The sequence below is a fragment of the Pongo abelii genome, chromosome 16 (genome assembly GCF_028885655.2).
Source record: "Pongo abelii isolate AG06213 chromosome 16, NHGRI_mPonAbe1-v2.0_pri, whole genome shotgun sequence".
Taxonomy (NCBI): domain Eukaryota; kingdom Metazoa; phylum Chordata; class Mammalia; order Primates; family Hominidae; genus Pongo; species Pongo abelii.
Window position 1 is genome coordinate 102,992,590 of NC_072001.2, and position 72,089 is coordinate 103,064,678.

General features: G+C 41.7%; 1 long non-coding RNA gene and 1 pseudogene across 1 annotated transcript; one reads left to right on the plus strand and one right to left on the minus strand.

Annotated features, from left to right (window-relative positions):
• The first annotated feature begins 6,754 nt into the window (after window positions 1–6,754).
• On the plus strand, window positions 6,755–16,501 carry LOC100446159 (golgin subfamily A member 8S-like; annotated as a pseudogene).
• A 7,094-nt stretch (window positions 16,502–23,595) lies between these two features.
• Window positions 23,596–29,328, minus strand: LOC112129127 (uncharacterized). The gene is made up of 3 exons (XR_010137486.1): window positions 29,171–29,328; window positions 27,326–27,447; window positions 23,596–23,719 (listed from the first exon to the last, which is right to left on the minus strand). It is a non-coding gene; the product is annotated as an uncharacterized LOC112129127 (long non-coding RNA).
• Window positions 29,329–72,089: the final 42,761 nt, after the last annotated feature.

A 72,089-nucleotide genomic window follows, 5' to 3' on the forward strand; every position in this document is an offset into this window, starting at 1 on the left:
TCAGTGTCACAATTATATTGTCAATTAAGTATGTCATTAGCAAAACTGGGAACCCTCAGACATAACATTTCCATACAGGTCAAGATTAATACTGAGGTGATGTCTAAAATGCTTACACTTACAAGATTTATCTTATTATAGCTCAGATAGTGCATTCCACTTTTTTGTCACTCTATATATTCATCTACAAATAAGCAACAAAATAAAGTCATTTAAAGACCAGAATTAAGTGTCTGTTAAACTTCTTAGGTGTTGTGAAGTATTCATCTATTGACCCTGCTCTCCTAGCCTCTGAACAAGTTGTTCTATTTGGGCAACTGGCAAGAGGTATTTGGGTCTTCTGAATAGAATGCCCTAAGAGATTCATAAACCTTTCATAAGAAGAAAGGGTCTCAATACCTATTGAAACACTGCACATGAGCTAACTTATGTATGTTATCTTATTTAATCTTCATAACAACCTTACTAGCCTGAAATTTCCAGCAGACCAGGAGTAGCACTGGTTTTGCTCAACTTGTATCTTAAAGCAGCCAGCAAAGTGGAAAGAGAACAAACTTCCAATAAATATTCCTAGAAAGAGAAGTGGATAGAAGTGAAAGGAAAGATTAAGATGATATTATTGTACTCATTTTAAGGTTGAAAAATCTAAAATAAATACAGAAGGAGTAATATGTCCAGGATCACACAGGAGGAAGTTATGGGCCTAGCATTTCATTCCTGATCTTTCAGAATCCCAAACCGATTGTTTCTGTACAAAATATGCTTCCATTCATATATGTACCTTCATTTGCATTTTTAAAACAATACTTCATTCATGCTAGCCACCAGCTAAGAGGGTCCCAATTATCTGGAATCTAAGTCCAAAGGAACACATTGTGGCAGGTCTGGGAACAGGTGAGTGCTTCTTTCACCCTCCAGCTCCACATTTCGAGTCTCCTTGGGAGTCCAGCATGCAAATGCCTGAGCTTCTTTACTGTGATCTAACACATAGACATTCACAGAAATCTTCACAAAAGTTAAGTTTTTGAAGAAATAATTTTTTTTATTGAAGTGTTATTTGAGCACTCTGGAGCATCATACAAATATAGGACAGACTGAAGGAATACATGCAGCTTAATTTGAGTTAACATTTTTTGAAATTTTATATTGCAAAAGTATACGTATTTACTGTTGTGAAATTAGAAAGGATAGGCAAAGAGGGCAGTCTACAAAGCACTCCATAGATCCACCATACTGAGACAATGCTTAATGCTTTGATGGATTTATTTATTTTATACTTTCTATGCATATGCATGTATTGTATACATACATGTTCATGGTTAAATATAAACAGTTCTCCTTGGTGTTCTGTTTATCCATTTATTGTTATGAAGTAAATCCCCAAAGAGTTCATTTGCTTTGCTCGAGGGAGTCTTTTGCTACATACTGCTGTACATAATGAAAACTAAAAAAGGGGCTAACTTTTCAGCCTTGTGACCTTATGGTGATTCAAACAGAGGCTTCATCAAAGGCAGATTCAACAATGAACTTGGTGTGTGTAGGTGGTTATGCTTGGCATTATTGTTTGTAATAGTATGATAGGCATGATTTCAGTGTCTGCTGAAAGGGAACTGGTTAAGTAAACTGTGGTACATCCAGACGATGCATACTGTGTAGCTGAAAAGAAGAATGAGAAAGACTCTGTACTCATGTAGAAGAACTTGGATATATTCTGTGTGTTTTTTAAAAGGAAGAAGGAATGGTATCTTATGTGTGGTACACTACTTTTTGTGTTGAGAGAGAAGGGGAGAATAAGAATATGCATGTGTATTTGCAAAGATAAGTTCTGAAATGATATATAAGAAATGAATTAAAAGTGTTTGGCTGTGAAAGGAGAATAAGACTGAATGGGATTTTGCCACATACTTTTATAGATATTTATATTTAAAAATTTTCTGGACTATATATTTGTACATATGACCCTTTTAAAAATAAGTATATGAAGGAATGAAGTAGGATTATGAGAAAGAGATAAGCAAAAAGGATCTAAGGGGCTGCCCATCTTTTTAGTACCCAGTGAATATTAATACATGACAATAGCAGCAAAAATTGGAAGAGTAGCCCCAGGAGGGTGGTAGGGAGTCAGCCTTTCCTTTGTCTTTTCCTCAATTTCATATATTAAAAACATATATATATATATTCTGAGAAAAATAAAACAATTTGAAACAAAAATGTCTCCAGATCTCTTCAAAGGAAGATAGGGCAGCTTTATGTAGTGTAATTCCCAAAAATGGGCTGGTTTCCCTCAAGAGGCAGGGATAGCCTACATGGGATACATATGGGAGAAAAAATAAGAAAAAGAAAAGAGATTTAAATATAAATAAATGAAAACACTTCTCCCTGATTATAATAATTTGGATGACAAATATTAAGAAAAATCTTTAATTTACCACTCAAAACATTCTGGTTTGTTGCTTTTTATACTTTTTTATGCGTGTAAACATTTTAAAAAGTAGACTCATAATAGTTAGCCTTTTGTCACTTACTATATTTTGGGCATATTTCTGTGGCAGTAAATATTTCCTAGCATCGTCATTTTTAATAGTTGGATGTATATTAATTCCTTTCCTTTCCTTTTTTTCCTTTACTTTCTTTTCCTTTCCTTTTTTTTCTTTCCTGTTTCCTTCCTTTCCTTCCTTTGTTTCCTTCCTTTCTTTCCTTTTCCTTCCTTCCTTCTTCCTTTCCTTTCTTTTCCTTTTCCTTTTCTCCTTCCTTCCCTCCCTCCCTCCCTTTCTTCCTTCCTTCTTTCTTTCTCCCTCCAAACTCCAAAGTCACATTTCACTTAATTTTTATCCTGCCAAATTTCAAAGCGTTTTAACTTAGTGATTTTAGTGTAAACAGGAGCAGGAGAGAATGTAATTATCTAGGTCTTGTTCTGTCACCCAGGCTGGAGTACAGTCCCATAATCATAGCTACTGCAGCCTTAAATTCCTGGGCAGAAGCAATTTTCCCACCTCAGCCTGCCGAGTAGCTAGGACTACAGGTGTGTGCTACCACGCCCAGCTATTTTTTAAATTTTTTGTGGAGATGTGAATTCGCTGTGCTGCCCAGGCTTGTCTTGAACTCTTGACTTCAAGTAATCTTCCCACCTTGGCTTGTCAAAGTGCTGGGATTACAGGTGCGAACTACTGCTCCTGGCCGAGAGTTTAGTTGTGTTTGCTAGTGGTGTTCTTGGTATCTTTTCCTATTTGAGGCTTTGGTGCTAGTGCTGAAGTACTACACTCACCACCCAAGGTTTACAGGACTTCTGTTTTAATATGGAACAGATGGAACTGTTTAGTTCTGCATCTTTGCAGGTATACAAAACGTGCCTACCAGGACTCTGCTTTATATCCATTGAAAGCAAGAAGTAATACAGTAAAACTTTGCATGGCTAGAGGCTTTGAAGGAATGGAGTGTTCTGGTTGAATTCTATTAACTTGGAAGTATGAAGGTGAACAAATTCAGAACTTAAATTTCCTTTGAATGCAATTTGAAAATATAGCCAATGATTCCACTTTTCTTCTCTAGTAAGTTTGGACATTCCAATCTACTTGGTGCTTTATTATAGAACTCCTAGTGTGTCTGAGTTTTACATTGTGAAGACACTTTTTTAAAACTTTAGCAGTAAGAGGATGGAAATGGTTTTGTATGAGATTAGGCTAGATGAGAACTGATACTTGTAAACATACTTTTTAGAGTAAACCTCTGATTGCCACTTGTTTTCTTACGGAACTCATAAAAATAAACACATTGGATGGAGGGTGGGAGTAGGGAGGAGAGTTATGTGTTATGTTTTAATTGCATGTCATTGTTTCGTATCAAGACAGAACATATGGTATCCCTGGCTTTGGACCTACAGAAGGAAACACATTTTTCTACCTGCTGTATGGCAGAGGATCTTAAACACCTGGAGGGATTACTGCAGCACAGATTGCTGAGCCCTACTCCAGAGTTTCTGATTCACCAGGTCCAGGGTAGGGCCTGGGAATTTGCACTTATAAAGATTTCTCAGGTGCTGCTGGTGCTGCTAGTCCAGAGACTACATTACTCTTGTCTACTAACTGTAAATTGTAGAACTCTAGACAAAAACTTGGTTTGGTCTGGGATAAGAAGCACACAGGTTATAGAGCAAATCTGAAAGATTCAACCCTTGATCCCAGCCTAGTGTGGAATTCAGGTAACAAGCAGTACACAGTGACATAACACAATTCTTGGTTTTCATGATTGCAAGTCATAGCCAAGTATCAAGTGAGAAATTCAGTTTCATCTGCAAGGCTTAGAGAGGCCAGGTGATTCTAGAAAAATGGGCGTTGTATTTGTTTCAAACTGGTAAAGAGCTTTGAGTGCTTACTAAATTGAAAGCTCTTTAAATTTATTTTGTATTTTATTTTATTTCTTTTGAGATGGAGTTTCACTCATATATTTTTTAAAGTTTTAAAGCTTTTAAAGCAAAAGCTGGCCCCTCCCCTCTCCCAGAGTGGGTGGCCCCTCCCCTGTGCCAGAGTGGGCAGCCCCTCCGCTCTCTTAGAGTGGGCAGGGACAGCGGTTGCATGGGCAGCTTTCCTTGTGAGCCACAGGGCCCTCTGGACATACTGCTGCCTGGCCACACCCCCTTTCCCTTTCATCTTTGTCATTGACCAATGGGCTTGGAGCATGAAGGCCACGCCCCGTTCTGCATTCTACTGGGGCCCTGGTTATACCTCCTCTGGCTCAGTCACACAGCTGCCTGGTAGGCGAGTGGAGGTGTTCATCAGTGCTCACTGGGATTTCGCTGACGTGGCCCCAACCCTGCCTCCCTCCCCACCCTGCCTCCCTCCCCACCCCACCTCCCTCCCCACCCCGCAATGGCAGAAGAAACTCGACAGAGCAGACTGGCTGCAGCAAAGAAAAAGTTAAAAACGCACCAGGTCTTGGCCCCCCAACACAACCACAGATCCCCTCTGATGACAAGACCACTGCCAGAGTCCATACCACTCTTGAGGCACACTGGACTGGGCCCCCCAACCATGGCATGTCTGGGGTCCCCCCAACAAAGTCTTGTCAGTCAGCCCTGCCCTTTCAGCAAGCAGCCCAGTCCCTGCCCTCGCCAATTGCCCCAGGTTGACTTTGGGCAGGTGAGTCTTGGGGATCCCCACTCCATTACTGGGCCCTCATCTCCAGATGCCCCAAGCTCAACCTCCCTGAGCTCTTTGGGCTTGTGTCTCCAAGGACCTGGGTTCCCCAGCCCCAGGCCCCGCCCTCGTCTGTCATCCCTGGGTGACTTTGGGCTGGTGACTCCTGGGGATCCCTGCTGTAGACTGTGCCCTCCCCTCCTGCTGCCTCAAGGTCGACCTCCCTGGGCTCTTTGCGCTGGCGTCTCCAAGGACCTGGGTCCCAACCCTGTGTTTCCCTCCCCCCGTTGTGGAGCGGCGACTCAGACATCGCGCTGATGTTGTCCCTCCCCCCCACCAGGAGGAGTGGAATTAGTGATGTCACAGTTCGCCTAGGAACTGTCACTACTGCAAGACCGGCCTTTGATCTTACAACCCAGTCCCCTAAGCGTTCTCAACCCATTTCTGGTTCCTCTGGTCACAGCACAAATTTCCAACTGGAAGGGGAATGGACTATGGGACCTAGGAGCAAGAGGTTTCAGGCTGCCTTACTCCCTTAACACAGACATTGACAGTGGGAAAAGCCTACACTTTCCCCATGAGCTCAAAATGTTGACAGTGTCTCTGGGTGGCAGTGGGGGAATGGGTTGGGTTTGGTTTTTCTCTCAGGCTTCTACTTTCCAGAGAGATTTTAACATTTCTTTCCTGAGTTCTCCACCTCATATTCTAATTCTCCATGGTTCTGGGACCAGACTGCCCTTCATTCAGTGGTCTCCGAAGTGAGATTTGCTCATCTTCTGTGGAATAGATCTTGGGAAATTGAACTTGACAGCTTGAATTTTCCTCATATTATCTCAACCTGGGGTACTTTGAGTGCCACAGGATAATGTGGGACATCTTTCTGAAGCCTCAGTTTCCCTTGATTCTCCTGAGATCATGAGAAAAAGCATTAATGTACTTAGGGATGACAGTGACATAGGTTTCTAAGAGTATACCAGACTTCTCTCTGAAATGAGGTTTGGATTGTCCTCTTTCTGATAAATTCCCAGATTTAACAGAAAGGCTGCCTTCTGCCATGAGAACACATTGATATAAAAATTTGAGAGGTACTGGCACACTTCTTCACACTAACAGACGTGTGAGGATGTATGACTCTAAACCACACGACATACAGTTCCTGCCTACTTAATGCTTATTTTTCTACCTCTGCCTCTTGGTTTGGTCCCTGGCAGCTGCTGATTCTTGGAAAAACCCCAGAGCTTGGAGTCAGAAGACTGAGTTTCAAAGTTCCAGTATCGCCTCTTTCTTCCTTTCTTTCTTCCTTCCTTTCTTTCTTCCTTTCTTTCCTTCCTTCTTTTTTCTTTCTCTCTCTTTCTTTCCTCCTTCCTTCCTTCATTTCTTCTTTTTTTTCCTAGCCATGATATCAATCCCTCTCAGTCACTAAATGACTGTGACAACACCTTGTACAGTTGTTGGTGTCATTAAATCAGATGGTGTATAAGAGTATTTTGTAAAAACTATAAAGGAGGATGTGGCTGATAGTTCTCATGAGTATTACTGCTCTTCCTTCCCACAGTTAAAAGAATATTAGCAGAGAAAGAGCCCTGGTGTTCCAGCAGGAGCAAAGAGAAACAGGAAAACAAATGGCAGTGGCCCTGAGACAGCCACCTCTGGTGGTGGCCACTCACCTGGGGATGTGAGTCTTGGCTGGCCAGGCTCCTAGGGACAGGGGACCCAAGGAGCAGTGGAGGGTAATTGTTAAGATTGTGGATGGACTGTTAGGTACTGGTTAAGAATTCTGGGTTTGAATCCTGCTTCTCCATCTGCCAGGGATATGGTTTAGGGCAAGTTGCTTGAGCTCTTTGGGCCTCTCTTTTCACATCTGTATAATAGAGGTGGTATTGTTTGACTTCCTTTTGTGAAGTTTAAGTGAGATTTGTTATTGTTGTTTTTATGTTAATGCCTAGTACATGGACTGCTGTAAACACTCAGGACACCCAGGATATGGTCATTGCTGTTTGATTTTCCTCATCCCCAGTCTCAAGGGGAAGCCAGGACAATGAGAACAGCCACTTGCCATCAGGAGTCACTGAAAGGGCTCCACGGTGGGATGGTGGGGAGACAAAAACCAGGAGAGAAGTTGGCACAAAGGAGTTTTGAGAGAAAAGGTCCAAGATAGGCAGAAAAGAAAATGTTGCCAGTTGATGGGGAAGAAAGGAAGTCAGAGGGCTTAGACACTGAGGGGGACAGAACATCTCCATGTGCACTCTCATCTCTTGTAGTCAGCACCAGGTATCCACAGGGAGGGCCCTACATCATCTGCTACCCTGAAGGATCTGGAGGTAAGAGGCTCTGGGTTGAGGTGCAGTGACCCTGGAGGCCAGCCCTCCAACCTCCTCCCACAGCAGGGACTAGGTGCCCCTCTGCCTGCTGAGACAGTCCACACATACCGCAGCCCTAATGATTGTTCTCTCTACCTCTCCCCCCACTCCACTCCTCCTGCACCTCCTCCTCGCTGCATGTGCCTCAGAGCCCGTGCCAAGAACCAGCAGTAGTCCCAGACTCCAGGTCTGTAAAAATCAGTCAACTGAAGAACACCATCAAATCTTTGGTAAGAGTCCAGTGGGGTCCCCTGATTCCATGCTGCCAATCTTGGGCTCGTTTCCCCTTGGGGCCCTGAAGAAAGGGGCTGGGGGCCAAGGGCAAATAGGGAGCTGGGGCACCCAGGCCTCACCTGGAGGGACCCCAGAACATGCAGCATGGCTCTTCTTTTGCTGCCCTCTTTGCCAACTCTCTCCTCTCCAGACACCCCTGCTCGAGTCCTTGCTACACACACCCTGGGGTTGTTGCCTCTCGGGGAACTGCTAGCCTGACTGGTTGTCAGGGGCCCCGTATTTCTGCCATGACTCAGTCCCTAATTTGCTCTTTGATTCTGGACAAGTCACCTCTCCTTTTTGGGCTCGTGTTTTGAGAGGAGGTAGTGAGTATCAAAGGTCTCTGTCAGCTCTGAGAGTCCAAGATTTAAAGGCCCCCTAGAATGGAAACCTCAGGGCCAAGCGCTCCTGTCTGTCCTTTTCTGTCCTATATCTGCTGTGAAGAACTGTACCTGGCCCGTATGTGCTCAGTAAATGTTTATTGAATTAACGCACTTTTCTAAATCACAAGCTGGCAGAAGGGGGGGTCTTTCTCAAACTCCATCTCTAGAGGTTTATGTTACTCTCCTCTCAAGAGATTCCAGATTCAGACTTTTGAGTTTTGTGGCTGTGGGTGAAAACCAACAAAGACCCAAATCGTCTGTCCTTGGGAGCTTGAAGAGAGTTCACCAGTTCGTGTTCCCACTGGATGTGAGAACTTTGCCTTTAAAATCCATTCCTGGTCCCTGCCTACCGCTTCCTGGTCTGGGGAATAGAGCTGAGGGGGCCACCCTCCATCACCTTAATTTGACTCTCCCCACAGAAACAACAGAAGAAACAAGTGGAACATCAGCTGGAAGAAGTAACATGATTTCTTTGTTTGCTCATGACATGACTGCTGGGTTTGGGGGGCACTCAGATGTAGAGGCCCCAGTCTCATCTCACCCACTCCCAGCTTGGGGAAGAAGGCTCACCCCTCAGATTCCACCCCATCCCCACAGGGTCCCTGGTAACCTGGTCCCATGGATGGGCCTGTCCTGGGGCATTGGTGGCATTCTGGGGGCATGTCTCTTGCTGTGCTATCTCTGCCCCCCCGGTAAGAGCTCTGTCTTCCTCTTCCTATAGGAAAAGAAAGCAAACAACCAGAAACAGAAGGCCAAAAGGGAGCTAGAGGTGAGTGGAGGGTGTCCAGTTCCCTCCTGTCCTCTGGAGAATGTTTCTTTCCTTCTCTTTCAGCACTTGCTTGGCTTTTCTCCCAAAGGTTCAAATCCAGAGATTGAACACACAGAAAGGGAAACTAAATACGGACCTATATCACAGGAAATGTTCTCTCAAATATTTTGAAGGTAGGAATCTGGGCACCCTGTCATCTTTCAACCTGGCACTTTGACATGTCTTTAGAGAGAGTCCTTTGGGCCCCATCTCAACTCTCTCATTACAGATGAGTCCAAGGATCTGGCCGTCCGCCTGCAACATTCATTGCAGCATATAGCCGAGTTAGAGCGGGCTCTCTCTGCTGTCACCGCCACACAAGAGAAGAAGGACAGTGTGAGTTCAGCCACTTGCCCCATCCCCTGGCAGCTTGGCTTCCTAGATGGAGGAGTGAGCCTAAAGTTCCCTTCTGCAGGATGGAGTGTCCTGCCCAGAATGCAGCATGGCCATTTCCCACTGCTTTTGTGTATGGTGGTTAGAGCAGCCTGGGGCTGAGTCAGCTGCTGTGGGTGAGTTGGGGGCCACTGTGGGGAGCGAGCACTGGACGCAGAGCTTGGAGGCCAAGTGCCTGCCCTGCCCTTACCTGGCTGTGGTCTTGGCCAAGTCCTAGGTGGGGTATTAGGTACTTGTACTGTGAAGGTACAGAAGAGTACCTTTAATATGTTACCATTTCTGTAGAGAGAGGAAACGTGTGTGTGTGTGTGTGTGTGTGTGTGTGTGTGTGTGTGTGTGTGTGCGCGCGCGCGCATACTATGAGAATATACATAAAACATGTCTGCAAGCATTCATAAAAAACTCAGGAGACAGCAACAGGGCGGTTGGGAGATACTTCCCTTCTGTACCTTCTGAGTTTTGGACTATGCGAATGCATCATCCATTCAAAAAGTGAACAAAAGATTAATTTTCCCCTTCCTATCTGCGCCCCCACCCCCAGCAAGAAAAATGGGCTTAGAGAATCACATAGACCTGGGTGTTCAAATCCCAGCTCTGCCTAAGTGATCTTAGGCAAGCACTTAACCTTGAATACTCCATGTGTTTTCATCTACATAACATAGGTAATCATAGTAACTTTGTCTGCTATGGTGGTTGCGAGGATTAAATGGGATTGCTAGCATGGTACCTGGTGAAGCACTCCATAAAGGTTCAAACAGTGGTAGCAATAACAGTAATAACAAAGCAATATTATCTGATCTCTCTGGGCCTCTGTTAGCCAGCTGTAAATTCGATCTCTTTCCCTGTCCCTTCCAACTTGACTGAGTTCTTTTAAAAACTAGACCACGAGCTTGGGAAGGCCTTGATCTTTACTGACCGAGTTGTATATTGAGCCTAGCCCGGCCCTTTTAAGGGGCACTGTGTGGAATGGCCCAGGCGCTCCAGATCAAAACTTCTCACTCTTCACCATCAGACCTCGAGCCGCAGTAAAGCAGTTATCGAGTGGCAGTTAGAGTGGTCCATACGGGAGCAGGCACTGCTGAATGCACACACGACACACGTGAGGTTTTGTAGAGGGAGGGATGTGGAAGGAAGGTGACCCAGGTGGCCAGGAGCAGCTGAGGACCAGTGACAGCCCTTCCTAACTTCTGTGCCCATTCTTGCAGTTGAAGGAGTGGCTTAAACAAATCCGGCTAGAGAGAGATGAATATGCTCAACATATAAAAGAAGAGAGGGCCCGCTGGCAGTAGAGGATGAGGAAAATGTCACAGGAGATGAAATCTGACCCTTCAACCCCCCACCTTAGATAAGTCACTGGATCTTTCCGGGCATCTGTAAAATGGGAATAGTACAGCCAGAGGTGGTCTTGGGTCTGGGCTTTGTGGAGATGGGGGCAGAGAGGGAGATGGCAGCCTGTCCAGCCCCCAGCCCCTCTCTCCAGGGCCCTTTCCCCCTGTGCTTTGGGCAGGTTCTCACATTGAAGAAGGAGAAGCAGCATGAAACGCGTCAGGTAGAGAAGCTGGAGAGGAGCATGTCCAAACTCAAAAACCAGATGGGTAAGATGGGGCTGGCATGACCTGGGAGCAGGACTGGCATCAGAGGGCTGTTGGGGTGGCTTAGAATGCCCCAGGGAGGTGGGTGGATGGAAGGGCTTTGAGGCAGAGGGAAAGAGATCTGTGCCAGGAGACAGCAAGTCTTGTCATCTCCATGAGCCTCAGTGTCCCCATCAGCAAAGAGGGCCCGTTGTCAGCTACCCACAGTGCTCTCTATCTGAAAGTGGCTTGGAAGACTGGCTACCATCCGGGTGCGAGGGATCAGTAGCAGTGAGCCCAAGTTCGGGGAGCCTGAGAGGAGCTGTGCACCAAGAGGAGGGTTTTTGTTTGTTTTTCTGAGAATCCAGAGGGCTTTGTCTGCTTCCTTTCTCAGCTGAACCCCTGCCCCTGGAGCCTCCAGCAGTGCCCTCTGAGGTGGAGCTGCAGCACCCGAGGAAGGAGGTTGAGAGAGTGGCAGCAGAACTCCAAGCCCAGGTGGACAACAGTAAGCGCATGAGTGTCCTGATATCGGGGCAAAAGGAGAGGCTTCGGGAGCACGATGAGAGGCTTCGGGAGCAGTACGCGAGGCTTCAGCAGCTGGCTGAGCCACAGAGTAGCTTTGAGGAGCTGGTGCATTGCCCCACCTAGGGAGCCTGCCGTCCTCCCTAGCCCTCCAGGCCTTTGTTTCCCCACCTGTAAAATGGGGCAGTGTAGCCCTCACGTGAAATGTTACTCCTAAAGGCACCTGTGAGCCAGAGCTGTGCTCTGGTGGCTGTGGGAGAGAGGGGATGATTTTTCTAACCTGCCTCCACCCTTCCCGGTGCCATGGGAGGCAGACACCAAGTTCTGGGGTCTCCAGCTGCAGTGGGTGGCTGCTGATTGCTTCTGTCTGTCCAGAACAATGAGAACAAGAGCGCTCTGCAGTTGGAGCAACAAGTAAAGGAGCTGCAGGAGAAGCTTGGTGAGGTGAAGGAGACAGTAACCTCTGCCCCATCCAAGAAGGGCTGGGAGGCGGGCACCAGCCTGTTGGGAGAGGAGGTGCCAGGCCAGAGGCAGCTCTAGCCTGTGGGCAGGTGACCCCAGCAGCCTCCAGGGCAGTCCTGTGACTATTTCCTGCTTCCTGCCTTCTGACTTTTAGAGGTGGGTAGCCCTGGGCTCCTCCCAGGTCTGGACATCATCATCCCAGCTAGCAGCATGGAGGCCCCAGTCATAGGGGAAGAGACAGTGGTATAAGGGGCTCCTTACGCCAGGCGCAGTGGCTCACGCCTATAATCCCAGCACTTTGGGAGGCTAAGGCAGGAGAATCACTTGAGGTTGGGAGTTTGAGTTCAGCCTGGCCAACATGGTAAAACCTCATCTTTACTAAAATTACCAAAAAAAAAAAAAAAAATTAGCTGGGCATGATGGCATATAATCCCACCTACTTAAGAAGCTGAGGCATGAGAATCGCTTGAGCCCAGGGGGTGGAGGTTGCAGTGAGCTGAGATTGCACCACTGCACTCCAGCCTGGGCCACAGAGTGACACTCTGTCTCCAAACAAAACAAAAAGCCTTCTTAGACTAAAACTGGATTCCAGCCTCGGTTCCACTGGTCACCATTCAAGTACTTTGCATCTCTAAGTCTCTGTTCGTTTAACTTCAAAAGGAAATTAACATTTTCCTTACAGAGGTGCTGAGGATTAACTGAGATAATACTTGGAAAGCATTAGGCATGTAGCACACTTAGCAGATGTGGTTGGCTCCCAGGGCTTTTCCATCAGTCTGTGGCCTACAGTTTAAATGGTGAGAAGAGGGTATGAGATTTGAGGCTGGGGAAGGAGGCACGGGGTTCTAGGAAAAGGAGGCAGTCACTTAGGCCTGGAGCAAGGGGCCAGAGGCCTGGGCAGGTGACAGAGCCCCACAATGCCCTCGCTACCCTATTAATGGGCCCAGAATCTGGAAGCCAGCAACCACATGACCTCATGCCCAGGGTCTTCCTGCAGGTGGAGCTGAAGAGCCAAGAGGCTCAGAGTCTGCAGCAGCACCCAGACTATTACCTGGGTCACCTGCAGCAGTACGTGGCCACCTATCAGGAGCAGGTGGCCGCCTATCAGCAGCTGACCTCTGAGAAGCAGGTGCTGCACAGCCAGTTACTGCAGCAGACCCAGCTCACGAACCAGCTGCATCAGCAGGAAGCTTGTGGCAAAGTGGTAGCTGACCTAGCCCACCAAAAGTTGCAGGAGACCCAGGGGAGGGAGCTGCTGAGGCCGGGGCCCTAAGGGGGACAACCTACCAAACTCTGTGCCTTCTCACCCTTTCCTGGCCCCTTAGGAGCTCCTAGAAGCTGCCAGCCAGCAAAACCAGCCCCTACAGGCCCAGTTGAGCCTCATGGCTCTCCCTGGGGAAGGTAAGGGAGACTGCCCAGAGGAAGAGGAGAGAGCCCCAGGAGGAAGCGGGGACTGTTAGCAGCATAAGATTGAGGAGTTGGAAGAGACCTTTAGAACAGCTGGTCCTTATGCCAACTGGGTGCCCGCACTAAGTTCGGCATCAATATGGTGACCTCCTGGGAGCAGGGGGACACCAAGTTGCCTAAGGATGGCTGAACTGGCCCAAGTCAGAAAGGGAGTGGGTCAGAACTCCCGCACCGACCAGTAGTGGGACTATGCCTGATCTTGGTTCTTAAAAGTAAAAATAAAGAACAGCAGCTCATTGCTCGCTGGGTAGTGGCTGGCTCAGGGTTACACAGTGAGGGTGGAGGCAGAGGTGGGCCCACAGTACTTCCCTTGTTGGGTTGTCTGAGGACCCTTCTGGCCACCCCCCACAGGAGATGGAGGAGGAAGGACATCTGGAGAGTGAGGAGGAGGAGGCACCTCGGCCCATGTCGAGCAACCCAGAGGACCTGGAGAGCTGGGAGGCCATGGTGAGCCTGACTCCCCCAGCACCCATTTTGCCACCTTCCTCTGTGGTCCCTCCAAGACCCCTTTATGCTCTTGGTTTCCCTGCCTTCTGATTTCTCTGGACCCTCACCCCTTCCGGGAGCCAGTGGTCAGACACCATTTCACCTGTGACCAACAGGCGCACTCTCTGAGGCCCCAAAGGAAGAGGCTGTGCTCCACCTCTCTGCCCCGTTTGTTCTGTGTATGCCCCTACAAGAATGCTCACCTCTTGCCCTCAGGTTGCATTTTTCAACTCCGCTGGAGCCAATGCCCAGGAGGAGCAGGCACAGTTACGAGAGCAGGTGAAAGAGCAGAGGGTGTGCTGCCAGCACCTGGCTCACCCGGGGGCCTCAGCCCAGCAGAAGCAGAGGCAGCGGTCCCAGCCCCAGTGACTGGGGGCCAGTCTGTGAGTGGGGAGACCCACCGGGCCGTGCAGGAGGTCATGGAGAAGCTGGAGGTGAGTGAGTCCTGGCATGGGCCAAGAAGCGCAGGGATGGGGCAGGTCGCTACCATGATGTGACCCCATGATTTTGGCTCCAGAGCAGCCTTACGGACCTCCTGAAGGAGAAGGTGGACCTGAGGTAGCAAGTGGAGAAGCTAGAACGTCGATTCATCCAGTACTGGAAAGACAGAAGCCATCAGTGAGCAGGAGGCCAGGGCATGGCAGGGGGAGCTGCAGGGCCATCGGAGAGGCCTCAGCGTCTGAGCCCCGTCCTCCTGCAGGAAAGTTCATCACCTTAGAACACAGCCAGGGGGCAGTGCCAAAGATGCGGCAATGGGAGGAGGACATCATCAGGCTGGTCCAGGACAAGGAGGAGATGAAGGTAGGGTGGACATCATCAGGCTGGTCCAGGACAACGAGGAGATGAAGGTAGGGAGGACATCATCAGGCTGGTCCAGGACAAGGAGCAGATGAAGGTAGGGTGGACATCATCAGGCTGGTCCAGGACAAGGAGCAGATGAAGGTAGGGTGGACATCATCAGGCTGGTCCAGGACAAGGAGGAGATGAAGGTAGGGTGGACATCATCAGGCTGCTCCAGGACAAGGAGGAGATGAAGGTAGGGTGGACATCATCAGGCTGCTCCAGGACAAGGAGGAGATGAAGGTAGGGTGGACATCATCAGGCTGGTCCAGGACAAGGAGGAGATGAAGGTAGGGTGGACATCATCAGGCTGGTCCAGGACAAGGAGGAGATGAAGGTAGGGTGGACATCATCAGGCTGCTCCAGGACAAGGAGGAGATGAAGGTAGGGTGGACATCATCAGGCTGGTCCAGGACAAGGAGGAGATGAAGGTAGGGTGGACATCATCAGGCTGGTCCAGGACAAGGAGGAGATGAAGGTAGGGTGGACATCATCAGGCTGGTCCAGGACAAGGAGGAGATGAAGGTAGGGTGGACATCATCAGGCTGGTCCAGGACAAGGAGGAGATGAAGGTAGGGTGGACATCATCAGGCTGGTCCAGGACAAGGAGGAGATGAAGGTAGGGTGGACATCATCAGGCTGGTCCAGGACAAGGAGCAGATGAAGGTAGGGTGGACATCATCAGGCTGGTCCAGGACAAGGAGGAGATGAAGGTAGGGTGGACATCATCAGGCTGGTCCAGGACAAGGAGGAGATGAAGGTAGGGTGTGCAACATCTCTGCAGAGGTGGGGGTGGGCGTGAGGGTGGGTGCCGGTAGGTGTGTAACAGATGAGCACCCCTCCCTCCAGGTGAAGCTGCTGGAGCTGCTGGAGATGATGTTGCAGCTTGTGGTGACTACAACGAGGGGCACGGCAAATTCCCAGCCACTGCCCTGAACCCTGCTGATGAGCCCGGTCCAGGAGCCCCAGCCCCCCAGGAGCTTGCGGGTGCTGACAAGCATGGTGGTGAGTAGAGTCCTCAGGCAGGGTGGGCAGGCAGGGGCAGGGGAGGCTCGTGCTGCACTCAGATCCCCATCTCCGTGTCTCCAAAGATCTTTGCGAGGTGGGCCTCACTGACCGCGTGGAGCACCCAGGCTTGGGCAGCAACTCCTGTATGCTGTTCTTTTGCTGGGCTTGGCTGCTGAGAAAAAGGAGATAAACATCACCATCATCAAAGAGCAGCTCAAGAAATTTTAAAAAAGGAAACAAAGTTATGGGGTTAATCTCCTACCCAATTCATTTACTTCATTTTGAGTGTTAGAGCCACTCATGATTATTTGTTTGTAATTTATAGTTTAAGTTTATTTGTAGAAAGTTAAAGGAGAATGGGTCTCTGTGGCTTTCACTGATGTTCACTCTGGCATTCTTTAGCATTTTTCTTTTTTAGTTTCATAATTGTAGGTCATTAGCATGCATATCGAGTTTGCCCTTACGTGGTTGGGAGTTCAAATACACAAAGACCCACTATTTGCACAAAATTATTCTTGCTGGTTTGGAATAGGCTGCCATGCTTTTTAAATGTTATTGCAGCATGTGTATTCATTATGGAATTCAGATAAAATTTGCTTATGTTCTGCTATTGTTTGATCTAATCTTAATCACAGTGAGCTCTTCATTAGCTCAATATGTGGTTTGCCTCCAAATGTGCACTGTTTATTACTTTGTAATATGCCACTATGAGTACTGACATTTAGAGTTGTTTGAAGGCCGAGAACTGGAAACAGCCTTTCCCCTATTTTCTGTGTATTGGGATGGGAGTAATAACATTTCGGGGGAGCTTTTAAAATCTCACATAAGAGGAAAGTGGCCTGCTCTGGCAGGTATGTGCAGGATAGAGTGTGTTTCATTTGTTCCGGTGCCAAGAATTAGCGCTGTACTATGGTAGTTCCCTTCGGATTTGTATGTGCTCTGGGCTCATGAAGATATTGCATCATAAGCTGCAGCAGTTGTACTCTTCCTCGATGACCTAAAAAGTGATTATTTCTGAGGAACGAAAGGCTCCCATCATTGACTGTAGATGTGGAAAGCCTTTCCTAGCTTAGAGCATTTGTATCTATAATACATTTTAAAGTCAGAGTTGATGTTACCTGTTTTAATCACATGACCACATGTCCCAGTTCACAAAAGAGTGCTGGTTGGCATTCTTCTTAATGTATTTAGTAAAGATCATAAGAAATCCTTTAAGAGTTTAAATGTCCCTGGAACAGGCATACAGGCTCTAGTCAAGAATGAATTAGAGTGAAGGAAAGCTGTGTGACACCTGGCATTCCTCTCTGTTCATGGAGCTTCTTTGAGGTTTGAAGATTGATTTTTACCATCTAGACCTCTCTGGCTAATACCTGTTCTTCAACCACCTTGGTTACTCTGACATAGGAATTTACTTCTTTTCCTTGAATGGAAAACACTTTAAAAAATAATAACAAACATTATTATAAACTAATATATGTGAGAGTACTTAGTTGAAACAAAAAGGAGTTTTAGTAGACAGTATTATACTATATTTGAAAATCAAGGAGACATTTATGCAATTTAAAATGTTTATAAACTGCAGTGCAATCTACTGTTTGTGAATGTCAATGTATTATCAGGAAACATGTCTATACAATCGCAGAGTTATATTTCCTCACAAACTTATTTACTAAGAGTGAAATATGTTTTTGTACCTCTTAGTTTCAGTTAGGGACATATTTTGTGCAATATTTATGTGATTGTGCCTATGCATGATGAATGAATGACTTCAGTCATACATTGCCTAAATCATAACTTGATGATGCTTGGGAAAGACTCAACAGTTCAAACTTCATGAAGTTCTAATGTCTGTGTTCCAAAACACATCACATTATTAGGATGTAGGGAGATATGTATGTGTGCTCCCTGGGGTGGGGATTTCTGTTACTAGACCATCTCCATTTTTAGCATTTGGCATCCTCATGATACTTTTCTAAATATGACATTAACAAGAGAGCAACAATACGATTTTACCAATGGAATAACAGATTTGCCTGCATTCACTGAAAGAGTGCGAATATTGGGTCCTTGTGACTTCAACTGACTCTTCCAAATTGTACAAATGTATCAATGTATTAGATAAACCCAGTTTCAGAATGATAAAGAAAAAATGTTAGACCAAATAATGCAGCTAATTAACAGTGGTACGATTTCTAGCCCGTGGGTTTAAAATGGACTTAAAGTCCTGTTCTTGCCTTTTATTTTCTGAACTTGCTGCTTTTGCATTCTTTGAGTTCAGTTTAAAGACAGTTACTTTAAGTCCATTTTAAACCCTTAGGCTAGAAATCCTACCACTGTTAATTAGCCACATCTATTTGGTCTAACATTTTTTCTTTATCATTCTGAAACTGGGTTTATCTAATACATTGATAAATTATTTCAAAGGTACTTTTATTGTTGAAATCACTTCACTTTTACCCTGATAAATATCAATGACTACGAATGACCTTCAAATAGCATTTAGCATCTGTAACCAATCTGACAATAATGTGTTCATCAGGTGCCTATGGATTAAATCACATACTGGCATATTTAAGCTGAATGTCAGTCTGGAAATAAATTTACTATATTAACTGAAATACCAGTCTTTGTGTAGGTATTTGTCATATATTTAAGAGAAAGCTAAAAAAGAATGGAAATCATATGACTAACTTAAGTCTTTCTTCAAAGTGCATACAGTCTTTTGCGATACCTCATTCAGCCAAGTATTTGTGCTCTTCCTCATTCAGTATAAGGCAGCTTTCGATTTGCTTAGAAGGAAGGTTAGAGTTCATCAGAAATGTACAATTTTAAAATGCTAGTTCAACTGAATAAATTTGAATTTCTGCAGGAAGAATCAAAACACCTAAAGATTGCAATATATAATAATTATTTTTAAAGTATTTGATTAAACCTGATAGGTTTTCCAGAAATGAAAAAAAAAAATCAGTTCTAAAACCAAAGCTGATTTTTAGAAAATTTGAAAACGTAAATCAGCCCTATCCATAATATAGTTTCTCTAAAACTTTATCTTAAAGTCATTTAAAAATAATGTAACTATTAAAAAATGTAACTGCTATCTTAAAGTTCTGAAATAAGTTAAAACATTTTAAAATATGAATACTGTATTAGTTTAAAAGAAAGAGAAGGTGGGAAGGAAAAGTAGAGAAAGAAATGCCAATTCCAGTCCAAACCTTTATTTGCCAAGTTTTCTTAGAATGAATTTTACCAATTTATGAATTCTTTTAAACAGAATGTATAATGGAAATACTGAAAAACTTTTGCCTAAAGTGGCATTATTGACTGCTAGTGTGATGCTACTGTAATGTAATAAATTATTAAATTTTTGCAAAGTGCTGTTTTTGCCTTAAAATTTTATTTTGCATGTCTTGAAAAACTATAGTATTAAAGGTATTGATACTGTGCAAATGCTGGGCATGGTTGGCATGAGATAATCTGTTTCATTTTTACAAAATTGTAATACAGCTATGCAAGTGTTTGTGAAAAGAACACAAAATAAAAAAGTTACAGGATTAAAAAATGTTATGGAGTGAAAAAGTTATGGGATAAAAAATGTAAAAAAGTTGTGGCAAAAAAGTAGAAAAAATTTTATGAAAAGTTACAAAAAAAGTTATGAAAAAGGAGTTATGGGATTTTAAAAAAAGTCATGGGATAAAAATAAAAATTAAAAGCAGGCCTCTGTCAGCAAAGCCCGGAGAAGTAGGGCTGGAGTCTGCACTGCCACCATGACCCTACCACCCCTTCCCAGTCACCCCTTTACAATTAGGGTAGCCACACAAGACCTCTGTCTAATGGGGAAAGACAAACAGACCCTTTGCCGCCTTGACCAGGGCTGAGTCCTTAAATTTCTGGATGATGATGATTGTTATTTAAGAGCCAGAGGCTGGCAGAGGTGGTTTGTTTGGAGGAGGTCTGATGGCCTCCTTACTTTCACCATAGTAACTTTTTCCTCAGGGGAGCCCCCATCTTCTTATTCAGAGAGGTAGCTGAGGTGGGACAGTGGAGCTAACTGTGGACCAGGCGAGGGCACGGGCTGCTTGGATGGCCCCCCTTCCCCAGTGTACATATTGTGTCTATGTAACGTTTTGTATATTCCAGAGGGTAGGGCTGCCCCTGTATCGTACCTAGAGGAGGTTGGAGCTGGCACATGGGGAGGAGGGTCTAATCATTATTTGTGGCTGGGAAACTTATTTATTGCTAGCATAGGACAAAGAAAGGAGGCGGGGATGGGTCACGGCTCCTGGTGATGCGACTCCTGTTTATTTTGCTTTTTATTTTGGAATAAACAGATTTAGCCATACTGCTCAGCCTGGTGTATTCCCGTTTCCCTCACTGGGTCCTGGTGTTTGTGCCACTGAACGAGGAGCCCCGGAGTGTCTGAGCATGTCCATCTGGGCTGCTGGGGACCTTCCAGGCCTGTTACCTCTTTGCTGCCTGGTGACACCTAGAGGATTCCACGGGGACTGCCATGGAGCCTATGGGGTGCAGTCCGGCCCTGTCAGCCAACAGGCTCAGAAGCATGATCTAGCCATGGCCGGGAAGACAGGTACCAGCACCTAAGGGCACTGACTTCCACCCACCCCAGGCGTTTTCCGTTCCATCCCCTTGCCTCCCTCTCCTGTCTGCACCTGGTGGCCTGTTCTGTCTGTCCCTCCAGAGTGCCGGCTGCCCCTCAGGCTCCCTCCAGGCTGAGTTCATGGCCCTGCCCCCTGGTGGCCAGAGCCGGCTTCACAGGATAAGAGCCAGCTAAGCTCCAGGGGCTTTCCAGGAAAAGTGTCCCTTGGAAAGGGTGTGGCCTTTTCACAGCTCCCAACAGCACCCTAAAAATGGCTTGGCCTTTCCCCTCCTCTGAGCTCCACACAGAACACAGCCAGCAGAGGACACACTTCCCCGCCATCCAGAAATGGGTTTGCTTCTCAGCCGAGGGACAGCAGGACTGGTAGAGACTGTCAGGCCACACAGAGGCCTGCACTGCACCCCCATGCTTGGTGGGGGGAGGGAGGGATGGCGGGGCTGGCTGTCCACAGGCCGGGAATGACAGGGAGGCTCACTGGAGGTGGTGCACTTTGGAGGGGCAATGTCAGGGGACAGCTTTCTCTTGTTGGGCCACAAGACTCCAAAAGGACAGCCCGGTGACTGATTCCCAGCACTAGAGACGAGGCGGTCCGCCACGTGTTGGTGTATGCATATATGTACATATATGTGTGTATTTATAGATATTTATAGAACAGGACAGGGGCATATCACAAAGGGGGCACAAGTTTTCAGCAGTGGTCACACCTGGATGTGTCAGCTCACCACTACAACAGACTAAGTCACAGATGTAGGGGGTTGGCTTTGGGCCTGGGGGAACCACTGTCAAGTCACAGAACAGCCGCTCAGGCAGGCTTGGAAAGGGAGGTCTCTGAGAAGAGGAGGGATCTGTTTAGAGGTCGAAGTGGGGGCTGGGGCTCTGAGGATGGGATGGTCTTGCCTGACCCAATCAGCTGGCAGTTGGAGAGAAAGCAGAGAGAAACAGGAGAGAGAAAAGTGAGCAGAGAGCTGATGAGGCAAGTGCAGAACACAGGTGTGCCACAGCAGCTGTGGGAGGGCTGGGCGCAGGTGCAAGTGTGGCAAGATTCCTGGGAAAGTGGGGCTGGAAGGGAAAGGGGAAGAAGATGGAGGGAGGAGCCTGAGCTTCGCAGTTACTGCCTGGGGGCTGTGGTGGCCCTCCCCACCCCATACACGCTGGCCTCTTCCAGGGCACCCAGGGCAGTGCACCCACCGTTCAAAGCAATGCTCAGACCCCTCTGGTTTCCCTCTTCTCTGGTCACCCTGTCTTCAAACCCACTGGCCCGGGGCCACCTCTTGCTTTTGGGAACCCAACGCAACAGCCACCAGGCCTGATAGAGAAGGAACACTGCTTTACCAGGATGATGGAGCTAAAAGGGACGGATGGCTGGAGTGATCACTGGAGCCCCCTCTGGGCAGTCAGAAAGCCCAGGACCCTCTGAAGGGACCCTGGGGGAGGTAGGGAGGACAGGCAACCGGCTGCCACTGGCCATAGACTTATAAGCCTAAGAGAGGAGCCTCAGCTTGTTGGGGGTTGCGGGTCACATAGGTGAGGCTGAGACTTTCCTGCTGGGAAAAGCCGAAGAGGGAGAGTCCATGGCAAGGGAGGTGGGTGGGCTTGCTGGGCGGAGCTCAGCCGGGCCAGCATGCACTGTGGTCCTCTCGGCTGAATAGCAGAGGCGACCTCTAGAAGCAACAGGCCAAGGTGCGTGACCCTGCTGGCTGGTGGTAGTGCTTAGCGGGGTCCAGGGACCCTGCCTTCAGCCACATGCTAGCAGCTATGATGGTACCTGGGAGGCAGGGAAGGGGACTGTGTGTCTCTGCCTGGCCCGTGAGGTGTGTTGTGGGTTGACTGTGTGTATGGGGCTCTCAAGGTTTTATCCTAGATCACCACTGGATTGTCAACAGATAGAGGAGGTGGGACCCTGACAATCACCCCTGCTCTGCAGTGGATTTGGCTCTCAGCACTCCCAGGCTGGGAGCTGGATGCCCTCCCTGGCAGCATGACTCAGACTTCACAACAGGTACGGAGTGCCCAAGGTGACATTCCTAGGCCTCTGGCCGCCTCCAAGTACAGCCCCACACACAACCCCCTCCAAGCTCTCAGCCCTTACACCATAAACCATGAGCTCTCTGACAGCTCCAGAGAGCACCCATGTCTGCCAGCTTGGACACAGAACCTGTTCCAAGAGCCCACAAGCTCAGCCATGGAGGCTGGGGGGCTTTGGGGCTAGTGGGGGCCAGCCCTGGCAACTGCGTCCAGCCGGGATACTCTGTACCTGCAGCTAGGAGTCATCCACGGGCCCCCGTAGGTGTGCTGACGGTGGTCGTGTTGATGTTGCCGATGATGCTGAGGGCCTCTCTCAGCACGTGGTGCATATGCAGCATCTCGTCACACTGCTGTGCCTGCTATGCTGACTCCTCCATCAGCGTGTTCTGGTCCCCATGCGAGTACAGGTTGGACAGCAGCTCGGAGAAGATGAACTCCATGGTCTGAGAGTGGGCAAAGAAGGAAGGAGGTTGGGTCCTGATGCCTGCGCTGCCCTGGCCTCCTGCTGGCCCCTGCTGGGACTGTGTGCTGGAGTTAGAGCCCTGAGTATGGCTTTTCAGATGCAGCTTCTACACAGCTTAAACTCAAAGATCTGCCTCCCCACTGCCCTTTTCTCACTCAGATAGGGACACTGAGGTCCAGAGGAAAGGTGACCTCTCGAAGTCACAGATCTGGGAGGGGACCCTGGACCTATCATGCTACCAGGACACCTGTCTACTCAGTTTTTTCAAATTTTTTTTGGAGATAGGATCTTACTCTGTCACTAGGCTGGAGTATAGAGGGCGAGATCACCGCTCACTGCATCCTCAACCTCTTGGACTCAAAGTGATCCTCTAACGTCAGCCTGTCGAGTAGCTGTAGCTAGGACTATAGGCACATGCCACCACCAAGCCCAGCTATTTTTTAAATTTTTGTGTAGAGGCCAGGTCTCACTATATTGCCCAGGCTGGTCTCGAACTCCTGGGCTCAAGCTATCCTCCCGCCTGGACCTCCCAAAGTGCTGGGATTACAGGCATGGGCCACTGTCCTCAGTCCCACATTATATTTCTATGAGACAGCTCTGGTGTGGACCGTGCCTCCCTCCCTGGACCTGGTCCCATAGGGCTGGTTGGCATCTCCCCCAGGCCAACATGGCCACCTGCATCCCCAGTGCCACAGGAGCCCCCTACCCCCATGAGGCGGTGCATGCACGTTGTAGATCATGATGTGCATGATGGGCTTGGGCTTCACACCAAACATGAGGTCCCACACGGTCTTGTTGACAATGGCCATGTAGGAGTCCACCAGGTTCCGGGTGGTTTCCATTTGCCACTGCAGCTGTGGGTCCATGGAGTGCATGAAGCTGTGGAAGCCATTCTCCTCGGCCTTGCTGTCCTGTCACAGAGAACGCAAGGGCATCAGTGTGGCCAGGCCATGCAGCCAGGCTCCAGGAATCCCTAGGATCTCAGTCCCTCCAAGGGTACCTGGAACATTGAAGCACAGAGAGAAGCAACTGGCCTGAACACACACCCAGCTCCCCACATGCTCTAGATGGTTTCAGGCCTCTGCCTCTCAGGACCCCAGACTCCCCTGATTCAAATCTCGTCTTAGTTCTGACTCTAGTGCCCAGAATTTGCCTCAAGTTACCAATCCAGAAATTGGAAAAGAACATCTCCAGGTCCCTTGCTTGAAGACCTGGCCAGAGCTTGTGCCAGGCTGCAGATGCCTGGCAGGAGGCAAGAAAAGGGCATACTCACTTTCCCCTTGTCCTGGGAGGCCCACGCACCAACACTGGCACCGCCGCTGCCACCAGGGAACACAGCAAAGTAGACACACACAGAGAGGAAAACGGGAAGGGTTGAATGAACCTGGGACACTGCACCCCAACTTTAATGTGTTGTTGAATTCAATTAGCTAATATTTTGTTGAGGATTTTTGCATCAGTATTCATCAGTGATACTGGCCTGTAGTTTTCTTTTTTGGATGTATCTTTAGTTTTGGTATCAGGGTAATACTAGCCTTGTAGAATGAGTTTGGAAGTATTCCCTCCTTCTCTATTTTTGGAATCGTTCGGGTAAGGTTGGTATTAGTTCTTCTTTAAATGTTTGCTAGAATTCAGCAGTGAATCATCAGGTCCCAGGCTTTTCTTTGCTGGGCGACTTTTCATTACCACTTCGATCCCATTATTTGTTATTGGTCTGTTCTGGTTTTGGATTTCATCCTGGTTCAGTCTTGGTAGTCTGGATGTGTCTGGAAATTTATCCATTTTTAGTAGGTTTTCCTATTTGTTTGCATATAGTTGCTGATAATAGCCACCAGTGATCCTTTGAGTTTTTGTGGTATCAGTTGTCATGTTTCCTTTTGTTTGACAATGTTGTTTATCTTTTTTAAAAAAACAACTTTTTTTTTTGAGATGGAGTCTTGCTCTGTCGCCCAGGCTGGAGTGCAATGGCACAATCTTGGCTCACTGCAACCTCTGCCTCCCAGATTCAAGTGATTTTCCTGCCTCAGCCTCCTGAGTACCTGGGATTACAGGCGCGTACCACCACCCCGGGTAATTTTTCTATTTTTAGTAGAGACGTGGTTTCACCATGTTGATCAGGCTGGTCTTGAACTCCTGACCTCAAAAGGTGCCCACTTGGGCCCCGCAAAGTGCTGGGATTATAGGCGTGAGAATCCGTGCCCAGCCCACATTTTGTTTTTAAATTTTACTTATTTACTTTTTTTTTTCTTTTGCAGACAGGGTCTCATTCTGTTGCCCAGGCTGGAGTGCAGTGGTGTAATCATGGCTCACTGTAACCTTGAACACCTAAACTCAAGAGATCCTCCCACCTCAGCCTCATGAGTAGCTGGGACTACATGCCTGCACCACCACACCTGGCTAATTTTTCTAGTTTTTGTAGAGAAAGGGTTTTGCTATGTTGCCCAGGCTGGTCTTGAACTCCTGGCCTCAAGCAATCCTCCTGCCTTGGCCTCCCAAAGTGCTGGGATTACAGGCATGAACCACCATGCTGGGCCTATATATACATTTTCTTTTCCAAGTTATATAAAGTATTCTGTATGCATCCTTCTGGAATTTGTTTTTCTCACTTAATATTATATTGCTAAAGTTCTTATTGTTGTTTATCGCTGGCATTCATTCTTTTTGACTGCTTGTGAAATCACCAGAAGATAGAGATCCTGAGATCTCTTAAGAACTGCTGCTGGGAGTATACACTTGTATGACCACTTTGGAAAACAGTTTGGCTCCATCTCATAAGGTTCAATATTCACACTCCTCCCAGCCCAGCAATTCTACTCTACGTGCAAGAGAAATTCTTGCCTATATAAAACAGGGGATGTGGACAAGGAATGTTCCTAACAGCTCTGTTCAAAATAGCAAAAACCTGTTGCCCATCAACTGGAGAGTAGGTGACTAAATTGTGCTTTTTATTCCCTTTGATTTCCTGTAGTCTTATGATGCCAGTGGCTTTCCCATGGCTAGCTTGGGGAGGGGGATACTCTTGGCAATTGAGTCTGTGGTGGCAGTCCTGCTTAACCCTAGGGCAATTGCTGCTGCCCAAAACAAGAGTAAACAGAACAAGGTGCCCCATTGAGCCAATGCCTTGAGTGCCTGGAGGTACAGTCTTGTACCTGTGGGAAATAGCCATCATACAAATCAGTCTTTTCAAATGCTCTGTCACTGGGCTGAGTCCAAAGGACATCCTCCCTTAAAACATTACAAAGTTTATTGGGGCTACCATTTATCGAGCATTTATCATGTGCCTGATCATGTACTAGTGTACTAATTGCATGCATTATTTTATTTATTTACTTATTCATTTATTTGAGATAGGGTCTCTGTTTCCTGGGCTGGAGTGCAGTGGTGCGATCACAGCTCACTGCAGCCTCAAACTCCTGGGCTCAAGTGGTCTCACCTCAGCCTCTCGAGTAGCTGGACTGTAGGCCTAAGCCACCAAGTCCAGCTAATTTTTTAAAAAACATTTTCATAGAAATGTGGTCTGGCTTTGTTGCCCAGGCTAGTCTCAAACTCCTGGCTTCAAGCGATCCTCCTCCTTCAGCCTTATTATTGCATTTAATCTTCACCATCACCCTGTAAGAGTGCCTGGGGGTAGGTGCTCCACACAGTAGCAATGTAGCAACCTCCACTCATAGGTGACAATGAGACTCAGTGTAGTCAAGCAACTTCTCAAAGGTCACACAGCTGGAGGGTGGCTGAGCCAGGATGAAGACCTAGGACTCTAAAGCTGGTGCGCCAGTAAATGAGAAAATCTCTGGGGGTTCAGGATCGCTTCCTCCCAAGAAATCTTTCTCCAAAGGTTCTAAAAACAATAACAGAGCCATCTTTCATAAAGCAAACAAAACCAGCAGCCCCTTCATTTTAGAGTGGGGAGGCGGGATAAAGACTAGCTAAGCTCCAGGGCATCCCATTTTAATCCTACACATTTATCAGGCAACTGCCAGCACAGCACCCCAAACCTAAAGAACCATGCACAGCTGTTTCTGTGGGGCATGGCGTGTCCATGGATGTAAAGATTTTCCAGTGTGTGTTTACAGGCCAGTGGCATCATCCTTAGTCACAGGTTAAAGGGCAGCTAGGCCTGGCCTGCTAGGCACAACCGTGAGAATCTGCTGAGCTTTCCAACTAGTTTATCTGTTGTTTGCAATGAAAGATGCCCTGAAAAGAAGGGGTGTGGGTGGGAAGAGTTCTGATTTGAGGTCCCCTGATCCGGGCACTATCTCCTTCCCCAGTCACAGGAATCAGAGGACTCCATCTGTAAACACAGGCTCAAGCTATGTCCCCCAACCCCCTCTTTCAACCAGGTGCCACCCTCTGCTTCTCTTCCATAGACAGCCTAGGCTGCCAGCCTTCCCTTAGGATCTGTGCCCTCGGGCCTGGCTTAATTTTTTCCTCTCCAAAGAGCCATCTGTAGGGCCAGAAGCCAGTAAAGCCTAACTCATTACTGGACACCAGTTCCTTTGCCTTTCAGTGATTCCTACCTTACCCTGGGGTTTTATGTTTCTTGTCTCAACACTAACATTTCTCACAAGTTGAATTGTTCACTCCAGCCAATTGAAGCATGCTCTTCTTGACACAGTTAGCTCTCGGCACATGGTTGGTGCTAAAAAAAAAAAAAAAAGAGCATTATGTCAATTTCATTGATCAACAAAAGTGATGGCTCCACTGCAAAGTCAAGTTGATAGTGCCTGGACCTCTGAGTTCAAGAGCCTTCTAGACAAAGGGCTCTGAGCTGAAACATAAGCATGCACACATATGCATCTCTCTCCGTCTGATGAGATAATTTGGATATTTGGTTGTTATCCTTGAGCATTTTCCTACCTCATTAATGCACGTGTAGCCAACACAATAATAATCATAGCTAATAACAGCTAAAGCTGAGGACTTTCCTGAGCCAGGCAGTGGCTTTAAAAACTTTAATGTTTTCACATAGACTCTCATTGAATAATTTCTGTTTTTCAGATCAAGAAACTGAGACTTACTATCACATTTGGGATTAAGTTTAAAAAAAAAAAAAGAAACTGAGGCTTAAAGCTGTCTAGTATTTCACAGCCAGCAAATGGCTGAGTTGGAACTTGAACCCAGGCAGTAGAGCCCCAGGATCCTGTGCCTTTACCCATTACCTAGTGTTGGCTACACAAAACTAGCGTGTACACATCTTCAACTATAGTTTAAGCTGTAGTTTAAGTGGGTGACATATTTTTCACCACACATTATGTAGGTGACTTTCAGTTTGGGGGTATTCTACTTACACAATCTATTGAGCTGGATATTAACTGAGAACAAATAGAAACTAATGAACTCTGAAAAACACAAAACGTGAGCAACATGATGTCACCACAAAAGACAAAACAGCCCACAGCCTTCTTGTGACTATTTTGCTGACAGTCCAGGACCTAATAATCAGCCTGAACTCAGCAGTGCTCTGTTCCCTTGGGAGACACACACACACACACACACACACACACACACACACGAGAAACACACACACACACACTACAGTTGGTGGTTGTGCGGCCCTGAGCCTCCAGTAGGCGAGTGTGAGGAATGTTGGGACTAGATGGGTCGGGCAGAAAGGTGCTGGGTCAAGGGGAGGAGGGGGCAGCCGGGAGCGCGCGCACGCTCTGGACTCGTGCAACCCCCAAAACGGGTGCGCGCGGGGCGCGCCGGGGTGAGGGGTGAGGGGTGACAGGGAAGGTGGCAGGGTTGGGGCAGCCCTTTCCCAGGCGGTAGCGGGGGCGGTGGTGCTGTTGCCCTTTTTTTTTTTTAGTGTAGTGGCGCGATCTCGGCTCGCTGCAAGCTCCGCCTCCCGGGTTCACGCCATTCTCCTGCCTCAGCCTCCTGAGTAGCTGGGACCACAGGTGCCGCCGCCGCGCCCGGCTAATTTTTTGTATTTTTAGTAGAGACGGGGTTTCACCGTGTTAGCCAGGATGGTCTCGATCTCCTGACCCCGTGATCCGCCCTCCTCGGCCTCCCAAAGTGCTGGGACTACAGGCGGGAGCCACCGCGCCCGGCCGCTGTTGCCCTTTTAAGCTGCGGCTTGACAGGAGCCGCCCCTGCTGTCGGTGGAGTCGGTGACAAAGGGAGCAGCCCCGAGGCCGCCACACCGCTCCCCGCCAGGCCTCGGTGCCCCTTGCCATTTTCCATCCGCGCTCCCACGAAGGTGGAGGCGGCGGGGAGAGGCGGAGCCGCCAGAGCTCGGCAGGGCCGTCCCGCCGGGTGGTCGCAGCAACGACGGCGGCTCCCCTTCCGCGCCCCTCCCGCCGGAGATGAGGGGAAGACGTCCCTGTCAGGGTTAAGGCCGCGCTCAAGTTGCTGGCGTCTACCTTCCGCAAGAACTAGGAGCGGCGGCCGCGGCTCACGCTCCACTGCAACACGACGGTGAGGCTCCGGGCGGCGGCCTCCCAGGGCAGGGCGAGGGCGGAGAGGGGGAGTCCCGGGACCCACGGCGGCCTACCCAGTAGAGGCCCCGGCCCCGCCCCTTTCTCCCTCAACGGCCCGGCCCCGCCCCTTTCTCCCTCAACGGCCCGGCCCCGCCCCTTTCTCCCTCGACGGCCCGGCCCCGCCCCTTTCTCCCTCAATGGCCCGGCCCCGCCCCCGGGACTGCGCGAGACTTGGGTTGGGGGAGGCGGAGGGCGCGTCTCTCCCGCTCCTGGCGCGGGGCTGGCTTGGGGGCTGCTGGCCCCTCTTGGCCGCCATCGCTGCGCACGGAGGTGGGAGCCCGCGCGGCCGGAACCCTCTTGGGACCCACGGTCGCCCTCAGCGGGACTGTTCCCGGGACCGCGACGGGGCGGGGCAGGGAGCTCCAGCGTTGTTTGAGGCCAGGCGCGGAAGGGAAAAGGCCTCTAAGACTTTGGGGTTTTTTGCCCGGGCGCGGTGGCTCACGCCTGTAATCCCAGCACTTTGGGAGGCCGAGGCGGGCGGATCTCCTGAGGTCGGAGTTCGAGACCAGCGTGGCCAACATGGTGAAACCCCGTTTCTACTAAAAAATACAAAAATTAGCCGGGCGTGGTGGCAGGCGCCTTAATCCCAGCTACTTGGGAGGCAGAGGCAGGAGAATCGTTTGAACCCGGGAGGCGGAGGTTGCAGTGAGCCGAGATCAAGCCATTGCACTCAAACCTGGGGGACAAGAGCGAGACTTCTCTCAAAAAAAAAAGTGTCACTCTGTCGCCCAGGCTGGAGTGCAGTGGCGGGATCTCGGCTCACTGCAGCTTATGTCTCTTGACAGTCCACGAGTTAAAGCGATTCTCCTGCCTCAGCCTCCCGAGTAGCTGGATTACAGGCGCCCGCTACCAAGGCTGGCTAACTTTTGTGTTTTTAGTAGAGAAGGGGTTTCACCGTGTTGGCCGCGCTGGTCTCGAACTCCTGACCTCAAATGACCCACCTCTGCCTCCCAAAGTGCTGCTGGGATTCCAGGCGTGAGCCACCACGCCGGGACCCAAGGCCCTTAAGTTTTAAGGCCTCATTCTTCAGTGAGGTTTTCCCTGTTCCCGCGTCTTCGGCCAATTGTTTTTTTTTTTTTTTTTTTTTTTTGAGTCAATTTGTCCAGATATCTTTAATTAGCAATATGTTTAAATAGTTACAAGCCTTTCCTTCTTTTCTTGTGACAGTTTGAGTTGAATTTCTATCATTTGCAACCTGTCACTGTAAGGCACAAACATGACCACGCAAGATGCGATAGTAGATTTAAGCCAGTTGTTTTTAAGTTTGTGTTTAAGGAGAAACTGACAATGAAAACGGACTCGTTGACGGAGGAAATAGCACCAGAGAATGCAGCCTCTGGTGCTGTTTGAGCGATCCCTCTCCCCGGGGCCTGGCCGCGTGCTGCTGTGTTCTGGAAAGGCTCATTGTACAGTCAAGACGGCAGGTAAGAGTCCTGTACAGGTGTCTGCCCGCTTTTCTTTTCAGGCTTCTGTGTCAGCTGTTTTTCCCCTGTAGAATGTGTCCCTGACGTCCACCCCTTAACCGTACCCAATTTGTCTTTACATGTCTGACCATCAAGGCTCTCCTGGTTCATATTCGTTTCATGCTGATATTTTCCCTTCCTCCCCTCTTTAGTCCTTACTATTTTTGCTTTCGTCATGTTATGCTATATTCTGTAAGCCTTTTTAAATTTTTTTTATGGTGGCAGGGGAAAATATTTTATAGTTATGCTTTGTGCTTTTTATCTTCCAGTCAGTAAATGCTTGGTAAATATTTGTTTTATTGAGTATATGACCCTATTCTAGCTATATTGTGCTTGAACAAAAATCTTAACTGCCTTGTAAGTTAACTGCTAAGAATTTGTCAAAAGTGCAGAGCTACATCAAGAACTTGTCATGGATAGTACAGAAAGGTCTCTAAGGGCTTGCTGGAAGTCTGTACATTGATTTCATATGAAAGAGAGTGTAAGAAGTGAAAATGTAAAGCGTGACTGGAGAGCCAGAGAGATAAAGCAAGGGTCCCTTTCTCCAGATCCTTTGTAACAGTATTATGTGATCTCTCTTAGAAATCATTCTGAAAGATAATGCCAACTCGGAACCTAGGAAACCATCCAGTGGGTTTCTGCAGGTTATGTGGTTCAATTCCTCATCGGCACCTTTGTTTTCTCTGCCTCAGTTTGCTTACAATGATGTTCTCAGTAGCTGTAATTACTGTCTGTCTTTGAATACTTAAGGATTTTTTTTTGGCTCACAGGGGTATATGTGCATTTTTATTTAACCAAGTGTTAGAATTTTTACTCTGCTGTTGTGGGCTCTGCATAGCTACTTTGGTTGTTTAGTTGTAAAATGATTAGCAGGGAAAACCGTGTGTGTGTGTGTGTGTGTGTGTGTGTGTGTGTGTGTGTGTGTGTTTTAAGTTTCTTTTGTTGTCAGAAAATTTAGAATTTTATTTTATATGGTAATTCTGTCAGTTTACTTTATTCTCCACCCCACATTTATTGAACAGCAAAGTATGAAAGTAATGTGTCCCATAACTAGCTTTCAGAAGAATTACAACTGCTGTATATCTGAACTTTCTTTTCTTTTCGAGATGGATTCTCACTCTGTCACCCAGGCTGGAGTGCAGTGGCACGATCTCGTGCAGTGAGCTGCAGCCTCCGCCACCCAGGTTCAAGTGATTCTGCCTCAGCCTCCCGAGTAGCTGGGATTACAGGCGTCTGCCACCCCACCTTGCTAAGTTTTGTAGTTTTAGTAGAGATGAGGTTCACCATCTTGGCCAGGCTGGTTTTGAACTCCTGACCTCGTGATCCACCTGCCTCGGCCTCCTAAAATGCTGGGATTACAGGCGTGAGCCACTGTGCCTGGCTGAACTTTCAAGAAGAAGTTTGTGCATCAATTTTCAAAAAATTATGGTATCAAAAGAGAGCTGTGTCCTACATTTGGAAAGATGCAAAAACTGAACATTCTGGCAGGCAGTTTTGCTTGCTGGTGCTTGAGATAGAGCCACACATTGGTCTCAGTGGATTTATGGAGAAAAATAGATACAGAAAGTTATTTCTAAATAAGACCAAAAAATCCTTTTCTTGAGCAGTGACAGGTAAAGAGGTTGTCTTGGTTAACCTTGAAATGTGTAGCCCTTGATCAAGACAGTTTTATGGTGGGGATGGTAGTGGTGATAAACTTGTTTGAAATTTGTCCACTTATAGTAACCTTTGTGGTAGCTGTCACAGACAACTTCTTCCTCACAGGCCTTAAAATTACTATAAAACTAATAGAATGGAGGAGAAACAAGGGACCTGAATAATTAGATGCTTAGATAATTGTAATGTGTTTTCATAACCGGTGAAAAACAGCAGTGTTAGAAGCACTTAAACATTCTATGTAAGGAACACTACCTGAATTTATATTGCGATTTTTGAGCACCATTCACTGTTTAAAAACTGGCATATTGTAGGTCATATTTTAAAGACAAATAGAAAACTTATCTTTTCAAGATTGATATAAAGGTTAACCTTATGAAAATTACAAAATTTAAAGCATATGATTCGAAAGTATTAATGCATAGGTTTAAATATTAGTCATCATTTTAGATGTCTTTCAAAGTAGATTGTCTCATAAATATTAAACTGAACAAACTTTGAACATGTTGTAGAGTTTGTGCTAAAGGTTAAGTTTCCTGTGGTGGTGGATATTTTATAATATGGATAACAAAACCTTATTTTAAGAAATTTAGAAAATTTTTCAGCAAAACTAGAAAATATTACCGATAATTCTCCCACTCAGAAGGTATCACTATCAGAATTTTGTATTTTCCAGTCATCTGCTCATCTCTTCTCTCCTATGCTTGTATATGTTCCCTCTCCCTTGAAAAATCAGATTTTTTTTTGTAATCTGCTTTTTCGCTCAACAATATTGTAGATCCGTGTCATAACTTCCTTCTCTACAGTGGCTTCAGTTACTGTGCGCTTTCTGTTGGATGACTATACCATCTAGCCAGTCATGTTTCCTGGTACTGAATACATAGGGGTGTGTGTGTGTGTGTGTGTGTTTCTACCTTAACTAATGCTTTATACATCAATAGGTAGAGCTGAATCCTTGAAACCTTCCAAGTGGTGGCTTTCAGTTCTCATTGCTGAATTGGTTTCTAGCGATGGAACAAATTATATTGTATGGAAAGTTGTTTTTGTTTTTTTTTTTTGAGATGAAGTCTCGCTGTTGTCGCCCAGGCTGGAGTGCAGTGGCATGATCTTGGCTCACTGTAACTTCTGCCTCCCGGGTTCAAGCGATTCTCCTGCCTCAGCCTCCCAAGTAGCTGGGATTACAGGTGCCTGCCACTACGCCGGCTAATTTTTGTAGTTTTAGTAGAGATGGGGTTTCACCATGTTGGCCAGGCTGGTCTCGAACTCCTGACCTCAGGTGATCCACCTGCTTCGACCTCCCAAAATTCTGGGATTACAGGCATGAGCCACGACGCCTGGCCTTTTTTTCTTCTAGGTACCAGCATGTATTTATCAGTTTGGTAAAAATGTTAGAAAGTGTGCAATACAATGGGCAGTCTCACAGTCATGGCACAAAGTATAATTATCTTTGACTTTCTAGAAAGCAGTTTGGCTTTCTAGAAACTTGCCTAACCTCTCCCCATTTAGGCAGGATGAATTCTGACTATCCCAAGGTGGCCAGCCTTGTCCCTGTGATTCCAGATCTCCCAGAAAGAGAGGTCTAGTCTCAGGGAAAACCCAGATTTTCTTGGCTTAGCCCACCTTGACAGCTCATCACTGGAAATGGGGTGGGCTGGTAGAGTCCTTTGGTTAGGTTTTGTGTCAAGAGAGGGAGGTGGAAAGATGGGAGGGAGGTAGCAAAACTGGCCTAAGTGGAACTCTGTAAGTTAACATGGAATGGCAAAGGGATGTTTCTTCCAAGGAAGAAATTCTAGAGAAGGAAGGAAAGTGGAGGGAAGGCAGCAGTTCTCAAAGTTTTGGAATCAGGACTCCTTTACAGTCTTAAAAATATATTGAGGGCCCAAGGAGCTTTGGTTTATATAGGTTATATCTATTGGTATTTATCACTAGAAATTAAATCAGAAATACTTAAACTATTCTTTAAAAGCTCACCACATATTGTTATAAATGCTTTTATGAAAACATTTCTAAACCCAAAGTAGCACAATCTTACATTTTTTGCAAATTTCTTTGATGTTTGGTATGTCATTTTCATCTGCATTCAATTCATTGTGTGATATTTGCTTGAAAAAATGTGAACAATGTCCAATCTCATACAGATAGCCATTTTAGATCATTGTGGAGATATATATAAAATATATATATATTTTATATATATAATATATAATATATATTATATATTATATATTATATATAATATATAATATATAATATATAATATATATTATATATAATATATAATATATTATATATAATATATATTATATATATTATATATATTATATATATGTTATATATATATTTTTTGAGATGGGGTCTTGCTCTGTTGCCCAGGCTGGAATGCAGTGGTGTAATCACAGCTCACTGCAGCCTCAGTCTCTGGGGACTCAGGTGATCCTCCCACCTCAGCCTCCAGAGTAGTTGGGACTACAGGTGTGTATCACCACACCTGGCTAATTTTTTGTATCTTTTTGTAGAGACAGGGTTTTGCCATGTTGCCTAGGCTTCTTTTTTGATACTCCATCAAAACTTGGTTTTTCTTGAACTTTGGATCTTTTACCCTTGCATGATATTATGATATCATGCATTGGTCATTTAGAAAATAATGTTCACTGAGATCTTCTACATGTTGATACATTTGATTATACAGTATCAAAATACATTCGTCAATGTCACCATCAATCTCATCAGAATACTTTTGGAAAGCTATGGTGGATATAAGTTTTCTAAAATTCTAATTTTTTGTTCAAAAGCTTGAATTTTATTATTAGCAATTTTATTATTGAATTTTATTATGGCCTGTCTGTTGTTTTTCTCGAAATGACAGAATCTCATTTTTTGAGAAAATGTCTCCCAAAAACCCAAGTTGAAATAACATTGTTTGTTAGTCATCCTTTCAAGTAAAAATGGTATCATTAAAGTGGTTAATTCACTTCACGACTTAGTCACATGAGGGTTTTTTCTCAGGCAGTCTGCAGAAATGCTCATGTGTACTTCCAGTTTCATCACTTGAAATATTAAAAAGATATATTCAAGGATGAAGATGTAGTACAATTTTCACTGCTTCATCATAGACATTCTTTTTATTTTTCAGACAGGGCCTTGTTCTGTCACCCAGGCTGGAGGAGTGCAGTAGCATGATCATAGCTCACTGTAGCCTCGGCCTTCTGGGCTCAATCCTCCTGCCTCAGCCTTCCAAGTAGCTGGGACTACAGGTATGCAACCACTATGTCCAGCTAAATTTTGTATTTTTTGTAGAGATGGGGTTTCACCATGTTGGCCAGGCTGGTCTCAAACTCCTGACTTCAAGTGATCTACCTGCCTCGGCTTCCCAAAGTGCTGGGATTACAGGTGTGAGACATCATGCCCGGCCTGCCCTTCCTTTTTAAACCTTTCCTGTGCATAGTAAAGAATACCATGACTACTGAGTTTGGTGTTACTGCCTTTGTTTGTGCTAAAGTACCAGCATTTTTACCCACTATTGTATTTGCACCGTTACAGCAAATGTCACTATGTTAGTATTCCTGTTAAAATAGTTTGGACCTGGGCGTCTGAGGGCCCCACTTTGGGAACCATTGAAATAGGTACTTAAACCTACTATGTATCATATCTTTTCATCTACAAGATTTTTAAAAACATGATTTCAGTTAATTTTTTTTGTAATTTTTACAATATGGTTTTGAGGGGTTTCAGTCCAGAGCAACAACATGTATTTTATTTTGCTTATGCTGAAGTTTACTAGACAAATACTAACCTAATAGAATGAGGTCCTAAATCTATTTGCAGTTTCTTTAGCCAAAAAAAAAAAAAACCCCAAAACTAAACACGTAAAAATGGTCCATAAGGTGTATTCCCAATGCATGTTGAAGAATTTGAAGAAGAAAATGCAATACTCAGTAAGTGGTGTTCATTATGAATAGGATTAATTCTGAAGAGTTTCTTTTAGCCTGTAAAGAGATTTGGGACATAGTAAGAGAGGAATGAGAAGAATGAGAATAGTAAAATAAACCATTATTGAAGAGATATACTGCTAATGATGTCTTCCTTCCATACAACTTGCTTTTTTCTTTTTTCTTTTCTTTTCTTTTTTTGAGACAGAGTCTTGCTCTGTCATCAGGCTGGAGTGCAGTGGCGCAGTCTCAGCTCACTGCAACCTCCGCCTCCCTGGTTCAAGCAATTCCCCTGCGTCAGCCTCCTGAGTAGCTGGGACTACAGGCATGTGCCATCATGCACGGCTAATTTTTCTATTTTATTTTAGGAGAGACAGGGTTTCACCATGTTGGCCAGGATGGTCTCAATCTCCTGACCTCATGATCCTCCCACCTCGGCCTCCCAAAGTGCTGGGATTATAGGCGTGAGCCACTGCGCCCGGCCAACTTGTTTTTCTTAAAAGAACCTTTAGTAAATATTTGGCTTCTGTGGCTTCAGCTATAGTTCAGATTACTGTTTTCAAAGCAGTGTGTCCTAGAGTTGTTTGTGCGAAATTGTTTTCCATGACTTGAACCTAGTTGTTCTGAAGCTAATATATAATAATAATGGCTTCCCCAAATTTATAATAGAAAACAGTACAAAGTAACAGACTATTAGATGGGGGATGGAAGGAGAAGGACAAGGGTTGAAAAAGTATTGCATGCTATGTTCACCATCTGGTTAATGGATACATTTGTACTCCAAATCTGAGCATCAAGCAGTATCCCATGTAACAAACCTGCATATGTACCCAGTAAATCTAAAATAGATGCTGAAAGAAAAGTTCTTCCATATCAGCAATAATTGAATTGAAGGTGTAAAACTGTAATAAAAATTCAGACACTACAAAGTATCATGTAGTTAAGCTACAAAAAAAAAACCCTAAAACCATCTATAATGAAAATTTTAGGAATTGATCTTAAAGGAAATCCAAATAAGTAGAGAATTATCATGTTAATGGATGTGATAACAATATTAAATTACCTTATTTTTCCAATAAATCTAATATGGTCATTGATTTTAATAAAATATTTGATTCTAAAATGTGCATAGAATATTAATTTTTAATAAATAACTTGATTAATTTTTAAAAATGCAGAGGGTTGGACTTGCCTTATCAGACATTGGAACTTATTACAAATATATGGGGAAAAATGTGGTAACTGGTTAAGTTTTAGTTTCCATTAAGAAATACTGGATCTGGCCGGGTACAGTGGCTCATGCCTGTAATCCCAGAACTTTGGGAGGCTGAGGAAGGCAGATCATCTGAGGTCAGGAGTTGAAGACCAGCCCTGCCAACATGGCGAAACCCCCTCTCTACTAAAAAAAAAAAAAAAAAAAAAAATTAGCCAGGCGTGGTGGTGGGTGCCTATAATGCCAGCTACTCAGGAGGCTGAGGCAGGGAGAATCACTTGAACCTGGGAGGTGGAGGTTGCAGTGAGCTGAGATTGCACCACTACACTCCAACATGGGTGACAGAGCGAGAATATGTCTCAAAAAAAAAAAAAACATGCTGGATCTCACTGGCAATGGAAAGGGAAAGGAAAGTTACTGATGGCAACATATTACTTATGGTAAATAAGCAATGAAAAGATGCTCAATATCATATGTCATTAGAAAATTGCAAACTAAAATAGTGAGATGCCACTGCATAGCTATTATAATGGCCAAAATCCAAAATACCAACACTACTGAGAGCTGGTAAGAACAATGAGCAGAAATAACTTATTCATTGCTAGTCGGGGTGCAAAATGCTACATCCACTTTGGAAGACAGCTTAGCAGTTTCTTATGAAACTAAGCACACTCCTAGCCTATGATTCCATAATTGTGCTCCTTGGTATTTGCCAAATGAGTTGAAAACTTATGCCCACATAAAACATGCACACAAATGTTTATACCAGTGTTATTCATAATTACCAAAACAGAAACAACCAAGATACCTTTCAATAGGCAAACGGACCAGCACTCTATGGTGTAGCCATACAATGGAATATTAATCAGTTCTGTATAGAAAAAGAGCTGTCAAGCCACAAAAAGGCATGGAAGAACCTTAAATGCGTATCACTGAGTGAAAGAAGCCAATATGGAAGCCTACACACTATGTGGTTTCAAGTATATGACATTTTCAAAAAGGCAAAACTGTGGAGACAGTAAAAAGATTGGTCATTTCCAGGGGTTCCTGGGGAGAAAAGAAAGGAGGAATAACTAGGTAGAGCACAGGGGATTTTTAAGGCAGTGAAACTATTATTCTGTGTAACATTGTCATGGTGAGTACATCTTATTATACCCTGTTAAAATCCATAAAATGGACACAACAAAGAGTGAACCCTAATATAATTATGAACTTTAGATAAAAATAATTTATCAACATTGGCTCATCACTTGTAACAAATGTAATATGCTAATGTTAAAAATACCATAAGATGTTAAAAATAGGAGAAATGGGGGTGGAGTGAGAGAGTCTGTGGACACGCAGTTTAATTTTCACTAATATTGTCTGTAAACCTAAAACAGCTCAAAAAGTAATGTCTATTTTTATATATATATAAAATATATATGTGGTTATTACAATATCTTATTGAGATTAATACACAGTGAGAGATTGTGTCTAAGAACTGACATGGTCTTTAATTTGAATAACAACATTGAAATACTATATTAGTGTATTTATAAATTAAGAAAAAGTAAATTTTTCATATATGAATTGTTTCTAACACTTTATTGAAATAACACCCACATCAATCCTCATCAATTCTGATGCCCACATAATAATTAAAAGCCTCTAGCAGGTCCAATTTCATTCATTCCTAGAACCAATGAGTTTCACTCTAGCAGGCCATGAGTAGCAGTTCAACTGACAATGAGATCTAGAAGGAGAAAGGTGTGTTCTATTTCTTTGTGACTAGTGTCCTAAGTCATGGAGACAGGATCATGGGCTTGGAAGTAGCATCATCTTCCAGGTTGCTGTGTAACTCACATTCCCAAGGAACAGACTGTCTGGCAAACCCTTTGGTCTTCATCCTTGGGATTTCTTCTTCTCCACTACATTTTGTTTTTCTTTCTCTCTTTTTCTAAATCATTTTTTCTTTTTCCGACCAATGATGTTTATCCTTTTGTCCTAGGACTGGATCTCATTTATCTTTCTGGGAATAGCGCCATCTCTAAAGACTCCAAGTTAACCCACTTCATATCTAATCATTCCAGTCTAGACACTAAATAATGCAGTGTCAGTCAACATTCCCAGGGCCAGATCTTACCTCACACCTCAGGGTCATAACTGTCTTGACTACATTGGGTTTTGTCCTACTTTTCTCATTCTTGGCCGTGTGTATTTTGTCTTATCCTGGGAACAAGGAGAGGAGTCAAGAGCTTTCTCTTGCATTTCTGTATTAACCCTACTCCCACATTCTTCCCAGAAAGCCAGGAAATACAATGCCAATGTTTTCCATTCAGTTTATATTTCATGTGTAATTAACTTTTGTGTTGAACATGAATAAACTGAAAATTTCTTGAAATAGAAACAATTTGATAGAATTTTGTGGGTACAGTATATACAATCCATGTCCAGTAAATTACTGACATCTAAACTTGTTATAGATCTTTTGTTCCATCATGTACTAATTCAGTAATTCAATTGCAATAAAACTAACATTTGCTTGTTATAATTTGTTCTCGGTAAGCCTTTTTCTGTGTTTTGCTTGTGGTTCCATTAGCTTCTAGATGAGCGCTTTTGTATATCTAATTTAGAAGCTTTACATTAAGAACAGGAAGAGAGAATCCTTTAATCTATATTTCCACTTAAAATAAGATTATAATAACATGTTCTCCACCACATATAGATGTTCACAAAACATAAGCAAGTGTGAATATTTTTTCATAACCACTTATGAAGAAATAGCAGGGCTCCTATTACATGTACTGTAACAAATTATAAAGTCATAAACACATACTGTTCAAAGTATCAATAGGCAAATCAGGGAGAGAGAGAGAAAGAGCACAGTGTTGCTTCCAGAAGACACTGAATTTATTGCTACCACTGAAGAAATTTTTAGAAAGGATGAAGCTTTTTGCTAACATATACAATAACAACAGCAAAAGTAATAGGACCTGGAATCTTCAGTTGAATCAGTCTGTTTATAATCTCATGTAAGAGGTAGAGACAAAACATAGGTCATTGCTTTCTCATCATTCATTCATTCACTCACTCATTCAAAACACAAATAGATGCATGCTCTGCTAGACACTGGAGATACAAATGGTTACAACAATCCCTCAAGTTTCTCAAAGCCAGTGGGGGAAATAGGCATATAAACAACAAATATCATGCACTGTCATATTGGACACTTGAAGACTGCCTATTGGACTGTGGGGCTACAATATAAGATACTGTCAATTTGTCCTAAGAAGGTCACTCACGGGGAAGTGAAAACTGAATTCCGTCACAAAGGAGTAGTCAGATTTTCCAGGCCAATAGGGAAAATGCTATTCCACATGGCAGGAACGTTGTGAGCAAAGTTAAGGATCAAGGAAAAACATAAGTATGAAGAGATGAAAGTAGAGGCACGTTGCTCAGTACAAGGGTGGAGTATTTGGTGGAGAGAAATGAGAATTAGGAGGGAGAGACGGACAGGGTTAGATCACAAATGGTCACGGTCAACATAAAACTAAGGAGTTTAGAATTTATCATGAGACAAGTAGGTGTCATTCAAAGATGTTATAAGGTACAACATGATGAGGTTTGCATTTCAGAAGCACAGCCCTGACAGTGGTTTAGAGGCTGGATTACAGGTGGGGATGGAGGAGCTGTAGTGGGGGCCAGAGTACGAGAGAAAGGAGTGTGAGGAGTGGTGGGGTGAGTGGGGTGGGGATGGATTTCCTAAAAGGTGATAGAGGAAGAGAGACTGGGTTGGGACATTCAGAGGTGAGAACAGAAGGAAAAAAAAAACAGATCTAAAAGGAAGGAGAAGTGATAGGCCTGTGTACCAGTTTGAATAGCAATACTACAGCTGTTTACTGAGAGCTCATGATGTACCAAACATGATATTTTAATCCTCACTACAATTAATTTTGTAAATTTTTTTTTTTACTTTTATCAATTGATATTCAGAGGAGTTAAATCGCTTACTGAAGGCCATGCCAATTTTAAGTTAAGGGATGAGGTTAAAACTAAATGCTACTAGATACAGGGCTGGTGTCCTCTCAGCTACATTCTTTGGCCCTCTTAACTGGATCAGCAACGGGAGAAGGCGGAGACTAGAATAGCTCCTCACAGTTCTCTGGATCTGCTTGGATACTGTCCAGTTTGGAGGAAGAAGATGAATTAAATGGAGGTATCTGAGGGATATCCAGGTGCAAAAGATAAATAAGCAGTTGGATACATGGGTCTGAAGAAGGTTCCTGGTGACACTGGTTGGTAGATAGACTGACAGCTGAAATTCACCTGCAGTAATTGTTACTCTGTGTCTTCCTGTTGCATTTATGAGTCAGATCAATATATATTTTCCTCTACCTTTTAAAGTTAGAATTTACAATACCTACCTAATAGTTACTTCCTGCAGAGTAAAAATCTTTTGTATTAGTTTTTCATTGCTTGTGTTATTTATTAATGCTATCCTTAAGAAATATGTGTTCATTAACCATTGGGTGCATTGTGCAAATTACACCATGCTATTTGATGGAAAGAATGAGGTCTCTTCTTGCTAAATAGTTCTAGTCATCTCCCTTTTATAGTTTCCTTTACTTTGTCTTTAGAGCAATTTATTTTTCTATTCATTATTCATCTTATTACTCGTTCTTTTTGCTTCACTTTCTCTAATCCTGTTTTGCAGGAGAAATATTATAAATAAAAACATCTGTATATAACTATAAAGCTTACACTCTCATAGCTGGCACAGAGTTTTTGCAAAAGCAAGAAGATGAAAACTTTAGCTCTTTTGTAGGTATGATTTTTGAGTTGAGATGGCGGGAAAATTTAGTGGGATTTTGATATAAGAGTAACAAAAGGGAGCCTCTAGGGACAAAGCAGATAATACATTGAGAATGAACAGAAATTATTTCTCAGCCTGGCTCTGCCATGGCAATTCTTGTCCCTTCCCTATAATTAACTATTTTCTGGTTTAACCGAGAAAACATGAGACAATCTCAAATTTCCTCAGAGCTAGATTACAACATTCCGTTTTATTAGCTCTAGAACAACATGAACAGAAGCTTTAGTGGTAGTGTTATAGTCTATGCTGAGGTTTGTTAGCAGTGCATTATTACCTAAGAGATCGCTGCTTCGTTCAGCCAGTTAACTGGAGATCACCAAAATGTTCTGCTCTTGAAAGAGAAAGAAGGGGAGAAAGTGGGGGTGGGGGGGCGGAGAGAGAGAGAGAGTGAGAGAGAGAGCTCCTTCTTCACAGAGCAATTCAGGTAAATGCATTGTCCAATGGCCCTGAGATCCATTAATTAAATTAATTAGACTTCATAGCATTTGCTGATGAACCATGATGAAAAAAGTTGGAAGAGAATAGGAAACACACTGCAGCATCTTGTTTCGCCAGAGTTGGGCCCTTGAGAATTATTAAGTGATAGTTTGACATAATTCAGAATTAATAAAATCTGTCTGCCCTCTGAAATTGTGCATTTTCATAATTTAAGTAATTCATGCAAATTAGCTTAGATCAAAATATGAGCTCCATTGTTGCCTACAAGTTAGCAAGACTTCATGACTGGTGATATAATAGTATCATCACCCCAGGGAAGGATATTTCTGTGAAATTAAGTAGTATAGTTCTATCTGAAAAATCCTGCTAATAAATATAGGCCTTATTTTGATATTTTGGAATTTTATAGGGAATTAAATACAATACAATAATGCATCCTACTGAGGTCAGACAGCTGAGAAAAACAGGTCAGTCAAATCCTCATTCCTGTGAAATTTACCAAGGGGCTTTTAAAATGGCCAAACGTTAAAGTATCTAGCGCGATGCTTGAAATATAATCGGTGGAAATACACTAAACTAAAATGATCTTGTCCAGTCTCATGGTTTCAAATGCTAGCCCCATGCTAATGATCAAATTTTCTATGCATTCAAAACTCCTGAACTCAGATTTAGATATCCAACATCTCTACTGGTTTCTTCACCTTACTGTTTCCCACACCAAACTTCTTTCCTTTCTTAATCCATTTTCCACCACCTTTTCCATTATATTAAATGGAATTAAATAGGGGTGTTTGGCTCAGGCTATGAAATTTGACTCACATTGCATGTCAAATTCATCACCAAATCCTGTCAACTCTACTTTAAAAATATTTTCAAAATATGACCACCTCTTACTACTACCAGTCTAGTTCAAATCATCCTATCTCTTTCCTAGGTGATTGCAATAACATCTCACTACCTAGATCTACCCTTTGTCCTATAGTCAATTCTTATCTCAGCAGACAGCCGACTGTTAAAGCTGTGAACCTTATCAGCCTCCATTTCAAGTGCCTTCAGTGGCTTCCATTTCACCTCCAATAAAATGGAAATCTCCACAATGACATCTAAGACTCTCCATTGTTGGTCCCCCTTCTTGCCTTACAAGTAAAAACTCTTCTACTATTTCCACTGTATTTAGTCTGCTATAGCAGGGAGACCTATTTGCTGTCCCTTAAACAAAGCAGATGTCTTTCTCCTCTGGTCTTTGCACTTGCTGGTCCTGTTACTGGGAGTGTTCTTTTTCCCATCCTCTTGATGACTTCCCTCATCTCCTTCGAGTCCTTGATGGAATGTTCTTACACAGCGAGGACTTCCCTGGCAACCATACTTAAAACAGAATCTTCAGTCCCATGTCCAGCACTCTTTATGCACCTTCCCTGTTTTAGAATAGTTTGAGGAAATGAGTAAGTGTTTTGGGGACACAGCACTTACTATCACCTGATATAATTAGGCATAAAACTGTATTTCTTAATTATTTTCTTTCTTATGTGTTTGTTTGCCTCCCGTCATAACTAAAGATTTAGTGAAGATTGTTTTATCCACAATGGTATTCCTAATTCCTTAAAAAGTGTTTGGTATAAAACAAACATACATTGAGCATTTGTTGAATAAAAGAATTATATGTAAATTTATGGTCAGGCATTATTTGAGGGGAAAACTCTTAGTCTCTAAAGAAATTTATTTGGATACCTGGTAAATTATACTATAATTAATTTGGGAAATAAACTTGTTCCTCTTATGTCAATTGAGGAAAGCTTTGGCAGGAGCATTCTGCTTCATCTCCAAGTCTTTTTCTTCAAAGCCTGTTGTTATTTTTTTCAAATCTGACCACCCTATGAGACCCACCCAGCTGAAGATGAGCTGGGATGCCCAGTTCCTGTTCTCATTGTGGGGTGCCCAATTTTCTGGGCAAACTGTGAGTAGATAAAGCAACGGGATGGGGTGAGGTTACAGGCATCAGTCCATTCTAAGCTCTGCTCTTCAACACATACTGTCCTCCTGAGCCAGGATTCAGACCATGGCTACTTTTGCCCCTGCATGTCTGTTCTGATTCCTTTCTTCACATGGGATGCCTCACTATTCTTCTGCTTTTAATATGGAGCTTCAGTCTCTAAGCTAAAAGGCCAAGTACAGATTCACCTGACAATGAAGCTCTTTAAATTATCTCTTCTTTCTCAGGACTCACTGGCTGTAAGTCCATGGAGCAGAAACAGAATTTGCTACTTTTCATTGACATTTTTGTAGTTGAGTTGTGTTTAACTAACTTGTTAAATGAACTGACACTGTACATTCTCCGTATAAAACAACAGTGTGTTTTCTATTATGCCTATGTAAGTCCATTGCCTCAACTTGGCGTTATGTTAACTTATTTACCAGCCAGTTTATTTAGGTTGTATTCAAGTTAGTCTTTGGTGACGTAAATAAAATCAGTGATGTGATCATAATAGAATGGTGCTGTTTATGTAAAAATATGTTGGGTCTTGAAAAGATTAGAAAAAGCTAAGTTGATTAATATGAGGGCTAAGCAATGTAAAAATTTTAAGAAAAAATTATGAAATTAGAATAATCAGAATAACAAAATTTTAATAAGCTAAAAGGTTTTTGCACTTCTGTTACTTTAAATTTTTGTTCTACTTTAAACAAATAAAAATTTGGAATTATAATTGACTTGTTATGATAATAATTTATACAAAGAAGACAATGTATAGAAACTCCAGTTAATAAAGTGATAATCAAAGGGTCCTGGGCTTATATCAAAATATTGGCCAATTAATTTACATTTGTGGTTTTTTTTAACCCCATGATCCTCCTCCTTAACTCATTTTTTAGATTAACTATCAAAAAACTGGTCTCAATTATATTTGAATAGAAGGTTTCTGCTGTATTGTTCTCTAACTTGACCATGTTCGGTACCCTTAATTAAAATATATAATTCTTTAGTAGTTTTCCTAGATGTTTTCTTTCTGACTGGTTATATGAAAGCCACCCAAATAATGGTCAGATTGAATAGTTGTGGGGTAGGCTCAATATTGATCTGTGGAATGCTACCATAGGTCTCCACAAACCTAAGACACAAAAACACACCCTTAGAATTATTATCTACTTAACAGTAGAACTGTGACTGAACCTGAGACTTGCCCGACTCCATACTTCTTGGTGTTACTCACAGCACCACAGCCTAATTTTACTTGTTTCTTTATTTGAAGAAATCTTGAAAAATAACTGCATTCTTTGATTTTTCTAGTTAATTAAAAATTTCACCTGAATCAGCAATGTCTTACTGTGATGGCAATTGCATCTTCTAAAAAATCACAGTGGAGATATATTTGGAATAAATATATCCAAATATTTAAGTAGTACATTCTCAAATATCAGAGTAGTATATTCTATGAGTTATGTCTGCAGGATTAGAAATAACCTTCATATAATGTTAATAAAAATCAAACTAAGTAGCTATTCAAAGTATACTCATGGCATTGGACATTTGGGGGTAATTTTCACCAACCATCAATGTCTGTATTCATATATTTATATGATGGTATTGTTATTTCTGTAGTCTTGGTCAACAAAATTTACTCATGTTTGATATAATTTACACATACCCATAGCATGTCTTTGGAAGTAATGCAGTGCTTGAAATTTAAGGAAAAAATATCTGGTTAGGATTCCAAAATATAAACTATTAAATAAAATAGTGCTATTTACTTTTAAGATGAGGACAGTATTTTGATGGTACAGATTATTTCATCATCCAGGTATTAAGCCTAGCACCCATGAGTTATTTTTCCTGATGATCTCCCATCTCCCTGTCTCCACTCTCTGAAAGTCCCCAGTGTATGTTGTTCCTCTCTATGTGTCCATGTGAGTTCTCATCATTTAGCTCCTGCTTATAAGTGAGAACATGCAGTGTTTGGTTTTCTGTTCCTATGTTAGTTTGCTAAGGATAATGGCCTCTAGCTCCATCCATGTCCCTGCAAAAGACATGATCTCTTTTCTTTTTCATGGCTGCGTAGTATTCCATGGTGTATATGTACCACATTTTCTTGATCCAGTGTGTCACTGATTGCCATTTTGGTTGGTTCCATGTCTTTGCTATTGTGAATAGTGCTGCAGTGAACATATGCATGCATGTGTCTTTATAATAGAATGATTTATATTCCTTTGAGTATATACCCAGTAATGAGATTGCTGGGTCAAATGCTATTTCTGTCTTTAGGTTTTTGAGGAATTGCCACACTGTCTTCCATAATGGATGAACTAATTTACACTCCCACCAACAGTGTATAAGCATTCCTTTTTCTTCACAACTTTGCCAGCATCTGTTATTTTTTTACTTTTTAGTAATAGCCATTCTGCCTGGTGTAAGATTGTATCTCATTGTGGTCTTGATTTGTATTTCTCTAATTATCATGAATAGACAGTTTTGAAAATTTTACAGTCTTATGAAGACAAATTAATACAGAATTTTCTGAGCTAGGGTATAAATGGCTTTTCTGGGGCAAGATTATAGAGATTAACAAAATGAGGTAGGGAGAAATTGAGCTACATTATTGTCAAATTTAGCTTGCTGGGAGTTAAAACAAAACAAAAAAACAAAACTGAAGTCTTGAACTTATTAATAACTGTTCCTGGCTTCCTTCCCTCTGCTAAACATGGGTTGTCAGATTTGTCTCTGTGAGTTGTCCTCATCCACTACTAGAGTCAGTCCCTGCACTGAACATGGATTGTCAGATTCGTCTCTGTGAGTTGTCCTCATCCACTACTAGAGTCAGTCCCTGCACTGAACATGGATTGTCGGATTTGTCTCTGTGAGTTGTCCTCATCCACTACTAGAGTCAGTCCCTGCACTGTATTCCCTGGCAATGATTTTGCAATGAGTTTCATTCAGGTTTTTAACACTTTAGGATAATGTCAACATTCTCCTTTAACTTCTCTCTGCTTCCAATGTCTTCCATTTCTAATCTTCCCTGCACACAGAACAGTTTATTTATCTTTCTTAAATACGGCAACTACTCTCAGTTGTCTAGAGGATAAAGCACAACACTTTTAAACTTTACCCAACTAGCCTAGAAAAATAATTTCTCATATTTGTTGTCTCACAGACACTAGAATATGTTGATTTATACCTACTTCTTTTTCCCACACAAATTAGCCCACTGTGAATAACCTCCACAGTCTCTTTTTGTTGTTGTTATCTATCTGAATTCTGCCCATTTAAGGTAAACTGATGTCTACAATTACTCCTGCTCCAGTACTTCTAGAGCCTTCTAACATCTGGTAACCAATTCCGTCTTTAAAGTACCTACTACCATGGTTTCAGTGTTCTTGACTCTATCCTAACAGAAAAAGTAGTACAAAGGGATCACAAATGCAGAATAAAAGCTAGAAACGTAGAATGATTAATACTCACAAATTTTAGAGTAATGGATGGATAGTTTCATTGTAATTGAAAGTGCGGAGGATTTCTATGAATTAGTATACTTTTAAAGCATTATTTCAGTGAATCCGTGGCTGAGCACCTACTCTAATCTGCCATCAGCCATAACAAGAAAAGGAGAATAAACCACGGATTACAAGGCCTTCCCTTCAAGGCTGGTCTTGTTTATTTCTGAATGTCTTTACAGAGAACTCAGTTCTGATTTTGCAGAATTTTATGTTACATGCATAGGACAGAAAATACTGACTAGGGAAGCTCTGAGATTTCTGGCATGCCTGTTGAATAAATAATACTATTTTTTCAACTTTCTTATTGCTTTCATCTTAGGATCTACAGCACTCTAAAATACTAGTCAAACTTCAGAATACTCCTGTACTAAGCTTATGGGTGATCTTTTTCTGAGATTTACTAAGGGGAAAATTTGATGGATTGCAGGCTGCCAAGCAAGTTCCCTGGAAGAATCAGATCAGACCACGGAGCAGCCTTTTTGCCGCAATAGGTAGTCATGTTACTGCTTCAGGACTGCAAGATGGAATAGACGAAAATGTGTTCATGTATGTGGCCTGAAGAATGTCACACAGAATTTGAAAAGTGAGAGCTTATCCTTAGAAAAAGAAAAAGGCTAAAGGCTGGTAGACACAAGAGATAGGACTGGAGACTTGGAGAACAGGCTGATATCTTCTTAAATGCTGGGCAGACTTTAAAAAAAATTCTATGGTCTGTTTTTGCTAACTAGACCCTATCTACTCTTCTTAGCAACATCCTTACATGGAAATAACCATCTTTGTGCCATTAGTTCAGTCTCAGATGGAAAGAATGAGAAATCATCTAAACAGAGATGCAGAAAAGATGTAGCAGGATGAAAAGAACTGAACAGCACCGAGAGATGGGTGATATATAGTTCTGGAATCATACATTCGAAACACAAGCTGGCGAGACATTTAGAGAAAGCACTTTTGTGTGCACTTGTCTTCAGCCCTTTAGCCCACGAATCAAAGCAGTGTTTCAGGACAACCAAGGGTTCTTTGAATCATCTCTTGTGTTCCTGTGGGACTTCCCTAGCCTTTGGATCCCTCACATTGCTCACTGCTCTGTGTCTCGAGCCTCATCTCCTTGACATCCATATGGATTAGCTTTCTGGCTCCCAGTTGAGCTCCATTTCCTTGATTCTGACAACTTTACACATAGGTATCCTGCCATTTACATTCCACGTGGCTCCTCACACATGCGTACAACATCCATTAATTCATTTCTTTATAATGCTGAAATTCAGTGAGTTCCAACCATATGCTAAGGACTGTGCTAGGTGCTGGAAATCAGTAGTGAGCAACACACTGATTTTTAGTTTATGTGTTAAGAGGAGAGGGACTAAAATATTAAAAGTTATTTAAACAAATTATTTGTGTAAATGTCATGTAGAAAAACATAGAATGTGTGATGGCAAATAAAACTCCTTGTCTAGGGCTTTAGGTACATTGTCCCTCTAGACTAAAGCCTATGGCTATTGAATTTGAAGGGACATGGGGCAGAATAGAGTGGCGAGGACTCCTGGGTAGGTGCCTTTTGTGAAATTCTGAGTTAAGAAGGATCTGTTCTCTCTGAGGAATGAGTGTAGGCTAATGCCACTGGAGCAGGTTAAGCATGAGGCAGGAAGGCTTTGTTTTGCTTTCCAAGAGGACAAATGCCTGGGTAGCAGAAAGGAAAATGAAGGAAAGGAAATGGATTCAACTGCTGATTGGGACCTGGGGACAATTAGGTTGAGGGTGTGAGGAAACTGAGGTGGCCAGTATGGCTCCATGTTTCTAGGTGAACAAAGGACATCTGGGCAGCATCTGCCTGATGTTAGCCAAGCCTATGATATACAGCAAACAGGTGCCCAGTTTCATCTGTCAAGAATAATATAAAATGTAGCAACACTTGTTCCCCTTGTCACATATTTGTGAAAATAAGAGTGTGTGTGTGTGCCTGTGTGTGTAAGATGTGGAAGTCAAGAAAAGGCTGCTGTCATGCTCTCTGGGTAGTTTTAGAGAAAGGAGGAAAGACCCAGGAAATAAAATGTGAGATGCATAGTAATGGTGAAATTAAAAAATGGAGTAGGAAGTAACCATGAATTAGATCGTTAAGGCAGAATGTTCTGGAAGAACATGGAGAGGATAAACAGCTTAGCTGAGTTCTTGATTACATACAGAAGTGAAACCCTTGCATATGTGCAAAATTATATTAATATAAGAAGTCTTTGATGTGATTAAAGTCAAGATGTTAAACTTACTGAGCATATATGAGTCACTATTTGAAATTTTTGTATATTCAAATTAAGCTGTATTATTTTTCTGGATAAAATTTTTTATATATATATATTTTTATTATACTTTAAGTTCTAGGGTACATGTGCACAACGTGCAGGTTTGTTACATATGTATACATGTGCCATGTTGGTGTGCTGCACCCATTAACTCGTCATTTACATTAGGTATATCTCCTAATGCTATCCCTCCCCGCTCCCCTGACAACAGGCCCTGGTGTGTGATGTTCCCCTTCCTGTGTCCAAGTGTTCTCATTGTTCAATTCCCACCTATGAGTGAGAACATGCAGTGTTTGGTTTTTTGTCCTTGTGATAGTTTGCTGAGAATGATGGTTTCCAGCTTCATCCATGTCCCTACAAAGGACATGAACTCATCATTTTTTATGGCTGCATAGTATTCCATGGTGTATATGTGCCACATTTTCTTAATCCATTCTATCATTGATGGACATTTGGGTTGGTTCCAAGTCTTTGCTGTTGTGAGTAGTGCCACAATAAACATATGTGTGCATGTGTCTTTATAGCAGCATGATTTGTAATGCTTTGGGTATATACCCAGTAATGGGATGGCTGGGTCAAATGGTATTTCTAGTTCTAGATCCCTGAGGAATTGCCACACTGTCTTCCACAATGGTTGAACTAGTTTACAGTCCCACCAACAGTGTAAAAGTGTTCCTATTTCTCCACATCCTCTCCAGCACCTGTTGTTTCCTGACTTGTTAATGATCGCCATTCTAACTGGTGTGAGATGGTATCTCATTGTGGTTTTGGTTTGCATTTCTCTGATGTCCAGTGATGATGAGCATTTTTTTCATGTGTCTGTTGGCTGCATAAATGTCTTCTTTTGAGAAGTGTCTGTTCATATCCTTTGCCCACTTTTTGATAGGGTTGTTTGTTTTTTTCTTGTAAATTTGTTTAAGTTCTTTGTAGATTCTGGGTATTAGACCTTTGTCAGATGAGTAGATTGCAAAAATTTTCTCCCATTCTGTGGGTTGCCTGTTCACTCTGATGGTAGTTTCTTTTGCTGTGTGGGAGCTCTTTAGTTTAATTAGATCCCATTTGTCAATTTTGGCTTTTGTTGCCATTGCTTTTGGTGTTTTAGACATGAAGTCTTTGCCCATGCCTATGTCCTGAATGGTATTGCCTAGGTTTTCTTCTAGGGTTTTTATGGTTTTAGGTCTAACATTTAAGTCTTTAATCCATCTTGAATTAATTTTTGTATAAGGTGTAAGGAAGGGATCCAGTTTCAGCTTTCTCCATACGGCAAGCCAGTTTTCCGAGCACCATTTGTTAAATAGGGAATCCTTTCCTCATTTCTTGTTTTTCTCAGGTTTGTCAAAGATCAGATAGTTGTCAGGTTTGTCAAAGATCAGATAGTTGTAGATGTGTGGTATTATTTCTGAGGGCTCTGTTCTGTTCCATTGGTCTATATCTCTGTTTTGGTACCAGTACCATGCTGTTTTGGTTACTGTAGCCTTGTATATAGTTTGAAGTCAGGTAACGTGATGCCTCCAGCTTTGTTCATTTGGCTTAGGATTGACATGGTGATGTGGGCTCTTTTTTGGTTCCATATGAACTTTAAAGTAGTTTTTTCCAATTCTGTGAAGAAAGTCATTGGTAGCTTGATGGGGATGGCACTGAATCTATAAATTACCTTGGGCAGTATGGCCATTTTCACGATATTGATTCTTCCTATCCATGAGCATGGAATGTCCTTTCATTTGTTTGTGTCCTTTTTTATTTCGTTGAGCAGTGGTTTGTAGTTCTCCTTGAAGAGGTCCTTCACATCCCTTGTAAGTTGGATTCCTAGGTATTTTATTCTCTTTGAAGCAATTGTGAATGGGAGTTCACTCATGATTTGGCTCTCTGTTTATCTGTTATTGGTGTATAAGAATGCTTGTGATTTTTGCACATTGATTTTGTATCCTGAGACTTTGCTGAAGTTACTTATCAGCTTAAGGAGATTTTGGGCTGAGACGATGGGGTTTTCTAGATATACAATCATGTCATCTGCAAACAGGGACAATTTGACTTCCTCTTTTCCTAATTGAATACCCTTTATTTCTTTCTCCTGCCTGATTGCCCTGGCCAGAACTTCCAACACTATGTTGAATAGGAATGGTGAGAGAGGGCATCCCTGTCTTGTGCCCATTTTCAAAGGGAATGCTTCCAGTTTTTGCCCATTCAGTATGATATTGGCTGTGGGTTTGTCATAAATAGCTCTTATTATTTTGAGATACGTCCCATCAATACCTAATTTATTGAGAGTTTTTAGCATGAAGGCTGTTGAATTTTTCCGAAGGCCTTTTCTGCATCTATTGAGATAATCATGTGGTTTTTGTCTTTGGTTCTGTTTATATGCTGGATTACATTTATTGATTTGCATATGTTGAACCAGCCTTGCATCCCAGGGATGAAGGCCACTTGATCATGGTGGATAAGCTTTTTGATGTGCTGCTGGATTCGGTTTGCCAGTATTTTATTGAGGATTTTTGCATCGATGTTCTTCAGAGATATTGGTCTAAAATTCTCGTTTTTTGTTGTGTCTCTGCCAGGCTTTGGTATCAGGATGATGCTGGCTTCATAAAATGAGTTAGGGAGGATTCCCTCTTTTTCTATTGATTGGAATAGTTTCAGAAGGAATTGTACCAGCTCCTCCTTGTACCTCTGGTAGAATTCGGCTGTGAATCCGTCTGGTCCTGGACTTTTCTTGGTTGGTAAGCTATTAATTATTGCCTCAATTTCAGAGCCTGTTATTGGTCTATTAAGAGATTCAACTTCTTCCTGGTTTAGTGTTGGGAGGGTGTATGTGTCGAGGAATTTATCCATTTCTTCTATATTTTCTAGTTTATTTGCATAGAGGTTTTTATAGTATTCTCTGATGGTAGTTTGTATTTCTGTGGGATCGGTGGTGATATTCCCTTTATCATTTTGTATTGTGTCTATTTGATTCTTCTCTCTTTTCTTCTTTATTAGTCTTGCAAGCGGTCGATCAATTTTGATGATCTTTTCAAAAAACCAGCTCCTGGATTCATTGATTTTTTGAAAGGTTTTTTGTGTCTCTATCTGCTTCAGTTCTGCTCTGATCTTAGTTATTTCTTGCCTTCTGCTAGCTTTTGAATTTGTTTGCTCTTGCTTCTCTGGTTCTTTTAATTGTGATGTTAGGGTGTCAATTTTAGATCTTTCCTGCTTTCTCTTGTGGGCATTTAGTGCTATAAATTTCCCTCTACAGACTGCTTTAAATGTGTCCCAGAGATTCTGGTATGTCATGTCTTTGTTCTCGCTGGTTTCCAAGAACTTCTTTCTTTCTGCCTTCATTTCGTTATGTACCCAGTAGTCACTCAGGAGCAGGTTGTTCAGTTTCCATGTAGTTGAGCAGTTTTGAGTGAGTTTCTTAATCCTGAGTTCTAGTTTGATTACACTGTGATCTGAGAGACAGTTTGTTATAATTTCTGTTCTTTTACATTTGCTGAGGAGTGCTTTACTTCCAACTATGTGGTCAATTTTGGAATAGGTGTGGTGTGGTGCTGAGAAGAATGTATATTCTGTTGATTTGGGTTGGAGAGTTCTGTAGATGTCTATTGGGTGTGCTTGGTGCTGAGCTGAATTCAATTCCTGGGATATCCTTGTTAACTTTCTGTCTTGTTGATCTGTCTAATGTTGACAGTGGGGTGTTAAAGTCTCCCATTATTATTGTGTGGGAGTCTAAGTCTCTTTGTAGGTCTCTAAGGAGTTGCTTTATGAATCTGGGTGCTCCCGTATTGGGTGCATATATATTTAGGATAGTTAGCTCTTCTTGTTGAATTGATCCCTTTACCATTATGTAATGGCCTTCTTTGTCTCTTTTGATCTTTGTTGGTTTAAAGTCTGTCTTATCAGAGACTAGGATTGCAACCTCTGCCTTTTTTTGTTTTCCGTTTGCTTGGTAGATCTTCCTCCATCCCTTTATTTTGAGTCTATGTGTGTCTCTGCACGTGAGATGGGTCTCCTAAATACAGCACACTGATGGGTCTTGACTCTTTATCCAATTTTCCAGTCTGTGTCTTTTAATTGGAGCATTTAGCCCATTTACATTTAAGGTTAATATTGTTATTGTGAATTTGATCCTGTCATTATGATGTTAGCTGGTTATTTTGCTCGTTAGTTGATGCAGTTTCTTCCTAGCATCGATGGCCTTTACAATTTGGCGTGTTTTTGTAGTGGCTGGTACCGGTTTTTACTTTCCATGTTTAGTGCTTCCTTCAGGAGGTCTTGTAGGGCAGGCCTGGTGGTGACAAAATCTCTCAGCATTTGCTTGTCTGTAAAGTATTTTATTTCTCCTTCACTTATGAAGCTTAGTTTGGCTGGATATGAAATTCTGGGTTGAAAATTCTTGTCTTTAAGAATGTTGAATATCGGCCCCCACTCTCTTCTGGCTTGTAGAGTTTCTGCCAAGAGATCTGTTGTTAGTCTGATGGGCTTCCCTTTGTGGGTAACCCGACCTTTCTCTCTGGCTGCCCTTAACATTTTTTCCTTCATTTCAACTTTGGTGAATCTGACAATTATGTGTCTTGGAGTTGCTTTTCTCGAGGAGTATCTTTGTGGTGGTCTCTGTATTTCCTAAATTTGAATGTTGGCCTGCTTTGCTAGATTGGGGAAGTTCTCCTGGATAATAGCCTGCAGAGTGTTTTCCAACTTGGTGCCATTCTCCTCGTCACTTTCAGGTACACTAATCAGACGTAGATTTGGTCTTTTCACATAGTCCCGTATTTCTGGGAGGCTTTCTTCATTTCTTTTTATTCTTTTTTCTCTAAACTTCTCTTCTTGCTTCATTTCATTCATTTGATCTTCAATCACTGATACCCTTTCTTCCAGCTGATCGAATCGACTACTGAAGCTTGTGCATTCGTCACATAGTTCTCATGCCATGGTTTTCAGCTCCATCAGGTCCTTTAAGGACTTCTCTGCTTTGGTTATTCTAGTTAGCCATTCGTCTAATCTTTTCTCAAGGTTTTTAACTTCTTTGTGATTGGTTCGAACTTCCTCCTTTAGCTCGGAGAAGTTTGATCATCTGAAGCCTTCTTCTCTCAACTCGTCAAAGTCATTATCTGTCCAGCTTTGTTCCATTGCTGGTGAGGAGCTGCGTTCCTTTGGAGGAGGAGAGGTGCTCCAATTTTTAGAATTTTCAGTTTTTCTGTTCTGTTTTTTTCCCATCTTTGTGGTTTTATCTACCTTTGGTCTTTGATGATGGTGACGTACAGATGGGGTTTTGGTGTGGATGTCCTTTCTGTTTGTTAGTTTTCCTTCTAACAGTCAGGACCCTCAGCTGCAGGTCTGTTGGAGTTTGCTGGAGGTCCACTCCAGGCTGTTTGCCTGGGTATCAGCAATGGAGGCTTCAGAACAGCGAATATTGCCGAACAGCAAATGTTGCTGTCTGATCGTTCCTCTGGAGGTTTCGACTCAGAGTGGTACTCGCCCATGTGAGGTGTCAGTCTGCCCCTACTAGGGGGTGCCTCCCAGTTAGGCTACTTGGGGGTCAGGGACCCACTTGAGGAGGCAGTCTGTCCATTCTCAGATCTCAAACTCCATGCTGGGAGAACCACTACCCTCTTCAAAGCTCAGTTGGAAGTGCAGAAATCACCTGTCTTCTGCGTCGCTCACGCTGGGAGCTGTAGACTGGAGCTGTTCCTATTCGGCCATCTTGGAACCATGCCTCTGGATACAATTTTACTAAAATGAAGACAAACTTACATGGGAATATTTCCTGGAAAGTAGAATCAAATATGCAATAAATTTCTAGAAATTAACAAATGGTTTCATTTATACTATAAGCAATTATTGATTTATAACCATTAATCTTTTGATTTGTTTTCTGATCTTATAAACACTTCAAATAACATTTATTTAAAAACTTTTTAATTGATTCAAAATTAATCTCCATAATTATAATAATTTTTGGATAAAGTTTATGTAATCATCATTATTAAAAATGTAAAAAATCCAACTATATAAGGTTAAACCTTTACGGAAGACCACAAACTTATTCAAGCATATTTTTGCTTTGTGAAAAATCTTTTTCCCTTAACGTCAAACAAAAGATTATAGAGCTAAGTAGTACGTTTCTATGAAAAGAAAAATAACAATGACAACAATGAAAATAAAAGTCAGGACTTAAGCTAAGAAAGAATAGAAAACCTTAAGGAATATAATAGTGACAGGCAATTTTAGCATTAATTATGTAATCTCTTATTTAAAGTTAAACATCGCTATGAAAAAACTGAAACATTCTCTTGCTGAATGTGATATGCCAACTGAATAGTGAGAAGGTTTGGCTTCTAAGTAGCTTAAACTTAGCCCTGGAAATGCAGATTGTGGTATTTTCTCTGCCCCCCAAAAGTGTGATAATGAAATCTTTTAGTCTTCCCATTTCTGTTATACATAAATATGATGAAACAAGAACAAGAAAATATGTTTTCTTTGCCTTAGGATGATGCATTTGAACTCAGAGTCTTCATATAATTATCATACTATCAGAACTTCTACAATGACAGTAGTCAATACTGAGAGCAAAAGGAATCCTCAAATTCTTCCATAATGAAATGTATTATTAGCAAAGATTTATTTAACAATTTCAAAGTATTTTATAGTCTAAAAATCACATACATTCACACATTTGTATATTTGAATAAATGCCTAAGAAAATGAAACCAATGTTTAAGGAAAACACATTTTAAAATTTTAAAGCAAAGATCATTTATAGCTCTAACTAAAATGTTAAATACCTCTTAAGTGTGTCTACAATTCATAGACAAAGCAGACAGTACTCCTGACGGATTTTCTTTCTTTTTTTAATTATTATTATACTTTAAGTTTTAGGGTACATGTGCACAATGTGCAGGTTAGTTACATATGTATACATGTGCCATGCTGGTGTGCCGCACCCATTAACTCGTCATTTAGCATTAGGTATATCTCCTAATGCTATCCCTTCCCCCTCTCCCCAAGATTTTATTTCTTGACAATTTTTGCTCATTTGAAATCCCTAGAAAATATGCCCACCAGGTTAACAACAATTTTAGAATAACTTACGAATTGGCTTTTAGGTAAAGTTTCTGAATATTCATTGTTGAGCTACATCCTGCTTCACACATAAATTATGATATAAATTGTTCTAAATGTAATATATATTATAGTTATACGTGATCAAGTGTCAAACATGTCCCCAAATACCTGTTCACCTCATCTGCATGACTGAATGGTAGAAGTTTTAGAACAGTTACCCCAAAGCAGCAATGTCAGCCGTCTCTAATCTTCCCTACACTTCCCGCAGTTCTCTCATAGATGACAATATGCCCTTCACCAAGATCCATCCTTTCTTAACTGTATGGAAAACCTCAATTTCATAACCCATGAACAGAAAGGAGAAAAACCTCTCATTCTTTTACTCTCTACAGTGCCAAATATACTGTTTGATTTTTCTCTTTCTGCCTATCTGACCCTGCTGTCCTGTGTCTTTTTCTTTCTCTTCTTTCTTTTTTAGTGATCAGGTAATTGCTTCTGGTCCACACTGTGGCCTGTTTTCCATAGTTTTATTTTCCAAGCGCGCTCTGCATTATCGATTCCTCTCCCTCTCTAGATTATGCCAGTTCTCTATTTTTTAGTAGCTTCATTTTGGAAACACCAACAGTGACATTTTTATGAACACAGTACATTTCTGTACACACACACACACACACACACACACACACACACACACACACCCCTCTGTTTAAGACCTTGAAACCCAGAAAATTCTAAAAAAGTAGATCAGAGATGTACTTCCTTTCAACAAAGTCAACCAAATTTTGGCGAAAAATATCTTTTTGTGAATACTTTGTAAATATATACCCTCATCTATTGAAAATTATGCATAATGTTTCCAGTTGTGTTGAAATGCTTCGGTATAGGGTGGCATTTTTTCCTATTTTCAGTTAAGAACTGAATAGAACCCAGTGCTGAGAAGGATTGACAAATGAGATCCCTTCCTGAAGCAACTATGAGGGGGAATATAAGGTCCACAATGTAGCTCCTTTTTGAAATATTTGTGATTAACCACTGAATTACACTAATCTCTTTGTAAAACCCTGCATTATGTAGCATGTGCAGTATTGGAAATTTAAAAAATATATGTAACTCTTCTATACACTTAGAATTTTTAGTCCAAATGTCAAATGATGTATTATAAATGCTGAGCACTAATTCTCCCTCCAAATTGCATTAAAAGTGCTCTGCAGCATAGGAAATAGAAATTTTAATTCACTAGTCTACTTATAACCTCAAGTTAATCTTCTTATAACATTTTCTGTCTTACAAGTATATTTACATATCAATTTACTAAACTGAAATTAGAGCATTTGTAAGAATTGATATATGCATACAAATATTGATTCTGTATAATTAGCATTTTTATTATTGATAACATTTTTTAAATTAGAAGAAAAAACAAGGTTTATTTTGTTATGAAAAGCCAGCAGAAACATGCAATTGCAAGATTATATCCTTAAATATTCACGGATGTCCTGTTTCCATTTTATTTACCCCAGTTTCTTGACTTAGTGATCTTGAATTCAGCAAATATTTATATATGGTGGCTAGGTATCATTTACAATACATAGTAAAAATCACTGATAACTTGAATGAAGCATTGCAGGAAGTATCCTAAACAACACTAGGAAAAAAATCTATTGTTAATATATTGAAAATTACAAAAGTAAATCCATCCCTGTTATGCTAAAATAATGAAATTTATTCTTTGTAATTTCCTAGAAGTAGATGGATAAAGTAATTTACAAATTTTTGATTAGTGTATTATTTAACTTATTTTTTATTTATTTCATTTTTTAAATTTTTTTGAGAGGGAGGCTCTCTCTGTCACCAGGCTGGAGTGCAGCCTATTTATGATCTCGGCTCACTGCAACCTCTGCCTCCTGGGTTCAAGCAATTCTCCTGCCTCAGCCTCCCGAGTAGCTGGAACTACAGGTGTACGTCACCATGCCCAGCTAATTTTTGTATTTTTAGTAGAGACAGGGTTTCACCATGTTGGCCAGGATGGTCTCAATCTCTTGACCTTATGATCTGCCCACCTCGATCTCCCAGAGTGAATTTATTTTTTCAGTGTGAAGCAATTTAACATATAGAAAAGGGAAGCACATAATATTCTTTTCACTCACATTCTAGTGATGCCTTCTCATTTTCAGTAGAGCAGTGCTTGGAATTTTATATGATTGGGCATTTGCACTTTATAGCAACAAACTGATCAGTTGGTGGGGTGCTGAGATAATATGTGCTAATATTTCGTTTATACCGTACTTAGGAGGAAAATTATTGGAGACATGTCAGCTTATGTGTGAAATACATTCAGGGTCAGAATACAAAAATCACAAGTACACATAAGGCATTTGGCATAAGCTTCCTGACCAAGCTTTGAAGTGTTACAACATAGATTATTTGCCTCCAATTCAAAATGTCTCTTCCCTTAAATTAGGGACATAAATGGAACTATATTTTTCAGTGCTTGAGAAAGCATCCTTTTAGAACAATGGTATTGAATTAAGAAATTCTGGCTCAGAATACAGTGGAACTTTAGTGTCCCATGGACAACGCTTAAACATTTCTTATTTATTTATGAACTCATAATCAATCCTGTATATTCAGAGAAGACAGAAACAATGGCTGAGATCTTTTCCACCTCAGTTGGCTTGATTTTCTAGGCGTAGATACACTGTTGCTTAGGATCATAGAAAGAGCACTGGGGCAAGGGTCAGGAGAGCTGAATCCTAGGGCAAAGGTCAGGAGAGCTGAATCCTAGTCCTTGGTTTGACACTTATAGGATGTGGGATTAGCCTCTATTTTCTTGTCTGTAAGTATCTTTCCTTTCTTAGAGTTGTGACTATAAGGATTTTATTTTTATTTTATTTCAATGGAATTATATGAAGTTTTAATTTCTCATCTCCTCCTTCCACAAACATATAAAAACTCAACACCATCCCTCAATTATCTTGTTAATGCCTCTTTCTTTTCACTAATTTTATGGCCAAATTACTATTGTTCCTGGGGAAAAAAATAAATGACAAGAGCAAATCTCTATCATTTTCAAGCCCCAGTGGTAAATAATGTTAGCAGTTTTGGGTGGATCCTTTCAGAAATTTTCAGTGTATATATATTCTCATTATATGGTGATGAAATTATTCTCTACAAACTCAATTTCCACTCTTCTTTTTGTAATGTAATATTTATTGACCACATTTATATTAACATATTCTTTATAACATCTGCATAATATTCCATGGAATAGTCATTTTATAGTGTAGCTAATGAGTTTATATTAATGGATTTTTTTGCTATTATAAATAATAATGTAATACGCATCTTCATATATATTCATCTAGATTGATTCTTAGTGTAAATTATTAGTGGTGCCATTGCTGGATGAAAGGAAGTGAGTGTTTTAATTTGCCAGATATTTGTAATGGCTCTTCAAAAATTTGGAACTATTATAGTCTCGCAGGTAGTGTATTAGCATGTTTCTTTCCTTTATCTTTGCCAAAATTGAATGTTTTACAACTAAAATTTTTGTTAATCTGATATTCTTATTGTTTCAATTGACATTTTTTAAAAAGTTATTATTGAGGTTGGACATTTTTTCATATATATATTAATTATCAACATGCTTTTTCTGATTAACTCAATAATTTTTAGTAAGTTGTTTATATGCTATGATTTCATTTTTACCACCTACTCCACTTTGCAAATAAAAGAATAATGTATTGTCCATATGGATAATTTGGAAAATCTACAAAAGTTAGCAAAACAATCAAACAGGAAGCTGAAGAAGGAAGGAAAATGCTGCTATCTTGATAAAGTAAGTAAAAAAAAAAATCTATTAGATTTGATGACTGGCAGGGTGATCCAAAGCCTAGAATCTTACCACAGACCCAATCAATCACCAACTACCACCAATTTCTTCTTCTCGTATCTCACATTATCTCTCTTCTCAGCCCTTTGTGCTCACCATCGTATTTGATTTCTAATTATTCTTTCTTCAGACTAGCCCTACTTGCAACTTCCACATGCAGTCCTCCACAATGCTGCCAGAGCAGCAGCTACAACTCTATGACTGAAGGCATCGCCCTCCTGGGTTCTCCATATTGTTTGCCATCTTGGACAGATAAACTAGATGAGCTCTTTTTACAACACTCAGAGAATGTTTTGAATTCACATTTCTGCCACCTTACTCACCTATTCGAATCAGTTCCCTCCACGTCCCTTGTATCAAATATTGTCTCTGATAATAATACATTGAGTTATTTGTAGTTCCTGAAGAATTTCATGTTCGTATAACATTAAATTTTTTCCCACACTATTTGTTATAACTAGTTTACCTATTTCTGCCTAAATAAAATCTTCTCTGAATTTCAGATCAGACATTACTTTAGGTGAAGACTTTCCAGTCTGACTTCCCTTACCTGAGGTAGGTATTTATTCTTTCCTCATTTCACAGGACTTTGCAAATCCCACTCTTATGGTAGATAGCATATTAAAATTTAAATTGCTGGCTTGCATGTCTATTTTTTCTACTCAGCATGAGTTCATTCTCAGTAGTGATCATGTCTTTGGTTTTTAACAAAAGTGGTTTTCTTTGGATTTTACAGAAACAGAACCTAAGAGAAGAATTCATGTGAAAATAATTTATTAAGGAAGAGCTCCAGGGTAGATAAATAAGGCAACTAGTGAGGTAGGGCCAGAAAGAGAAGGAAGTCAGGCAAGTGTGTGATCGCCGTGCAAAGCCCAAGAACAGCCTTTAGCCTGATTCCACAGGGAAACTTTGCAGCGTAAACTAAGCTTCAGAGCTATTCCAGACTATGGATCTGGGTCTTTTGTCAGTATCTTTCAGTCACTGGTTAGTGGAAACCTTATAAGGGGATATAAACTCCCAGGCACTTCACGCCCTTTTTAAGCAAGGCCCAAGTAGCTCCAGTAGCTGAATGGCAGTTCTCTAAAGGAAAAAAAATCATGTAGGCACTCAATAAATTTTGAATGGCTCGCTGGTGGGACAAATGGATAAATGACAAATTATGCAACTTGGGGTTGCTTAAAAGACAACAGGGGGACATTGAAGACTTTTGATGAAGACAGTGGTACCCTCAAAATGATAAATTGAGTAGATAAGTTTAGAAGCATTGAGTAGAATAGATTAATGGAAGGAAAGCTAAATACAGGAACAGTGTTTAAAAGAAAATTGCCATGGTGATAAAGGCCTGTTCTAGCATGGAAGCAGCAGTATGCAAGGAAAGACATGCCTTGGATTCATATTGCAAATGAAAATTTAATCATTCTTGATGACTGTCGGCATTTGTGAGATAAGGGAAAAGAGACAGAGTGGAGGTTTTTTGTTCAAGTGACAAAGAGATTGCTTACAGAAAAGGAAAATCTGAACACATTGGGAATTATTAGGATAGGCTGGGGGCAGAGATAATGTTAAAAATTCAGCTCTAGATGTGATGAGAGTCAGTAGGGACAAGCACACATATATACAGCAGACATATTGGAAAAGTGGGACTTGATCTTGGAAGACATGACAGATTGGAAATATGGATGTGAGATTTAGTGTTTAAGACAGGAGAGCTGAATATGGAATAGGGAGAGGGAACCTTTAAAACAGAGGTTATGGAATAAAGATACTGAAGAAGAACAGGGCTATGACAAATGTCATATGGTGATACAGAAAAAGAGGAGATAGGAAAAGGTAGAGGAGAAACAGGACTTAAATTCACACTGCATTCTTATCTTACTCTAATGACAATTTAAGCTGGTATAACTTTTCCGAAAAACAATTTGACAATAAATACCAAAAATGTTTTAATATTTGGATTTTTTTTCCAGCAATCCTACTTTAATCTCAATAATCCTAAGAAATCAGCTAGAGATAATCATGTTAGCAACAGTATCAAAATAGTAGTCTAAATGTCAAGCAATAGGAGACTATTATTATAGAACCAAAGGGTAAAATTTTACATAATCATTACAGTCTATGATTTTAGACACTATTTAATGCCATGAAATTCTTTTATAAATATTGTTTGAAGAAATAGGCTATAAAATATATAAACCAAAATTACTAAAATTTATTTTGTTTATATTATGTACATGTGTGTAGATATGGATAGGTATGTACACAATCTCATTTAGTGTATATAATTTATACACTAAATATGAATGTTGACAATTGAGTCTTAATTGATTATGATTGTCTATTTTTTTTTCAAATTTTTCCAATTGAGCATGTTTTTTTGTGTGTGTGTTTTTTGAGAGAGGGTCTCGTTCTGTTGCCCAGGTCAGAGTGCATTGGCATGATATGGTTCACTGCAGCCTTTACCTCTCAGGCTCAAGTGATCCTCCCATCTCAGCCTCCCTAGTAGCTGGGAGCATAGGCGTATGCCAATACTCCAAGCTTATTATTATTAGTATTATTGTTATTATTATTATTAGAGATGGGGTTTTACTTTGTTGCCCAGGCTGGTCTCAAACTCCTGAGCCAAGCAACCCTCCTGCCTTGGCCTCCCAAAGTGCTGTGATTACAGGCATGAGCCACCATGCCTGCCCTGAGTGAGTTAGGTTTTTTTTTTCTTTTAAGTGTAAGTAGATGGTGAAAATAGAATCATAGGAGAACCTCTATCTAATATAAAAGTTGCTAGAAATTTTAACTTTAAAATAATTATAAATAAATATATAAAAATAAAAATTAAATTCTTTAGTTTAATTAGCTGAATAGCTACGTGTGGTTGGTTAATACTGTATTGTGCAGTACTGATTTATAGAATATTTCCATCATAATAGAAAATTATGTTAGATTGTGTTTATATAGACTAAGAGATCTGTCAGGCAGATTTTTCAGAAAAGAAAGTAATAGAAATTCTAGAACTAAAACAATGTAATATGTGAAATAGCCTAAATTAAGAATTCAATGGATAAGATGCAGAGAGATCATTAAATGGAAGAGAGGGAAGAAGAAACCATCAATAATGATGAAAAGAGAGACAAAAACAGAAAATATATGAAAGGAGATAGAATAGTACATCATTTTATATTAGTATTATGCATGAACTTGTGTTTGCATATGTTCATATTCATATATATATTTCTTGCTGTTTATTCTAGAGAAGTGACGTGCATATGTGTATCTGGATGTTTAATCATATATGATTTGTGATCACTAGAAACACAGAAACATCAAAAATGTTCATCATCAAAGCATTAGGTTCATGAATTATTGTATATTCATAAAAAGAATCCTATCGAGCATCCAAAATGAATGAAATATGTGACTCAAGAACATAAACAAATTGGAAAAACAAAATGTACTGTAGGTAAAATCATACACGAAGACTATATGCTTTATGGTTCCATTTATATACACTTAAAAGGAAATTCTTAAGAGCGGTAACTAAATATAATAAGGATTTATTGCCATAAATATTTGAACAGTGTAGTTATTATTCCTTTAGTGGAAGAAAGGGGGCTGTGACTGGAAGAGCAGACAGAAGGCTTCTAGAGGGCAAACAGTGATGGTTTCCTATACAAGCAGTGGCTCCTTGGCTTTCTTTCCACACGGGTTTCTTTCACTTTCTCTGATGCCTCCCACTCTGCCTTGCCACAGGGGTTTTGCACATGCTCGTTCCCATTCTGATAGCCTTCCTTCCTTTCCTTTTCACTCTCATATCCCAGATCAGCTATCACTTCCTCAGGGAACATCAGCCCCACCAGATGTGGGAAAGCTTGCTGCTTCTTTTTTTTTTTTTTAGACAGAGTCTCGCTCTGTTGCCCAGGCTGGAGTGCAATGGCACGATCTCGGCTCACTGCAACCACTGCCTCCTGGGTTCAAGCGATTCTTCTGCCTCAGCTTCCCGAGTAGCTGGAATTACAGGCACCTGCCACCACTCCCGGCTAATTTTTGTATCTTTATTAGAGACAGGGTTTCACCATGCTGGCCAGGCTGATCTCGAACTCTCAACCTCAGGCAATCCGCCCGACTCAGCCTCCCAAAGTGCTGGGATTACAGGTGTGAGCCACCGTGCCCGGCCTGAGAAGGACATTCATTCCTTCCATCAGAGTATGCTTCAGTTTGTAATTTTGTAATGTCTGACATTATTGAAGTAATTGTACCAAAAATGCAATTGGTATGACTTTCACCATTGAACCTCCAGTGTCTTACACATTGGCTAATAATGGCTTGTTGAATTAATGGATGAATATGGTTAGACAAATTGAATTTAGTGTCTATGGAACATGCACATCTAGTAAGCAGCAGGATATATGGACTAGTTGTTCCTCAGAGTTTTCTGTCTAGAGATAGGGAGTCATGAGTAAGTAAGGGCTAGCATAGCCAATAGTGTATTTAATTGCTCTGGAAGAGGCAAAAAAAAAAAAAAAAAGTCAGCCAAATGAAAATACAACCCAGGGAGTGAAAGAAAATATTTGCAAACCAGATGTCTGTTAAGGGGTTAATATCCAAATTATATATGAAACTACAACTCAATAGCAAAAAAAAAAAAACCTGATTAAAAATGGGCAAAGGACTGGAATGACACCTCTATGCAAATAAACTAGAAAATCTAGAAGAAATGGATAAATTCCTTGACACATACATCCTCCCAAGACTAAACCAGGAAGTAGTTGAATCTCTGAATAGACCAATAACAGGCTCTGAAACTGAGGCAATAATCAATAGCTTACCAACCAAAAAAAGTCCAGGACCAGATGGATTCACAGCCGAATTCTACCAGAGGTACAAAAAATAGCTGGTACCATTCCTTCTGAAACTATTCCAATCAATAGAAAAAGAGAGAATCCTCCCTACCTCATTTTATGAGGCCAGCATCATCCTGATTCCAAAGCCTGGCAGAGACACAACAAAAAAAGAGAATTTTAGACCAATATTCTTGATCTATGATATATTGGGGTGCAAAAATCCTCAATAAAATACTGGCAAACCGAATCCAGCAGTACATCAAAAAGCTTATCCACCATGATCAAGTGGGCTTCATCCCTGGGATGCAAGGCTGGTTCAACATATGCATATCAATAAATGTAATCCAGCATATAAACAGAAAAAAAGACAAAAACCACATGATTATCTCAATAGATGCAGAAAAAGCCTTTGACAAAATTCAACAACCCTTCATGCTAAAAACTCTCAATAAATTAGGATTGATGGGACGTATCTCAAAATAATAAGAGCTATCTATGACAAACCCACAGCCAATATCATACTGAATGGGCAAAAACTGGAAGCATTCCCTTTGAAAACGGGCACAAGACAGGGATGCCCTCTCTCACCATTCCTATTCAACATAGTGTTGGAAGTTCTGGCCAGGGCAATCAGGTAGGAGAAAGAAATAAAGGGTATTCAATTAGGAAAAGAGGAAGTCAAATTGTCCCTGTTTGCAGATGACATGATTGTATATCTAGAAAATCCCATCATCTCAGCCCAAAATCTCCTCAAGCTGATAAGCAACTTCAGCAAAGTCTCAGGATACAAAATCAATGTGCAAAAATCACAAGCATTCTTATACACCAATAACAGATGAACAGAGAGCCAAATCATGAGTGAACTCCCATTCACAATTGCTTCAAAGAGAATAAAATACCTAGGAATCCAACTTACAAGAGATGTGAAGGACCTCTTCAAGGAGAACTACAAACCACTGCTCAATGAAATAAAAGAGGACACAAACAAATGGAAGAACATTCCATGCTCATGGATAGGAAGAATCAATATCGTTTAAATGGCCATACTGCCCAAGGTAATTTATAGATTCAGTGCCATCCCCATCAAGCTACCTATGACTTTCTTCACAGAATTGGAAAAAAACTACTTTAAAGTTCATATGGAACCAAAAAAGAGCCCACATCACCAAGTCAATCCTAAGCCAAAAGAACAAAGCTGGAGGCATCACGCTACCTGACTTCAAACTATACTACAAGGCTACAGTAACCAAAACAACATGGTACTGGTACCAAAACAGAGATATAGACCAATGGAACAGAACAGAGCCCTCAGAAATAATGCCGCATATCTACAACTATCTGATCTTTGACAAACCTGACAAAAACAAGAAATGGGGAAAGGATTCCCTATTTAACAAATGGTGCTGGGAAAACTGGCTAGCCATATGTAGAAAGCTGAAACTGGATCCCTTCCTTACACCTTATACAAAAATTAATTCAAGATGGATTAAAGACTTAAATGTTAGACCTAAAACCATAAAAACCCTAGAAGAAAACCTAGGCAATACCATTCAGGACATAGGCATGGGCAAGGACTTCATGTCTAAAACACCAAAAGCAATGGCAACAAAAGCCAAAATTGACAAATGGGATCTAATTAAACTAATGAGCTTCCGCACAGCAAAAGAAACTACCATCAGAGTGGACAGGCAACCTACAGAATGGGAGAAAATTTTTGCAATCTACTCATCTGACAAAGGGTTAATATCCAGAATCTACAATGAACTCAAACAAACTTACAAGAAAAAAAAAACAAACAACCCCATCAAAAAGTGGGCAAAGGATATGAACAGACACTTCTCAAAAGAAGACATTTATGCAGCCAAAAAACACATGAAAAAATGCTCATCATCACTGGCCATCAGAGAAATGCAAATCAAAACCACAATGAGATACCATCTCACACCAGTTAGAATGGCGATCATTGATAAGTTAGGAAACAACAGGTGCTGGAGAGGATGTGGAGAAATAGGAACACTTTTACACTGTTGGTGGGACTGTAAGCTAGTTCAACCATTGTGGAAGTCAGTGTGGCGATTCCTCAGGGATCTAGAACTAGAAATACCATTTGACCCAGCCATCCCATTACTGGGTATATACCCAAAGCATTACAAATCATGCTGCTGTAAAGACACATGCACACATATGTTTATAGCAGCACTATTCACAATAGCAAAGACTTGGAAGCAACCTAAATGTCCAACAACGATAGACTGGATTAAGACAGTGTGGCACATATACACCATGGGATACTATGCAGCCATAAAAAAGGATGAGTTCATGTCCTTTGTAGGGACATGGATGAAACTGGAAACCATCATTCTCAGCAAACTATTGCAAGGACAGAAAACCAAACACCGCATGTTCTCACTCATAGATGGGAATTGAACAATGAGAACACATGGACACAGGAAGGGGAACATCACACACCGGGGACTGTTGTGGGGTGGGGGGAGGGGGGAGGGATAGCATTAGGAGATATACCTAATGCTAAATGACGAGTTAATGGGTGCAGCACACCAGCATGGCACATGTATACATATGTAACTAACCTGCACATTGTGCACATGTACCCTAAAACTTAAAGTATAATAATAATAATAAAAAAAGAAAACATAAAAATGGCCAATAGGTACATGAAAAAATGCTTAATATCACAAACCATCGTGGAAATGCAAATCAAAACCATAATGAGATATCATTTTACACGTTAGGATGCCTATTATTTAAAAAGAGACAAGAGATAGCAAGCATTGGCAAGGGCGTGGAGAAAGAGGAATCTTTGTACACTATTGGTGAGAATTTAATTCGGTATGGTCATCATGGAAAACCATATAGAGGTTCCTTAAAAACAAATAAGTAAATAAAAAGTGAAGTACCATATGATCCAGCAATCTCACTTCCTGGTATATATGCAAAGGAAAATATATCATATCTTGAAGAGATATCTGCACTCCCATGTTCACCGCAGTATTATTCATCATAGCCAAGATATGGAAACAGACTAAAGTATCTGCCAACAGATGAACGGGTGAAGAAAATGTGGTATATATACGGTACAATATTGGCTATGAAAAAGATGAAATCTTGCCACTTGTGACAACATGGATAAACCTGGAGAATATTATGCTAGGTGAAATAAGGTAGACACAGAAAGACAAATACTATTTGGTCTCACTTACATGTGGAATCTAAAGAAGTCGAATTCACAGAGGCAGAGAGTAGAATGGTGTTTGCCAGGGGCTAGGAAGTTGGGAAAATGGGGAGAAATCAGCTAAAGGATATAAACTTCCAGTAATAAGATTAGTAGGTTCGAGTGACGTAATGTACAGTCTGGTGACTATAGTTAGTGACACTGTGTTGTATAGTTGAAATTTGCCAAGAGTAGATCTCAAGTGTTCTCACCACACACAAAAATCCAGTAACTATGTGGGTGATGGGTGTTTTAATTAGCTTGATTGTGGTAATCACTTCACAACACATAAACATATTAACTCATTATGTTGTATACCTTAAACATATACAACTTTTATTTGTCAATTTTGTCTCAATAAAGCCGGAAAAATAATAGGAGTAAAACATATGTCTCCTATAATTCAACCTTGATGCCTTGCTCCAGCTGTAATGCACTTGACCCTTTTTCAAGATCTACACTCCCAGCTCTCTGGGTTACATGTCTTTTCTGAAGTATTTCTTTTCTTTTCTTTTTTTTCCTCATCTCTATTTTCTTAAGCTTTATGTCATTTTCCTGAAATGCCTATCTCTTCCTTCTTTGGATCACTGTTTGTCTGACAATGTGTTCCACAGTTTAAAATTCTGAAAGAACAGCAACAGCAATAAAACCAGAATACCAGCTCTTAAAGCTAGAAGATTTTAAAATATTGCATTATGCAACAAAACTTGACACAGCTTGAACTCATTTGGTGGCAAAACCTGATCTGGAAACACGGGAGGCAAAATGTGGTGCTGTCCAGTGCTGGAACAGGTGTGACTTTAAAACGGCGTACACTTCACGTTATCATTCTCAAATCCAAATAAATAGAACTCTCAATTTTGCAACATAGGTGTCCCCAAATGCTCCGTATAAGATTGAATATACACTTTGTATTGTGTCTTGCACTTCATAATGATTGATAAATATTGCCATGTAATGCCAAACCAGTGAGTGATTATATGGTTTTATAAGGCTCTGTCAGTTTCAACCAACAGATAAAATACCTATCTCATGTATCATGCTGGAAGCTAGCCGATATAATTAGGAATATTGGGATATTTTTTACCCCAAGAAGTTTCTAGTCTAGTGGACTAATGCCCACACAGATGATAAGAAAGACAGTGAAAATCTGATGAGGGCTGTATGTAGAATAAAAATAATAGAATTGGGGTAAATGTATAATAAACACAGAGTAAAGTTCTGTGATGTTATAAATTAGAGTAGGTAGTTTTAGAGTTTTCAAAGTAAGAAAAGTAATACATTAAGGAACATATTTGCTTAGAGAAGTATGATTCATACCAGTGTGCAAAGAAATAGAAAAGCAATTCAGATGATCTCAACTTTATTAGTTTTCTAGGAAACACTCAGAATGTGGTACAGACTGTAGTAACAGTCTGAAAAGTTAAAAGAATGTAACCTTAGAAATAAAAAATTGCAGAGTGAAGAATCCATTTCCTGTTTTCTGCAGACTTATCTTGGAAAATTTGAAGTATTTATTGTGCAGAGCATGTGGTTACACTGAGGTTACTATTGCCCCACTGCTTCATGGAATACACCTGTCCATACTTCAATTTTTGAATTAAAAAAAATACCTTCTAGAAAACTAGTAGTTCTGACTCACACTCTTCCATGCCAGTTGTTTCTCTAATTTAGTCATAGCTATTGGTATTTTCCCTTTTGATTATATGCAGTTTGCACCCTGGGATCTGGATTTGGAGTAAAACACACAGGGATCCAGTGTTAGAACAAACCCTTAGAACGAAAAGACTTTAGAACTGAGAGCCAGGCTGAGGCCTTGAGTCAGATCATTAAAGGGTTGCAGTTTTATTTCTGGAACAATGTTTGTACTTTTTATTTACTTAGTATTTCCATGAAATTAAATACGACTTTTTTCTTTTCATTTAAATAAATTTATCATACTTAACTTTAATATATCTTAAAATAATAAATTGAGTTACTACTTCAAGTCGTCATGTTTATTATTAACATGTGTCTCTGCCATCACCTGCAAAGTTCAGTTAAATATGCACCATCTAATGAGAGCAAGGACTATTCATGTAGATTTTCAAAATTTACTTAAAATTTTGTCTTTTACAATTACCTCAAATTATTTCTTTTCTTTTTTTAATTATGTTTTGAAAATATCTAACTGTGCAATATCAAAAAAACTTTTGCCTTTTTTTTTTTTTTTTTGAGACAGGGTCTCTCTTTGTCACCCAGGCTGGAATGCAGTGGTGAGAGCATAGCTCACTGCAGCCTTGAACACCTGGGCTCAAGCCATCCTCTGTCCTCAGCCTCTTAAGAGTAGCTGGGATTACAGATGCATGCCGCCACACATGGATACTTATTGTTGTTGTTGTTGTTTTGTTTTTGTAGAAACAGGGATCTCACTGTATTGCCTAGGCTGGTCTCAAACTCCTGGCCTCAAGTGATCCTCCCACTTTGGCCTGTT